At 44.5% G+C, this 72,089-nt stretch overlaps 2 protein-coding genes across 12 annotated transcripts; both read right to left on the bottom strand.

Moving 5' to 3' along the window:
- Positions 1-3,009: 3,009 nt before the first annotated feature.
- On the bottom strand, positions 3,010-5,295 carry npbwr2b (neuropeptides B/W receptor 2b). Of its 2 annotated transcripts, none has more exons than XM_053849863.1 (2): positions 5,147-5,295; positions 3,010-4,805 (listed from the first exon to the last, which is right to left on the bottom strand). In XM_053849863.1, exon 2 carries the CDS (start codon positions 4,455-4,457, stop codon positions 3,444-3,446), a length of 1,014 nt encoding a protein of 337 aa, XP_053705838.1. In that variant the 5' UTR covers positions 4,458-4,805; positions 5,147-5,295; the 3' UTR covers positions 3,010-3,443. The 2 variants fall into 2 exon arrangements, with proteins under 2 accessions (XP_053705838.1, XP_053705837.1); XM_053849862.1 differs by lacking the exon at positions 5,147-5,295 and adding an exon at positions 4,999-5,072.
- Positions 5,296-16,513: 11,218 nt separating this feature from the next.
- Positions 16,514-71,707, bottom strand: tmem81 (transmembrane protein 81). Of its 10 annotated transcripts, none has more exons than XM_053848266.1 (12): positions 71,207-71,348; positions 70,590-70,781; positions 70,386-70,522; positions 70,173-70,288; positions 69,892-70,067; positions 69,727-69,821; positions 40,565-40,682; positions 28,741-38,417; positions 24,909-25,009; positions 23,434-23,892; positions 22,535-22,934; positions 16,514-22,377 (listed from the first exon to the last, which is right to left on the bottom strand). In XM_053848266.1, exons 2-8 carry the CDS (start codon positions 70,779-70,781, stop codon positions 38,256-38,258), a joined length of 996 nt encoding a protein of 331 aa, XP_053704241.1. In that variant the 5' UTR covers positions 71,207-71,348; the 3' UTR covers positions 16,514-22,377; positions 22,535-22,934; positions 23,434-23,892; positions 24,909-25,009; positions 28,741-38,255. The 10 variants fall into 10 exon arrangements, with proteins under 10 accessions (XP_053704241.1, XP_053704243.1, XP_053704248.1 ...); XM_053848268.1 differs by having other exon boundaries at positions 16,514-22,934; positions 28,741-28,851; positions 29,920-38,417; XM_053848273.1 differs by having other exon boundaries at positions 16,514-22,934; positions 23,434-23,760; positions 28,741-28,851; positions 29,920-38,417.
- Between the last annotated feature and the right edge of the window lie 382 nt (positions 71,708-72,089).

Genomic DNA, 72,089 nt, shown 5'->3' with positions numbered 1-72,089 from the left:
ATGTTGGAGGCTCAGTAAAACACTCAGCAACAAAGGTGCAGCCGTAATATTCTTAACAACAATGAGATCTGCCATCGAAGGACAATCTCATTGTTATTACGAATATTATTTTATGAGGTTTGTCCTGGCTGACACATTGCAATAGGATGATGAACCCCTGCTCCACGCTCCACAAACTGTGAAGGGATTTCATCTGCCTCCGACAACAGTCTGTGAGAGGATGGGAGTTTGGTTTGACTCAGCCGGACATAAAAATAAAGAAAACAATATTTCTATGCGCTATTCCCGCAAACTGATGTTGACATGTAATGTGTTTAAGTTTAACCTTTCAGCTCTGCTTCTGCTCCGATTCAATTTGCTTCAGCTGGCCTGGATTTCTGGGTTGTTGTTTTTCCCCCTTTGATGCGTTTATAATCTGATCTTGCTCTCATGAAACAAAACACATGAAATAGTTAGGAACTGTTTTGACACAAACTGTGGACACACTGCAGTGCAACTCGTCTCTGAATAACTGAATCCTGAAGCGAGGGGAGCGACTTGCTTGGGTCATAACAACACGAACGTGGAGCTAAACTGTCGAGAAATTTGCCTCCAACTGGCCGCACTCAAGGCACAGATCTGTCACTGGGGGAAATGCAGAGGACAAAAGCCTTTATATATAAGAACAAAAACTCATTGAGTTTCACGGTGTTTGTTTCTGGTGTTTGGCCTTGGTGTACAGATAATACAGCATCATCTCCCATCACAGATCTTCCGCCGCTTTGTGAGACTTCTGAAGCGCATCAAACGCTTCATTTATTGACTGATAAGTGTTTTCTGTTGCTGTGGAAACCTGGCGAAACAGAACACATGCGGGTGTAGATGAAACCCTGACAAAACGAGCTGGAGTCGCCATTCTGCTTGAGGTTTCCCCAGTTTTTCTGTTCTTAAAGTTTCAACTTTGGCATCATTTTTTCACACTTCTTTCCTGCGAGTGATTTGAAATGCTCGGCTAAAACTGATCTATAATTCATGAAGGTGATCTACAGGGAGGAACGTGTGAAGGATGTGGTCTCCGTGGCTGATGAATCTGCAGTCGTGGAGCGTCGCAGCGACACCACCCACTGGGCTCCGCCAGAGGTGACATCTGTGGCGTCCCAGGAGAGAGGAATTAGAGGCAGAGCGTGGTGTGGCAGGGGCTGGGAAGAGGAGGGCAATAGGATCGGAAGAAAGGAACGCGTGATGAGGAAATGAGAAGTAGTGCCAGAGTGGGAGGTGAAAACAGTGACGTGGAAAGCTCAACATTTATGACTCCGAGGGCTGTCATTATTATTGTTATTGTCATTGCAGCAGGACTCTGACTCTACATGGAGTATTAGAGTAGACCAGGTTGGGAAGTAGTTTATCTTTCTGAGTGATTCTTTTTTTTTAGGAAACATTCAGAGTGGCACAAACAATGGGGCTTTTATGAGTTTTAGTTTTAGGTTTTTTATATTTTTAAGGGGAGAAGGGGGGAAATAATAATAATAATAATAAATCACTATTTAGCTATTTATTTTTACCCTATGTTGTGAAGTTGAATAAGTTGAATCATTTTGCCCAGTGACAACACACATCCACGCAGACAGATCATGCAGGAAAATAACTGTTTGCTTCCCAAGATCGAGTGTGTCGGCAGAAATCATTTATGACAAGATGCTCGAGGGATTTATTTCACTTTGATTGGCTTTCTATGCATCTTAAAGTTGAAACGGAAAATGCTTCTTTCATGCAAGACTTGCGACCCCTATTGGCGGTGATGGGCAATTACATCTCCCAAGGGCCCACATGACCGGACACACGGTGACGACAGCGGAGTAAAATAGGGAGGAAATAGGGGAATGGTCACTGCACCCTGGTGTTTCATGCTTCAAATATGATCTAAACATTCTTACTATAACTTGTGAAAGGTCTTCTTTTAACTTAAGTTGTATTTATTTTGAGGCTTTATTTACTTTTGCTTTATCCAATGAGACTTTTAGACACATGTACCTGTCTATACGCGCAAATCTTGATCGTCTTGTGACGCGTGAGACGTCAAGCTTTCAACAGAAGTCAAACTTATCTGCTTCATAGAACAACAGCGCACTCTGGTGAAGATTAGCAACCGTTGCAACAATTTAAAAAATGTCTTCTCCCTTTTTTATCCACTTGGAGGCGCCGTTTGTCTACTTTTAGAAGCGACTGTCCAAGTGGCGCGTCCAAGCAAATCAAACTCATGTATCCTGGCGAGTCAGTGGTTCGAACTGGTGACCTTCTCCTGCCGTGAGGCTGCAGCACCTGACGAAGACTCGGCCATCGATCTGACCCTGTCTTTCTTTAGGGCGGCCTCCGTGACCTTTCACTGTCCACTCGTGTGCAGCCAATTCACCTGCGACCCTGGGAGCGAGCCGCTGACAGATCAATCAGCTCTCAGTTCATCGTTCCTCCCGGAGCGTCGTTTCCACGTCAACAATCCAAATGTATTGTCTGTGCACCGCGAGGTAACCCAGCCATGTTGCGGTCCAGGAAGACATTGATCTGAGACAAAGAAACCTTCTGGCTTCATGACAGTTGAAAGGTGAGGCCTCCATCGATTGACCGACTTGTCCTTTGAATTGGGTTGACATGTGGAAAATTGCGATGCCGAGTCATCACCTGAGTCACTGCTCCTATCCTGCAAACGTCAGCAGAGGGTGACTGAGCAGAGCATGAGCCGCCGCGTCACCTGACCTCTGGAGGATGTCGTGGCTGCAAGGTGACCTGACATATGATATGATCCTATCAACATAATTTTCATTTTTAAAATGCGGCTTATTTACAGCTCATAATTTGCTTTCATACTGAATGTCGCAATGATCAGAAATAAGTAGTCACAGACTTTTTCTTTTCCATATTATAATGAGGCAAATGGAGCATTTGTGTGGAGCTAATCAGGAAGATATTTCATTTGTATAGACGCTAATATCCTCCCCAAATGATCGACACACTCATTTCGTATATATAGCACTTTATTGAGTTCATATTTACAGGTTTACAATTTTATTTGAATGACACGTGATACGCTGACCTTTTATAAATGTTTGTCTGTGATGTTTCAAATCATTGACATGTTTTGCAGTGGTCAAAAGCAAGTGACAAGAAGGCATGCCAACGTGCGATCGCCCTCCACCCCCAGATCGAGAACATCATGTCCTCTTGAGCGTCATGCGTGAGATGAGCTGCTGCTGTCAGATTTGTCAGTGCTGGAGTCATGCACACGTGTCGGATGCGCGTTATTAGCTTCCAACACAGGAAGCAGCCGCTCTGAGTCACTGTCTCCAATCTGGTTACGTCCTCCAGAGCCTTCCAGTTCACACAGAGTCCAAGTGTTCGACAAACGCTGGTGAAAACAAGGCATTTGGCTTCTATTGTAGCTCTCAGAAAAAGATTTTTATTTTTTGCACTCATGCCCTCCTGCATTCTAAGATGCGCTTGTAGGCCTTCTGGAAGCTGTCGTCCAGGAAGGCGTAGAGGAAGGGGTTGAGGCAGGAGTTGGCGTAGCTCAGGCTGGTGATGAAGTAGGAGATCCCGATGAGCAGCGGTGTTGTCCTCAGGTCGGTGGTGAGAGCCACGATGGTGCTGAGGTGGAACGGGGTCCAGCAGAACAGGCAGACGGCCAAGACGATGAAGACCATGATGGTGACCTTCTTCTTGGCCTTGTCCAGGGCTTTGGCGTTGCTGTTGAGTCGCATGTTTCTGAGCTTGTACAGCATCATGGTGTACAAGATGCAGATGGTGGAGACGGGGATGGCGAAGCCCAGGATGAGCGTGTAGATGCGACTGGCTTTGAACCAGAGACTCTCTGGGGCTGGGAAGCTGAGCACGCAGCTTTTCCTGCCGTCGTTGGGATCCACGAAGACGCCGGCGAACACGGTGAAGGGCATCACGATGAGGATGACCAGGACCCACACGCACAGGGAGATGATCTTGGCGGCTCTGTAGGTGCGGTAGGGCATCCGTTTGGAGCTGACCGTCGACAGGACCACCAAGTAACGGTCGATGCTCATCACCGTCAGGAAGTAGATGCTGGAGAAGATGTTGTAGTGGTCAATGCTCAGAATGACTTTGCACAGCACCTCGCCGAACGGCCAGTAGTGCAGCAGGTGCTCTGCGATGCTGATGGGCAGCACCAAGGTGAAGAGGTCGTCGGCGATGGCCAAGTTGAGGATGAACATGTTGGTGACGGTCTTCATCTTGGAGGCTTTGAGGATGACGTAGATGACGGCCGTGTTCCCCGTGAGTCCCACGGCGCAGATCACGGAGTAGATGATGGGCAGGATGACGTAGAGGTCAGCGTAGAACTGGTAGCCCGGCGGCGTGCACTTCAGGTCGGTGCGGTTGCCGAGCTCCAGGGCGGAGTAGTCCACTGAGTCGTTGCAGGGCGGCAGGACACCGCCGGTGAAGGACACGTTCTCCATGAGTCCAACACACAACACAAGTCGCCTACCCTTCCACAAGCAAATGGACTTCAGCCCTCACCTTCTCAACTCCTCATCAACATGTTATTCATATCTTATTTTGACAGCTGTTCATAAACTCCTCCAGTTACGAGGGAAAGTTGAAAGCCAGATAAATTCCTCGGACGAAAACGGCGCTCCGGTCTGTGGCAGCGTCCCGACGTTATGTCACCCTCCTCCGATTTGGTCCGTCTCAGAAACGATCGCAAGCGTCCGTCACGCTGGGCTGCGGGTCGCGTTCCTCTCCCGCGCGCGCCGGAGACGGTGCCAGGCTTTTACGCACGACGGGCGCTTCAGCGGGATTTCAAGCTGGAAGGAAACGGAGGCTCCGTCATATCAACAGCAACACTGAACACACACACACACACACACGCATATATATTCAAGCGGAACTCAGTGAATGCACGGAGCGGAGCGCCAAATAAAAGTTTAACCCCGCGAGTCTGGACTTCTGTCTCCAGCGCGCCTGAGAGGTTCGACCAGATGCAAAAGCCTTGTTTACCCCTGCGCTCCCTCTGCCATGCCTCTTCCCTCGCTGTCTCCATCTGGGAAAGTCTCGCCGTCTGACGCTCCTCGCAACTTCTCCCTCCCTCTCCGCCCTCCCTCCCTCACCCCTGACGTCACTGGAGTCATAAATCTGCGTCAATTACGTTGCCGCTGCTGAGCGCGTATTCATGAAGACACTTGTGGCGGGCGGATGAGTGATGTTCCACGCGCAAATGTGACGGCTCGGCGTGGTAACGTGTGAGGTGGAGCGACTGATCGACGCTGCGGCTCAGGGATCATTGTCATCACTGGTGACAGCAGGAAGAAAGGTCACCAGGAAAAGTCACATTTACATGAGCTTTGTGGCCTTGAAGATATGAAGATCCTCCACCCAGAATGAGTCTGTCACGCGTCAGGTCCCTTTGATGTCGCGGGAGAATAACGGGTGGGCAGATAACAAGCCCTCGTCGCCTTGAGCTGCTGCGTATGAATGCATTGATGAAGTCACAAAGCAGCAGCTGGAACTTCAGAGATGGATGTGGGAGGAGAGGAGAGTTGTGCCACTTTGCATCAGACAATAAAACCTATTGAGAAACTTCAGGACGGACTGGGAAAGATTGCCTGCTGTTCTGACCTTGTTGTTTGTGGGTTATTTTATTTTATTTTATTTCTAAACTGTGGCGATAAACTGCCTCAAAGCTGTGACGCTACACTGTGTTTTCAGCTTGTTTTGTGTTTTTTGTTGGGAGATTGGCCTCCTGAGGCCACCGTAGTTGGAGGCTCACAGGTGTAGCTTGTGTGCACCGATTGATTCAGAAACGTATTTGTGCGAGTGTGCACAGCTGAAAGCTGTGGTTTGTGACAAAATGAGACCAAAATAGTGAGGTTTCTAGATGCAGCACTGATGGTGCGGAGCCGAGCCTGTGACAGGTAAGTGCTGCGGTCAAAACAAGGTCATCTTGACGCTGCTTCTGCTGAAACCTGTCCACCTGTTGAAAGGATCCAGGCTGACGGGAGATGCAGTGGGACGGGCCCTGGCTTCAGTCGGAGCGATGGGACGCAGCGGGACGAGAGCAGGTGAGCTTTGGGTTGCTGCGGCTGCAGCTCGCGTCGCTCTACTGGACAAAATAAAATGGTGAAGCGCTTACAACAACACATTTCTATGAGGCGGCCATGTTGTGTCCGAGCAAAATAACATTCAGGAAATTGTAGTCCGAACGAACCATGATTCAGATGACTCCTGAAACATGGACAACACAGTTGGGGCCTTTAAAAAGAGCATCAAATGAGAACTGAGGAATAAGACTTTTTTTTGTTTTTTTTCGGGTGGTGGATTTGAAATCCAGCATGCAGCGTTCACTCTCCCCGCAGGAGCTTCCTCGCTCTCTCAATAATCATTCGGTGGTGGATTTGGTTTCGGCACGACTCTGGTTTACTGACAACAGCGATGGTTTCAACACCGTCACTGACGCTTCTTCTCCAACCTCTGGGCAGAAGGTTTCCATGTGTGAAGAACGAGATGGGAACTCTACTACTTCTTAATAGGGATTGTGTGGTGGAGAAAAGCATTTATTCAACATTTTATTAAGTAAATTTTGTGTGTTTATGAAATGTATTCGTTTGGAAACGCATGAATATTTTTAGAGACCACAAACATAATTCTGTTTATTCCACATAGTGTTCAATAGTTTACCATTTCATTCACGTTTGAACATCCAGAAATGATCAAATGACCCACAGAGGTCAATGAATCAATCCATTTCAACTCATTTTGTCTTTAGTTTTGTCGACTTACATGTTTCTACTTCACTGTTATGGACCTATTTTATTCAATACTTTGGAGCTCGAGGCTGAATCTTCCTCCTGCTGTTGCTGTCGTTGCCGCCGCGTGTCAAGGCTCTGGTGAGGATCCTCTTGATCAGTCTGAACTGTGAGGGCTGAGGGAGCCGCAGCTCATGGCTCTTCAGAAACGCTGACGTCGACACAGCGTCGGTGTCTGGTGCGCTCCTTGTTACGGCCTGGAGACACTTGTAAACAAGACGACGGTGAGAAGCCGTAGCCAGAGCGGCTACTAGAGGGCGCTAGAGTTCCCACTCCTTCCTTCAGTTTCAGCGGCGCACACTCAGCTACCCTGAAATGGTTTGACTGAGATGACTGTTTGGGATTATTTAAGTCATTGCCCACAATATTAACTAATTTTCCAACCCAGCTAGTCACCAGTAAAAAAGATCTGTTTTTTATGATGGAAAAAAGACTTTATTGACCCACTTATGCATATTTACACATTTTAATCCAAGTGGTTTTCACCCGAAACTCTAAACTAAAATGCTATTTTTTGCTGACGACAAAGCAGCCAGTGACATGACTGAGAAGAGCTTTGACTTCTTCAGTATATAGCGAGCGTTCCTGTCCATGTTTTAATAACAAGGCTTCCCTGTTCTCCAGCACTTTGCCTCCATCTTTTCCTCCTGGATCCGAGCTTATTTCCACCCCCCACTTGCATTAAATTGACCCCAGTCTCAGAAGAGGAATGTAATACCATGGTAATTGGAAAACAACCTTCAGCCCTCCATTTGCGAGGAGGAGAATTCCTCTGTCGGACGTTCCCAGAAGGTGAAAGTCGCCCGTCAGCCATGGCAACCTGAGCCTCACAGATCCTGTCAGACGGAGCAGCTTCTTCTGACGCGGCCGTCACTCACTTCCGAGCAGCTGTACGTTTCTGGACGTGCTGTCATGGAGGAGGCCGTTAAGAACCCGACACGGCTTCCAGTGCTCAGTGCATACCCCGAGCCTTGAGTTCAACCGCGCCACTCTCCTCTAATCCCTTCATTCCAAGCACCTTTCATCTGAAGTCATGAAAAGGCGAATCCATTTTTCAACACGCGTCCCGCCCGGTGTACAGTAAACACTTCTCCATCATCCAGATTTCGCCCCCTTCACCTTCAGGGGCCGCTGGCGACGCTATCTTTGATCCCTCGCTTCACCCCGATGTCGGAGATTTTCAAGCGTTATTTCCACGCCGCTTTCATCTTCACACTTCCGACTTTGAATCTGTCACACTCTCCCGCTGCAGAAGAACCTTCTTTTCTTCAAATCATCCTTCGGTATTTAAAATCCCAAGTGAAAATTGGGTCTCACTCAGACAGAAGCGTTGCTTGGTGGCGCCGCACGGGTCCAAGTCTGAGTCTGAACCACGTCATTTTGGGTCATCAAATGGCAGAAATTGAAAGTTTTAACAAACCAAAAGCTCTCAGCTTCGACCACAGTTGGCACAGTTTGATCCACCTGTGTCACAGTGAAGTACAACTCCAATGCAAAGAGCTGTCACTGAGAAATGAGATTCTTTTGTTTGTGATTCTCCATCTGCCTGTTGGATCACTTCGATACGCTGCTGCAGCAGCTGAACTGAGCTCCATTCTAAACCCGAAGCACGAGGTGGCAACACATAACAATAAAGCGGACTCTCCATGAGTTGTTGGAGGACAGGCACATTTTTGTTGCCTTCATAGTTTCATTTATCATTTCTGCTTGTTCAGTTTTGAAGCCATGTCGTGGTCTTTTCACTTCCAAGTCACCTAAATGACTTGTTGGACTTCGGACGATTGAGGTCAAAAGTCTTGTTTTTGTTTGTGAAAACTATCCACACAATTCAGAATCAGCTTTATTGCCAAGGTCAGCGAGGATCCCACATCATGCAATAATGGACAAAACCTCAAACAAGCGATGACAGAAGCAACAGGTTTTCCTCAAGGTTTCCCCACCATTTCTGCTGCATCAGTTTGACTCGGCCATGACTCTGAGCCAGTCTTCTCCTTGGCTGCTGCTCAACACTAAAAAGGTAGACTGAATTATGACCATGTCGAAAACAGTCTTCTGCAAAACAACATGAATATTTCTTTCTCTTTCATATCTACTTTCACTGTCATGATTCCTCTGAGGACAATAAACATTATCGCCTGAGTGGCAGGATAATCTCAACCTCCAGATCAGGTGGGAGTCACATGATGCTGGCCTTTGAAGGTGTCAGTCATGGAGATGAAAAGCTAACTATTAGCTTTTATAGGTCAAAACAAATCTCTTCAGCTGAGTCGGTGTCAGCTGTGATTCATACTTCATGTTCCTGTCGAGTGGTTCCTTTTTGTGTGTGCGCCCACAGATATTGCCACCACCATTCTGAATGTCCATATTCTGATCATTTATACGGACAAATAGATTAACAATAGATAGGACACGAACACAACGCTCCGTGCTTGTGAGACGCTCCGTGTCAAAACAACCTGTCGGAACATCGCGGTAAAAAAGATGTCCAACCTTTGAGAGCGCATGAGTGTGTGACACACTGGGGACAGGTAAACAAACCAAAGCAGAGTGATTTAAATCTCATATGCATATATTCTCTGCTGCTGCCTCTGATGCAGCATCTCCACTGTTGTTAGCCATTGTGTTGAAGGAGCACGAACAACACTTGAGCCAGCTGAGTCGCCGCAAAATGCTTATTTTTGCCGACAAAACCGAGGCAGTGAAGGCAACAGTGGCTGCTGACTCTGGCTGGGTAGTGAAAGCAGAGGCGGGAGCACGTCAGGAGAGGAGCAACTCGGCGGCGGGAATCTATTATGGTCGCCTGTGTCTGCCGAGTTTCACAATGAAGCATGAAGCGAATCCACGCAGACGTCTGGGGACAGTTGTTGGTACATTAGCACCTCATTTGCATAATTTGTGATCAACACAAGCCGGCTGTTTTTATCGGTTCACACCGGCTTCATTTGAATCCTGTCTGAGCCTTTTAGTTCCGTCATGATTCAGTCTGGAGCTGCATTTGTTTGAGCCTACACGGTGTGTTCAATGTCGGTTTCTCCATAATAACTGCCAGCCATGAAAAGAAAGGTGGAATAAACCCTGTAGTTTTAGGGCAGGACTTAGAAGGAACAAAAGTCGATGTTACCAAAACACAACAATAGTATTTCAAGTAAATATTTGAAGCCACTGTGTGTGTTGCTGAACCAAGCGGATGAGCAGCATCAGAGTTGTGGTCCTGCGAGGCCCTTCTCTCTTTCACAATTCTTCATTGTCCCTGGATTTTTGGGCACTTTTCCTCTGAGTGGAGCTGGTAGCCATGTTTGTTTATCGTCCTCCAAGAGTTAGACTCAAGCCTGAAAGAATGAGGTCCTTGTTTGCAGTTCTCGGTCGTCCTGAGGTTATGTAGCAGTGCTCTGAACTGAAGTTCTGGATCCAGAAATCCTTCTGTATCTGCCGCTCAATCGAAACAATCTTCCACCGGCTTTCTTCTTTGTTTACTACGTGTGTTGTGCGAGCGAGTTCTGGAGCCACCTGCTGTTGGCGACATGAAATCTTATCAGGCGTCAGATCAGGACACTGCACAATAAAAACTGGGACCAACTGAAGTGAGTATAGAGCGAAACATTCCCTTGTTCGATTGGATGAAAGATCGGATTTTTCATCAGCGGAAATGTAATGTTGATTTAGCTAGCTATTATTTCTGACATGAAAAATGGCAGCCAATGTCCTCACAGTCCAGCTGTGAACTCATCTGACTGCAGACTTAACTGAGCGAAATGATGCCCATGAAAATAAACAAATGAACAAAAGGAGAACTGCCGCCAGTGTCACTTCATTGGTGATGCTGTCCCTCCTCACGCTGTCTTCCTGCCCCTGTTTGACCCCTGGTCTTGACCCGCGATTTGCCCGGGACCTGTCTTCACCAGCCTGTTTGTATCCTCGACAGCCTGCTGCCTCATCTTGAACCTTGCCTCGTCCTTCTGACCGCCATCGATTCCCCTCGCTGTGTCTCCGCTTGACCTTTTCCTCCTGCCTCACCTGGACCTTCCACCTTCCTCAGACCTGCGTCCTGTCATGTGACCCTAGCAGCCAGGAAGTTGGCCTTCTGCGGTCCATGTCACCGCGTTCGTCACAAGCAAAACAGAGTTGTTTCGCCCCCGGTTTTCAGCCGCTAACTTCCTCCTCTCTCCCCTCCAAAATGAAGGCGACTCCACCGGTCTCCTCCCTGGCTTCACTCTCGCCGTCAGCTCGATTAGCTTCATCTCGCCGGTTGCCAGGTTCCCAGGCTAATGACGGTTCACTAACTGGGCTGAACACACAGGGACTTTACACAGATTAGGCGTCTCAGAAGGTTACATGTGAATTAACGTCGACGTTTCTTATTTGAAGCGCAGCCCTGTTCACAAACAGGCTGAGAGTAAACAAGCGTGTTTTTGTTTGCTTCCCGAGAGAGTTGCTTCACACCTCACATCACAGATCCAAATGGGAAACCCATTTCTCTGCTCTGTTTTGGGTTTTCTGCTGAATAATTAGTGCTTTTAAATCCTTGCCTTGGGTTTATAATTGAATCCTCATGTTGCTTTTGGGCTAAAATAAATGGACTAGCGATTAAAAAAGGACATATGAAGCGAGTTGGATCAGCACCATGGACAGCGGCAGGACGTGAGCCGCTTCCCTCTGCAGTTTGTTGCGTTGTTTTAACCAAAATGTGATTTAGATTTGAGGCATGAAAAACGCCCCTCCAAATCCGAGGACGAAAGAAAATGAGCGTTTAAAGGCAAAACAAAAGCGAACACTGATAAAAGCAGTGTATTCTGAAGCCAATGCTGCTGCCAGAGGGTGAAGAGTTTGGCACAACAGTCATTTCAGGAGGGGATCAAAGAAAGAAGTGGTGTTCTTGCTGTGGCGGGAAATGATCAGTCTCTTCAGGTGAAAACTCGCAGCCGTGAATCCAACCTTTGTCCGAGTTTAGGACCATGAAAGGCAGCTGAAAACAGCCTCAGGGAGTTCCAGGTACTTGGACGTATAATTCGCATTAAAACTACAATATTGCGTTGGACCGATGTATTTTTCTTGAACAAATGGTTAGTCCATGATAAAAAGTGTCATATTCTGGGCTCGATAACAAGCGTGCAATGGAATGAAGTGTGCTGTTTTTAATGACAAGTGGCGACCTGTGTCCTTCCTCTTTCTTGGCTTGAGTGAGGGTGATTCCTGTGGAAGGCTTCCTCCGATGTCCAGGCCGAGCTGGCGCCGTCCCACTGCTGCTTTTAATCCCGTCCCTCCCTCTGGAGTTGACGCTGCTCTTCCCTCTCACAATGGCAGTTCTTCTGCTCAGCCTGGAAACTGGCATCATGGGAGGCAGGAGTCCGGACTTATCATGATAGTTGTTCTGAAGCTGCCACGGCAACACGGCTGTGAGTGAGAGCTGCAGAATGTGAGGAAACTACCGTAACGGTGAGAGCCAAGCAGCTCATCATCGCCGGTTTACAGTGAGATTGTTAGTTGCAAAACTCATTTCCACCTTTCATTTCCGGCGTGTCATTGACTTGATAGCAGTTTAATGAAGTTCTGGTCCCTTCAATCCTGAGCCCAGCAGCTCATCCAGCAACCTTCCTGGGAGGTTTTCATTCCACTCCAATTCACTCCACAGACACGCTGCAGCTGGCATATGATGCTTCGCTTTTGTTGCTGTTTTTAAGAAATGAAAACAACATAAAATAAGGCACATCGCGGGCCACACGGCGGCCTCGAGGTGAGCACTCTTGCCAGGTTCCCCCTTCCGGTCAGGTTTTCTCCAGGTACTCCGGTTTCCTCCCACAATCCAAAGACATGCTCACTGGTTTAATTGGACTCTCTAAAATTGCCCCTATCTGCGCGTATGTGTGCGCCTGCCTGCATCCGCTTCTTCACCTCTTTCTCACACACCTGGACAGTTGAGCCTCAGTACTTCAAACCCCCCACCTTCTTTATCTCTGCATCCTGTAACTTCACCTGTCTTTCACACACATGGATTCTCTCTTACTGCAGCTAACCTTTCTAAGGCAAACCTCCACCTCTCTAGCTCATCTTCCACTTGCTCCCTGCTCTCACCACAGATCACAATGTCATCTGCAAACATCATGGTCCAAGGGGCTTCATGTCTAACCTCATCTGTCAACCTCTCCATCACCATGGCAAACAGGAAGGGGCTCAAAGCTGAGCCTTGGTGCAGTCCCACCTCCACCTTGAACTCCTGTGTTCCACCTGCAGCACACCTCACCACTGTCTCACACCTGGCACACATGTCCTGCACCACTCCACTCCTCTTCATACGATACCACAACTCTTCTCCTGGCACTCTGTCGTATGCTTTCTCCAGGTCACAAAGACACAATGGAGCTCCTTCTGAGCTTCTCTGTACGTCTCCATGAACATCCTCAAAGCAAACACTGCATCTGCGGTGCTCTTGTTGCTCACATATGCTTGCTAACTTTATTTGTATCAGAATTTCACCTCTTTTATTCCGTTTCCTGTCGATGGATTACACCATGTAAACCTGGTGTGCTCCTCATGACTCACACCTGCAGCTCCTCACTTCACTTTCCAATGCTAAGCCGCACTACACTCTTGTCCCCAACGACACGTCCGTCACAAGTCTTCATATCACACGGCTGACTTGCTGGAGGGCGCCGACATCAGAGCTGAGCTGGATGAGAGGGGCTGTCAGGGTAACAAATGGTCTCATCTCAGAAGCGAGACAGCAGTCCTCACGCAGCCAGCAGCTCACTCAAGGCTTTGGTTTTACCAGCCGCGTTCAGTCGTATGATGCATTGCATTTTAATTCAGCAGATAATTGGACTCCCATTTGAAGGCTCGTCACTGAAATAAAAGCACAGTAACCTCTTCTGCACTTGTTCTGGCTGAGTGCTTCCAGATTGGCTTCATTATGTGTCGATGCTGTTTTTCAACTTCCCAGCGCAGTTGTGTCAAATTACGCCGCGACGCAGCCGACTGTCGTGACCCTCCCAGCCGCCTCAAAGCGCGTTGAGAAACACGGCGCTAAATAATAAAGATGGGGTGTGATGTGGCAGACACGTCGGCGAGTCTTTTGGTGGAGTCAGTGTGAAAAGAACAGGGGGAGATGAAAGGAAAGCAAATGAGGCGCTGGGTGATGGTGCGAGGAGAAGGATGTTCCACGGACGCTGTGTACGAGGACACGCAGTGTGATGCAAAAGGACAAGAAACAGGCTGTTCCATCTCGGCTGATCAGAGTCGCACGGGAGCCTGACAGACCTGAGGTGGTCAGGTCAGGTGGACTCACTTCCTGTGGAAGAAAGTGCAGCTATCATTCAATTAAATGAGGACAGTCATTTACTTGGGAGGAAAAACGTCCCCATTAAACCATTAAGATGAGGCCTATAAACTTTAATCCTCTTTGACTCTTGCATTTACAGTGGTACCTGGGTTCTCTCCGTTCCAGACGGCCGTTAAAGAAGCGAATTGTTTGAAATCCAAATGAATGGAAAAAGCCATAATGCGTTCCAAGCCTTAAAATAGTCTTTTGTAGGAGTGAATGTGGAGTGTCTGCTGCAGGTGGCTGTTCCTCTATGTGTGTGGCCGCTGCATGTGGGAGGGGTTGCCGAGTGAGTGAGGTCTCTCCAGAAGGGAAGAGGTGCCCGGTGCGTGTCCAGCTCTGAATGTGCGCTTCTGTGCAGTTTGGCTGTGACAAAGTCATAAACCAAGTCACGCTCTGTCCCAGACTGGCCTCATCCCTGTCCCAGCTCCAGCCCACAACAGGACATCAAACCCTGGAGTGAGCGCTCCAGCACCTCCCCTGTGACACTCTACCACGCTCCAGTGTGGAGACAGGAAAGGTTTGACACCTCAATATGAAGAAGAAACAGTCAGTAAATGGAGCTAACGGGACACGTCTGCATACAGAGGCTGCGTTATACACAACAACAAAGCGCGTCGTGGGTCAGATGATCGGTCCGCGCACGTTATGTTTTTTCCGGCTTTTTTCGGGGGACGTTCGAGTTCTGGATTTTCGTTCGAAATCTGAAGCAAAAAAAAATCTAAATTTTTGTTTGAACTCGGATTTGTTCAAATTCCAAGACGTTCAAAAACCGAGGCACCACTGTATTTGACTCATTTGATCTTGATCACATGCGTATAGTCTGTTTCACCACTCAGCCTCCAGATCAATGTTTTCAATCATCTTTTATATTCTACAACCCCTCCAACCCTTGCTTTTCTTCTGGAAATCGATGAATATTTGGCAGAGTTGCCTTCCTTTTGTCTCTTTTTGTCCTTGCTCGGGGAAGTCACTCACACAGCTAACAAATAAAGGGCCATTTTTCCTGACGCGGCGATTCGCTTCCACTCCGTTTCATCTAGTTTATGTTCCTCTTGCCGCCCATCAAATTGTTGTTCGATCCATTCACTGCATTTCCTCTGCTTTCTGGCTGATTTTTCTCTCCGATTCTTTCCTTCTGCTGAGCCCTCCCTCGGCCTGCTCTTCCTTGGATGCTCATCCCTGTATACTTGTCCATCCAGGACGAGTGGAGTCGACTTCAGCACCGCAGCGGAGCTCCTTCCCTCTGCAGTGTTGAATGGAGCTCATTAGGCCGCTCTGTCTTTGGTCTCCTCCCACAGCAGAGCATGTAACCACACTCTCATCTCTCTTGTCTCCGCACAAGAAAGTCTCTTCTCGCCGACAGCAGCTGACGTACTTCTGACGAAACGACCTCGGGAACAAAAGACAAGGAATCATCAAGTTGTTCCTGCTCTGGGATGAAACAACCAGATGGAATTCATCTTCATCTGTTTCATGGGGCTCAAATCCAGAGTGTGCTGTGAGAAGCTGAGAGAGGATTCTCCACAGTGCTTTAATGCTGATGTGGCTGAAGTGCGGGTCAGTAGTTGGCTCCCTGGTGGATGGGAGAAACACTCTTCTCCTGACTGACTCAGGAGTCATGGGACAGCTGAAACATTTGACTGGGTCCTTCTGGTGTTTGGACAAAAATTGGGCTACTTCCTGTTCGGGCAACATTCTGCCACTTCCTGCTTGGGCCACATTCAACTACTTCCTTCTTGGGCTAGATTTCCCTACTTCCTATTTAGGCAATATTTGGCTGCTTCCTGTTCAGCCAACATTCCCGCTACTTCCCTGCTCTGGCGAAAATTGGGCAACTTCCTGTACAGGCAACACTCCCACTTGAAGTGCACTTGACTACTTCCTGTTTGGCCACATTCAGCTTCGACTTGTCTGGACAACTTGTGGCTACTTCCTGTTCCGGCAAAAACTTTGGCAACGTCCAACGCAGGCGACATTCCACGACTTCCTGTTCTGATCATATTTGGCTACTTCCTGTTTGGTCTGTGGGGGGGGCGCAACAGAAAATAACTGAGAAGCACTGAAGAACGTCCCATGATGGTTTGCTTGATGTTGTCAGTTAAATTGGGCCATTCAGAAGTTCAGGTTACAGTTTATAGTCGTGATCAGAACAGATCATTTGCACAGTTCTGGGCTCCTCGCATTCAGAATATCCATCCGTTGGGTCATATGTATAAATACAAGATAAGATTCCGGTGATTTGAAGTTGGTTTAATGATCAAAATGGAACAAACCGAGCGAGAAAATGGTGCTGAAGAGCTGCAAGTATTTGTCCTCAGTGGCTTCCGTTTCTACACTCCAAAGTCATGAAGTGGTTTCACTGGTGGCAAACCAAACTCCGCCTCACCTTCCCAGTCAGACGCGCGAGTCGGTACTTGAGCCGACACTCGACGTGTTGAGGCCGGAAGTTGCTTCGTACCTCCTGCGGTGAAAATGTCATCAGTGCGTTGCCGTGCTAATAGCATCCCGCGACCAATCCTCCTCCCCAGGGAGACGCGTCCCCTGAGCTCAGGAACTGGTGGGTGCAGGAACCAGGTGGCTCAACACTGCTGCCTCATGAGTCATGACTGAGAGTCTAGAGAGAAACCTGTCAGAGGAGCCAGGAGTGGCCAGACCTTTCAGGCGTCTGTGTTACTGGCCCGGCGCTGAATGGAAGATATGATCAGGTCCAGGGAGAAGATGACATTTCCTCCTGCTCACAAAGAAAGAGGCGCTCTCATGAGAGTGGGGGGCCTTTGTTGAAGGCAACAGATGGATATGGTCTATTTCGACTGACCCCATATTGTTTGCCAGATTATTTAGCAGCGTGTGTTTGCCTGGTGACGTTCAGTTAGAGTGAGTTAGACATCAAAGAGGAGACAGGAGAAGTGGATGGTCGTGATCCTGACTCTGAAGGCAGCCGCGAGTCTCCTCTTCATCAGGGAGGGCTTCATCATTTCATGAAAGAGTCGTGCTCCCGCCGCGGGTCAATAACGGACGCGGGCTTCCTTTCATGGCCATCTGCCAGACTTGGGGGTTGCAGCCATATGCAGCTTTTATACAATGCAAGAGGGCGAACATTACAAAGCCTCCTGCCGTGAGATAAATTGAAAAAATATGAATATGTTGGACTGTAATATTTCAACATTACGATGATGGAGAGACAGTGACATTTTCTCCACGGGAGCCCTGTTTTGAGGCTGGAGCCCCTGAAAATGTCAACACTTTCCAGGACGCCATCACTTCCTCACACTGTTTCTCCCACATTAACTGCATTAACCCTTTCTCTTTTATTTACAGAGTAATACTGGCCACATTGAAGTGATTCAATAAATGTCAACGTGTGTGACCTGCGCTGAATATCTTCAAATGTCGGCATGAGATAGACGGCAGAATGACGCAGACAATCACCCATGTTTCACTGTTTACGTTTCACTTGGCCATGCAACAGTGGAGTCGGTGAATAAAAAGCTCAGATGTGGGTCCAGGTGTCTGGTTGAGGCTCATGAACAGTGGTTGTGCTGGTCTGTTGTGTGCCGCGAGCAGTCGATCGTACAGAGCCTTTAGCAGGGACAGACATGCTCAATGGCTTCATGGAAATTGAAAAGAAGAGCAGCCTTCAATGCCAATCCCCTCAAAGGATCGTCGCCTGGTTTCTCTTAGAATTTGACAATGTAAAAAAAAAAAAGAATGGGGACCAAAGTCTGCCTCTGTTTCTGTTGCAGTCAGTGAATGAAAAACCCAGACTAGTTTCATGAGGTGTCAGGGTCACATGGAGCGCGCGTGTTTTCCGAGGCAAACCTGTCGTATGACGGCGACGACAACAGTTAAAACGTCTGCAGAGACATTTCTCCTGACGTGGATTGACTAGACTTCGCTCACCAAAACCAGAAGAGGTCTTGTAGCACGACTGGCGTCGTCATAGTTACAATCCAGGCTGAGTGTCGAAGACGGAAGCGGGAAGACTGGAGTGGGACGCATCAAATGCTCCACGCTGAGATCATCAAACACCCAGGTGATGAGAGCTTCTGACAGCCTCAGTGACACCCGACCAAACAGTCAAGCAAATAACAGACGGAGCAGCGCTCAGAAAATATTTCCCACCACAGCAAAATAGGATAACGCGCACACACAGATATAACACGACAGTAGTTTTGTGTACATGACAGTAGTTGTGCTTTGTCCTCACAGAGGAGAAACGACTTCCTCCAGAGGTGAACACACAGCAGTGGTCAGTCTGTGGAAACTCATTGGGCTAATGTTGAAGCCTATTGTGAGGTGCAGCATGAACGTTCCACTCTCGTCTGCTCTTCATGCGCCGTCCTTTCCACCCACTTGAAACATGTCATTGAAGCTGACAGCTGGTGAAATCGGCTGCAGGTCCTCTAGCCTCAACGAAATGGAACCCATATCACAGATTAATCGTGGGTTTTCTATGGCCGACTCATTTTTTTGAACCTATCGACGGCCCTATTCATAAGCTCATGCACCGACAGTTGTTCTACTTGCTTTTCGAAGTGGAAAAAAACTGTATTAAAGCTCCATGAATTGCTCAGTCAGGATCCCATCGGAATGTTTTAGCGTTTCAGTGAAAGTGCGGCTGTTTCTATTACGTTATTTGGCGATGACTGAGAGGAGATTGTGCCATGAGATGATGCCACCAAACAAACACACCCAGCTGACTGTCTGACTCTTCATCCCCTCTGACACGACTCCCATTTTTGGGACCATGTGTGACGTGGTGTCCAGTCCATTCATCATGTAGCATTATAACCTGTTTCCAAAGCAAAAATTGATCATTGGTCCTTTTTATTGATGCGCAGACAAATCCACCTCCTTCAAGTGTATAAGCTTTTTTTCCCCAGAATGTTCAGACGTTTATTCTCGTTTTCCAATGTTTCCGATCATGTTCATCTTTGCTATTTGTAAAGATATAAGTGAGTAGAAAAGCAGCAGAACAGTGAGGAGTCTTTAGTTCAGGCGTGTGGTTGGCTGTAGACTGGTTCCAGCCGTGTGCCACGACCTGCTGAGGAAGTGCCATGCACAGTTACACCATTATCTTAGTGGATCATGGGACAAAAGCTTGTCTTCTGTTGTCTTACAAACAGGCTGGGAAGAGACAACCTGGACATTGTCGTGCAGAATCACCCCTGCAGAGCTGCCATCGCGACACCCTCCTCACTCACTGAGGTGTGGTCAAGAAAAGAACCCCCAGAAAATCCACACGTGTCTGTGAGGCTGGTGACACCGGGTGTTGGCCAGTGGGAGCAAACGACTCCAAATTTATGGCGGCTCAAGAGGTTCCTGCTTCTTATCTGTTGGGCTCTCAGTCCTGCAGGTTGGTAACATTCATTTATGGTCGTTCTGTGGACTTTCCCAGCATTAAAAGACAATTTAACTGCAGGCATATTAGTCAGTGTCTGAATGTGACTCGGTGACCTCCTGTGATCATGGGAACACACGGCTGAGCTCACCCTTCTGTGGGACTTTCCCAGTCACTGCATCTCTGCAAAGCCCCGCCCACGTCACATGACCTTGAGAACTCTGCCTCAGGTGAATGTTTACGATCGTATCGTCCATAAATAGAGGAGCTGTGCTCGTGAATATACACAAAGCCTCGCCGTTTCTCATGGTTTATTTGCTAGTCGCAGGTGGCGGCTCACACAGGAAAATGAAAAGCAGCACATGAGTGAAGGCGGCTCCAGCGGAGCGAGCTGAAGATAAACACCTTTAAGGGGAAGGAATGGAAGCTTCTCTGTCCGGCTTTCACAGTTGTCGCGTGATTAATGTATTCATAATGAAGGGAGAAAAGTGGCTTCGCTTGTTGCTCTGAAGCATTTTTCGCCGACTTTAGAATGTTTACTGAATTTAAATCGTATAAAGTCAATGAGAGAAACTCGCCGAGCCTTGAAATTATGCCAAACACACAGTTGATGGAGCACCAAAATGCACGCCGTCAGGAGCTGTGGTGAAAGCAGGAGCCTCCGATGAGTCTTCGGCTAAACTGACAATGCACATATGTGTTAAAAATACCGACTTCAATGAAGGCGACGGCCTTCTTCAGCCATTGAAGCTGCCAGTAATGTGTCAAAAACTCGCACTAATATTGAAAGTGTACCTCTCACTCTTAGCACTTATCTTCTGAGTTCCCCCTCCATAAAGTCAAAACCAACTCAGACCTCCACAGTCAATTGGGTGAAAACCCGTGGCTCTGAAATGTGTTTTCTGTTTTCCTGGCCAAGATGATCAAAGCAAGTTTACTGCAGGAGGAGTGCAATAAACCTGTTGCCCTGACTGAGCAATATTGCTTCACACCTTAGGCCAAAACAGCTGTCCTCCTCCTCATCTATATTTCAGACAGGGATAAAGGCCAACACTCGCTCTGCAATGAAGGGAGCGACATGGCGTGCAGCACTTGGATGGTCTGAGTTTGTGAGGTGCAAAACACCCCAGCTTGGACTCAGCTCTTCGTGAGAGTTGACTCACAGTTGCTGGAGAAATGGAGGAGATGATATCTGTCGTCTTGACCTTTGAAAATGTCCTCATGAAGTAGACACTGCTGTTTATGAATAAACAGCTTGTGAACGCACCGTGCGCCACCACCATGCACGTGATGTGAGTGGAGGTCTGCAGCGGAGTTTTAAGCTTTGAACAAACGTTTTGAAAAACCGTGAGAATCCCGACGCCTGTAAGTGAGCTGAATTTCACGTGTCTACAGTTTACCGGTTGGCCAGGATGGCGAGTTGAAGACGAGTAACTTTGTCTCTATTTTCGCGCAGCAGCCTCCCCTCACCAATGCACTTTCAATGGAGGGCAGATCTGCGCTTGACACGCTCACGCAAATTTGAAAAATGCTACAGTAATTCTGAGCACATTTTACGAGAGAGGACAAGCGTGGCTATAAAGCTGGTGTTTTTCATGTGGCTGCACCCCACCGTTTAGCCACAATCGCAATTTAGAAATGCAAAAACAACCTTTTTTTCTCCTCTGCTCCACGTCGACGACGCGTGCGCCTGCGTTTTGAGCTTTTTCTAGCCCTGTTTTTCAGCTTCGGCCCTGTTCCCATTCATTTTCAATGGGAGAAATTTCCCACTAGAATAATGTGGGAATGCTGGCACCTGGGTCTGAGAAAAGTAATAGCAACCGGCAGCGTCTCTGGGAGGAGCAGCGCGGCGGAAGAAAAAAAAAATGGCAGAGACGAAGAACAATATCGGGAATGCACCTTGATCAATGTTGTATAAACGCTGAAGACGCTCACATATTCCCCTCAACCTAAGTTCCAGAAGGTGACTGGCTGAGAGAGAAACCTCGGCGTCGGAGCTATTAGAGCAGCACGAGCGTGAGCATCCTTGGTGAGGAGCCAGGTGGGCGCAGCAGGGATCAGCATGCAAAGCCCCCCCTCAGGCATGATGCTGGGGAACCGCTGGACACAGACCTGATCGGAGTCAACAAGCATGTCTGTGTTTGTCAGACTTTCATCCAAGCGTTTGATCCTCCCTCAAAGATACTTGGCAGCACTGAAGAAGTCATGATCCTCACAGTTGGGGCTCTTCTGTCCGAGCAGTGAGGGGCTGGTCCAGTCTTGTGGTGACCGTCGGGGCTATTTTCAGCACTTCTTCTGGTCATTACACTATAGATCTATGGTGTGGAAGGGCGCCCAAAAATGGAGTCAAAAGTCCCCAAAGGTTGGAGACCACAGAGAAATTGACATGTCCAGCGCATGTCTCCGGTCAGAAAAACCACAGCCATGTCAGGGCTTTTTCCATGCAACTGAGGATGGAAACTGTAAATGGCCGCAGCACCTGCATAATATAAGGCTGTAATGAGCCCCCTGGCTTGATTCAGTTTTGTGAGGGAAACTGGAGCTAATATTGATTCACCATCAGCAGAGAAACGTAATGGCCTGCTCACCGCTGAGTGATCGAATGGAGCTGTTTAATGGTTCTTTCCTTCAAACCTCCACCTCGGCTCTGACTGTGACTGAGTCACACTGGATGCAGCATTTGTTTCTGGGGAGCTGGCGCCAAGCTACGTTGGTGTTGTTGTTGTTGTTTCTCTGGGGTGAATTGTGTGTGGCTCCGCAGCGATTCAACCACTGGCGACTTGCATGAGACGAACATTGTCTCCCAGAAGTGAAGTCTGTTTTGGTCGCTGCCATCTCTTCTCCTCCGACTGGGTCTTGTGTGTGTTCTGCCAGGAAGTTCTTGGAGGCTACTGCCACCTGCTGTCCAATTGAGCTGACTGCAATAATCACATTTCAAAAAGGTGTGAAATTTTAGCGATGGAATAAACCCAGCTATAACATTGAGTGGGAGCATCACAAATGTCGTATAGTTGGCTGCGATGATGTGCGTTACCATTCAACGCACTGCTGTCCGTGTTGTGTTGAGTTTCTCACCTTCTTGAATGGCTGCCACAGGAGGCGCTGTAGTCCCGTCCTTCCTGTCTGCTTACCCTCGCAGTGGTGGGTACTCAGCAAGAGGCGTACTCAAGTTTGCCCAAACAAATTTGGTTGTCACGGTGCTTCCCATTCAAACAGGACTCGAGACGTTGCTTTGTGTCCGTCCTCCGAGGTCCCAACATTGTTAAGGTTCCACCGACACTCACTGACCTCGTGACCTTCCGCATCAAATGACATCAGCGACCGACTCATGACTCATTACAGCCAGACGACTCGGGACTTGCTTTAAGTTTTCCAACGTTCATGGCAGCGATTTGTTCCGACCTCCAGCTGCGTTGAAAATGAGTCCCAACTGGCTGGATATCGGAGGGGACGCCTGCCTCTTGGAGCGCTGCATCTGTGGATTGTGTGAAATCCCGTCAAATCCCTGGGGCTTCAGCGAGATTGTCAGATGTGGTTATGGAGGATGTGATTGCCATCTATTAAGAAGTCTGTCTTCCAAAGGAAAGGAAGAGAAATGGAATTAAGACGATGTCAGAAATTGGATTTAAAGGTTTGCGTCTTCACTGGTGGATTCGCTCTGTCAGAAAATACCCAGGTAACAGAGAGCGATCCACCTGATGTGAGGGGAAGAGCAAGTCTTTGACTTGCGTCAACAAGGAATTCAATTCTTTCAGAGGTGCAATTCACTCTTGTCTTTCATGAGAAAAGCGCCTTCGACCTGATCGGGTCAATTGGCCATTTCTTTTTTTTTCGTAGGAGCTTCTCAGTCCAAAGGCAGTGAGTGGAGAAGAGCAGAGTGGCGTCAGTGATGCTCAGGGAGATTATTAAGATGATGCTGAAAGCAAACTCTCAGGGGTGAAAGGACACATTCATGAGGCTTTTCACAAACAAACCTCATTCAAAAACATTCCTTTGAAAGGCTAGTTTACAGGCACCACAGCTGCCGTCTATCTCCTCTGGAGCTCGTCGTGAGGCAGAGCAGAAAGCCCTCTTTTTCCATGGCGTCTCTGCCGTGTCCTGCTGGCTGTGGTGAATCGGGCGCTGGATTGATCAACGGAACCTGCTGAAGCCTCGCACTGTGCTACACACTGACTGACAGTTTAAAGCAGATTCTCTGTTTGAGCTTGCCCACCAACATCGTGTCTGACCTTTACCGCACGCTGCTCCTGTAGAGTCGGCTCAGGCTCAACCGGAGAACTTCCCAAACGCCTCGCTGCCACCTGGTGACGGGGACTGAAGTCAAAACAAGCCTCCATGGCGCTCATCGTTGGATCAGGAAGTGCCTGTTCTGCCCCAGTCTGATGCGTCAGCAGAGCGTTGCGAGTCCATTTCAGGAGGGTGAGACTAACAAGCTGCAAGGATGAGTCCCAAAAGAGCTGTGAGAGGGGCAGGAGACGCTATTGTGCCAAGCACAGAGAGCGTGACACACTTTATCAACAGACTCGCACTTGCAGTTGTCCGCTCGCTGCATTTACAGACGGTCATGAAGGTCTGGTTGCGAGATCACCGTGCCTCCAGTTCTTTACAAGAAATGTCATGTACTGACTTGAATCATGATGTGAAACTGAATTTGGAGTTTGTAAAGAGTGAGGATGTGCGAATGGTTGCGCGTACATTTTGGAAACGGTGGAGTACGTTGTACGTTTTTATGTGCAAAGACTCACACTGACGGATGAAACCCACTTGACAGTGAGTGGCCAAATGTCCAGACAGAACTTCTGTCCTCAGACACAACACAGGTGACCACACAAAAATCTGGCATATTCAGCGCTGATACCTTTGATCTTCACATGAATTTACCAGTCTTCTTCTTAGGTTTAGATGACATCACCATTGAAAATAACAATTTCTAAGTCAATTTAAGTTATGATCATCACTGATGGCTTTTTCCCAAAAATAAAAATGAGAAATCTTGATCATTTAAATACAGATTAAATTCTGACTTTGAAGTTTGAATGTTACATTCCATTCACAATGCTGCGATTAAAATGCGATTGATAATCCTGAGGTTGAAGTCGGACTCAACAGTGGGACATTTTCACGTGAGAATTCAAATATTCAGTGATTATTGTGAGAAGATTAAAGTCAAAATTCTGAGATCCTTTTTTGTCCCAGGCTCCAATCTTCTCATGTTCCTCTGCAAATGAACCAAGCTGCTCAGGTTCATGACAAAAGAGCATAAAAAGATGAGCTGCTTCAGGAAGGGTAACATGCGGTTAATGACCATAAGAGTAAAACCCGAGACTGAAGAGGCCATAAATAAACCACACCCCAGTACCTGGGCCGATCACGAAGGTCTCGGAGGAGATGACGACGTTTGAACACGGTGCACGAGGGAATCGATGTTCAAGAAGGCTAGGCTTCTTACCTTCATGATTTATTTCTCCTTCTGCATGTTGCGTCACCCATCTGGCTCTTTTGAAGCCGTGACTCTCTGAAGGTCTATTTTCATGTCGGCATCAGTTTAATCTGATAAAAAAAGAAAAGTTGCTTTACCATCCTGTCACACGCTGCTGTTGGTGCACAGAAGTTCAAAGCCGCACCATGTTTATGTCACCATGTTGCCTCTCGTATGATTCTTTTCTTGTCTTCTCATTGATAAAACATTGTGGTGTTGTCAGAGCTTTGTGTTGGGGTCGCTGCTGTTGTGTTGCCTGTGGGGGTCCCTTGGTGACGGGGACAGACTTTGGCCTCCTGGCTAAACTAAAGACCTGACCATAATGTTCGTCTGGTTTGGTGGACACATTTGAACATTTCATGACATTGAACCGTAGAAAACATTTTGTGCTGAACGTTAACATTGTCACGGTTCTCATCATTCAGCACAGTGCGAGACCTGACAGGTCATCCCTGCTCAACTGCTCATATTTCAACAAACTGCGTAAAAGTTGGCAAAGTTTCTGGACAAAATAGAGGGAAAGCTTCTCCCAGTGGGGAGAAAGAGTGCAGGGTTTTACTTTGTGATCGATCACTATTCGCTGGATTCAAGTTGAGTCGAAGGAAAAAACAGGATTCTGAAGCTAATTCTTGGGTTTTTGGATGAAGATTCGATGGAACTATATCGTGTTTCTTACCTTCTCTTACTCTTTAAATTATGGAAAGTGAGATGATTTAAAAAATACTTTATGCAGAAATAATTGTGGAAATAGAAATACATTTCACTGGAAATATTTTCATTTTTTTCTTCCTCTGGTTTCTAAATTTATTCTCGCATTGCGTATCCTCAAAGCGTTGTGATAGACATGAGCGGCGTCATATTGAACATATGTTTTTCATGATAATAATTCTGGGGTTGGGGCTCAAATGCGAGCGCCTGGTGGTCGGGCCTCTGCCCATGGGGCCCGGCCGGGCCTTGCCCGAAAAGACGACATGGGCCGTCCCTCCTGCGGACCCACCACCCGCAGAGGGAGTCATGGGGTCAGGTGCAAAGAGGACCGACGACCTGGTTCGTGTGAACACTCTCTGGCTTTCAGAACATGGAATGTCACTTCACTGCGGGAGGTTGAGAGGTACCGGCTAGATATAGTCGGGCTCTCCTACATGCGCAGCCTGGGATCTGGAACCCAACTCCTTGAGAGAGGCTGGACCCTCTACTTTTCTGGAGTTGTCCGTGGGGAGAGGCGGCGGGCTGGCGTGGGCTTGCTCATAGCCCCGCAGCGCTGCAGCTTCGTGTTGGGGTTTACCCTGGTGAACAAGAGGGTCGCGAGTTGGGGACAGGTGTCTCACGGTGGGCGCACCCTTAGAGATAGGGTGAGGAGTTCGGTCATCCGGGAGGAGCTCGGGGTGGAGCCGCTGCTCCTCCACATCCAGAGGAACCAGCTGAGGTGGCTCGGGCATCTGATCCGGATGCCCCCTGGACGCCTCCCTGGGGAGGTGTTCCGGGCATGTCCTACCGGGAGGAGACCCCGGGGAAGACCCAGGACTCGCTGGAGAGATGATGTCTCCGGTCTGGCCTGGGAACGCCTCGGGATCCCCCGGGAAGAGCTGGAGGAGGTTTGTGCGGACTGGGAAGTTTGGGCTTCCTTGCTCCGAATGCTGCCTCTGCGATCTGACTCCGGATAAGTGGCAGAAGAAGGAAAGGCATTATAATATCTATAGTGATCTCTCAATAAAATACATATATAATGAGGCCATAGTGCGCTATGCAGTGTAGGGAAGTGGTCCAAATATCAAGTGTAATTACAATGTATTAGAGGAGATTGAAATAAACATTCCTTCTGTCTGTGACTCTGCTTGTTCTATATGTTCTATATTGAAAATGGATGGTGAACCATGGCTATGGAAAGTTGAAATAACGTGCAGGCCTCGCTGCTATTGCTTGCTTTTATGAAGACATTTTGTCCTCAGGATGCAAGAGCTGGTTTTGCAGGCACTTGCCTACGAGGAGACAGTGTCGGCATGATGCCTCCTTTGCTCTCCTTTCTCTTCCACACAAAGTCCGCCTCCTGTAATGCCCACATTGAAGTGACGGCCAGGTCAAGAGCTTGACGGCTTAATGCACCTGTGTAAAAACAAACCCAGCGGTTTCTTGCACTGGAGTGGAGAGAAATGACAGCGATGCTGACTGTTTTCACTGTGTTTTCACAGTGCAATCGAGCGCCGGCTCACACGACACGACACGATGATGAAAGCAGACTGGAGAGATTTTACTAGGATAGTAGAGTACGCCACATATCTCATGCTCCCTAAAAAGTGACAGATGCAAAGTGCTCCCACTTCTTTTCTCATGTCAGACGACTGACATTAGGATGGCTTTGTCTCCTCCAGCGCCCCAACATGACAGCATTATTAACACTTCCGTGTGCCATCTGCTCTGATCAAAGCCAGAGAGAACATCACTCCAGCAACCCACAGCCGAACAGATCTTCACATCAATTTCAAGGGAGGAGAAGGCCGTGCAGATTTGGATATGAACCTGTGGGACTTGAACTTGAAAGAAGAGACTCTCCAACTAGAGAGAACTTTCAATATATGTTTCACAAACAACTATGTGACATCACTGTAAATAAATACACTACGAGGTATTAACAAATTCTCAGGCTTGCACACACTGTAATGTCAGGGGAATATTATGTATGAATACGCTGTATTCCTCCCTGTATTCTGTGGAAATCACAGGGCCGACTACTTGCCAGTGTAATTTTAAGTGATATGAATGGAATTTATGATGGTGTATAATCCTGTGAGACCTGTCTGTGTGGCGTCTGTACTATCTTGCTGCACACTCGGGTTTCCTCCCCGACTCCTTCTGCAAATCTAAAGCTATGTAATGTGGACATTCACCTTCTCATCGCCGACACCTGATAAACTGTGGGATAGCAAGGCGGGGCTGTATCCTAATCTTTTGGGACGTGACAGCAGAATCAACTCAAGTGTCGCTTCTCAGCAGGGTGCTATCAGAAATATAAATCTAGATCAGTTTCATGTCTGAGACGCATGCTGAGGCGCCAAAACCCCAAAATAGCTCCCAATGAACTGCAGTTTCACACACTCTTCACCCTTAACTTTCCTCCCTGAAGACCCAGAAAGACATTCACGCTCCCCTCGCCAGCTTTTCCTGCGTCTCACCTCTGACAAGACATTGAAATCATTTGGACTTGGACAGAAACCTGAAGAGACCAGGGGCGGCCACAGGTACCTGGCCTGTGAGCGACCTGGGTCTCAGCAATTCTCTACCTGCCTTGCTTTTACAAAGCAGTGTGCTTCAGGCACGACAGAAACATGTGCACGCTTGATCAGTGCCGGATATGTTTCGTCTTTTCCTTCATAAAGATCATCAGTCGGAGTGCAAACGTTTTCATCGGCGCCGGTAATGTACGCAGTATGCTCAATGGAGGCTCGTAATGAGCCCAGTAACTGAGGTGACAAATCTTTTCAATCGATATTAACATGGGAAATCCGACCGCCTCCAGGTCACTTGTCCTCTAACTTTCTTATATCCCCCTGCTCTTCAGTGTTGGGACTATAAAAGGCTTGTCCCTTGTTTTCAGGGGTTCACCTGAGGCGAGCGACATCGCCCTGTGGTTGCTGTATCATAAAGAGAAACAGCCCCGGGATCAGTGAAACATAATTCCAACCATAGAGAGGCACAATAAAAGAGAAAAACACGGCCATTTCTGCTGCGCTCGCTGCTTCCTGCTGTGTCACGATGCGTTCGTGGTCTCCAGCAGCTTAGAAAATTTGTGAATTTATTGCCTTACCTTTCAGCAGCAGCTTTATTATGGCGGCTGTTTCCAGCGACTCGTACTTCCTCTTCACATGCCGTGGCGATGTTGAATCATCTTCATCTATCTTTTCTCTTCATTCTTCGACTCTCGAGATAAAAAGACCTCATCAGTTCCATGCATTACATTTAAAACCTCACTGTCACTTCCTGCCGATATGCGCTAACCATTAGCCTAGCGACCAGTCACGTGAAAACGACTCCTAAATGTTACGTTTGCACACATTATTATCACACATTTTTGTCGAATGGCGGGTTGGCGGTGAGCGGCTTTAGCGCGTTGTGTGTGCAGCATTGAGCCTCCTGTGTTGTGAACTGAGCTATAGACGACATCTCTCCTGTTGCTTCCTTAACAAAACCTTAAAGATTGCGACGTTATATTTCCAAACGGGAGGGATGGAAAGTGGGGATGGCACTTTTTAATCTAAAATCCTGAGCACTAACTTGACCAAAGGTTACTTTCTGAGCTGACGTTCCTCACTGTTCAGTCATGATTCTTTTGGGAAACCATTCTTAGGGCGTTACATTCAAAGAGTAGTTTTCCTCTGATAAATAAATAATAATAATTGAAGCGCATCATGTCGTGTGGTTCTGCCCCTGTCTTCTTGAGTTAATCCCACAGTAGCGTGTTTCATCCGTTTCACACCTCCCTGTCCAGACCATCCTACTGTGCCTTAGACAATACATCACGACCTCATAAATCTCTCCAGAGCAAGTCATCTCACTTGGCATGCTTTTATGTGTTTGCCCACACCAAACAGCGTCTGTCTGCCGGCTCTCTTATCTGGTCCCGGCCTCCCTGCAGACCTTTGCCTTCCATTCACTTTCCTCCATCAACCTTTCCCAGCCTCTGCCATGCTACCGCTAGATCCAACAGTGGAGGTGTACATTTTTATCTCACCTGGCCATGTGGCTCTCTCTAAATAAAGTGCTTTGTTGCCCAACTTTCGACTCTTTTCCACTGGCTTCCCTATTTCCTTCCGTCATTTAAACTTGCAGATGCACTTTGAGAGAGCAACCGCCGTCAAAACCTGTAGTAATATGTGCTCTAAATCACAATGGGAGTTTGAACCCAGAGCAAGAAGCAGTGTAAGCTCTTTAGCTCCAGTAAGCCAACTCAAGGAAGCGGATTTCGTAAACAAATGTTGACACTTACTGCAGAGCCAGTGATGGGAGCAGAGGAGTGTCATGTGGGAGAATTGATGCGGGTTGAAGACGGATGAGCTTCTGTGTTCTGTTCTCGTTTAACCAGCAGCTTTCTGGTTTTACACGGCAGCTTCTTCCAGGAGCTTGTGGAGGGTCACACTGACGTGTAGAGTCCAGCGCAGGCTGAGTTTGAGGAGTGAATGAGCCAAGGGGGCTGAGCAGAGAGAGAATCGGAGGGGCCCGTGCAGTGCCCCAGTGAAAACCTGGCCATTATTTTCCACCCTCTCAAGCACTCGTCTGACTGGATTAGTTGGATCCGCTGGTTGGTTTTGCTATTACCACAAGTGGGAGGAAGTGTTTTTCAACCTTTTTCTAGCCACGGCACCTCGGTTCACTGACAAAATCCCGGGTCACAACCAAGGAACCTGGGCCAAAGCTCACTTGTGCTTAAAGTCCTGTAGAAAATGCCTATTCACTGGTGAAACACTGTAGCTACTGACACTGGCTTGTTATGTTGCCAGGCTGTTTACAGGAATTCATTGCAGTAAATGTATTTGTTTCTAATATGGCAAAATATGTCATGATTTATTGATGTATTTTGTGTATAAATAATTGTTTGGATGGGATCACTTCTCTTTTGCATGATGTGATTGGAGTTTCCAGACAAATCCTTAGCGTCTTTGCCTGAACTTGCTTCATCACAACAATAATTCCTTCTCTCTTCACATTTTGGAGCGCATTTATTTTAGTTTTTCAAAGCCAACTTTTAAAGCACAGAGCAAAAGCCCTTAGCTCTGTTAGCTCTGCAGTGCAGACAGTCTTTGGCCTGGTGGCGGCTCCCACAAGGATCCCTCCCTCCCTCCCTCCCTCCATGGTTCTGTGGTGAAAGTGTGTGGTCCAGTTAGAGGCGCATCAGCTTTAAGAACAGCTGGAAGTTGACCATGTGAGTGTGTGGGAAGAGGAGCACCGCGCACGACAGCAGCGCTGCTTTGACTGAGGGACGGATCAGCGCATCAACACACTGGAGCTCTACAGTAGAGTGGAGAGAAAGAATCCATGGGATCATCTCCTCTCCTTGGTTGCTCCTCAACACCTTCTAACTGTCATGATTTCATGGCATCATATGGCCCGCCTCTGTCTCCGGACACATGAGGTGACACTGGATCATTTTCCCGCCCGACACCTGACACTCTCTCACGGCGTACTAGTGTGTCGCTGCCCCCCGGTTGTAAAATGCTGCCGTAATGTATGCAACTTCCTGATGTTGCTGTCGAAGCAACACGAAAACGTCAACAAATGAAGGAACGGGTTTCGAATAAAATTTGTACGATAATTAGATCCTGTGGACAATCGATAACCCCCCAAATGCACCGTAATGTGGTCATTCAGATGCTCCTTCACTGCAGAGTAAGTGAGAGCGACTGACCAACAGTCCTGAATGAGCAGGAGAGCCTCACACTGCAGCCGTGAGTATCAGTTCACAGGAGGTAAAGCTCCTTTATGTCATTGGTCATGTGGCTTTTGCATGTATTTTAAAAGTTATAAAGCTATTGTCATCACTGAGATCCTTCAATCCGAAAGCTGCAAGTCACTGGAAGCCCAACCAGCCGAGTACCAACTTCTCAAGGTTTGATTTGATCGTGGGAGACGTGAAATTCTGCCAGTTTTGATTGTTTATATATATATACTGTATGTCCGTATCTCCCCGGGTAACTGCATCCCATTTCATCCATGGCATCTGGCATGCAAGCGCATCGGAAGAATATAGTCTTTGTAGTCGCTGTATGGATGAAAAGGATTTTGATGTAGAGTACTTTTGGTTGTTTTTATTTAGGCTTTTTAATCCTGCTGCCAATCTCTTCCTATTGGCTCGTTGGAACTGCTCATTGCGAAACTAGCCTAAGTTCATTGAGCGATCCTCAGCATGAAAGCTATTATTTCGGCCCATGGCAGCGCTAGAATTGGGAAACCACAAGTGAAAGTGACTGTTGTGAGAACAACAAAGCGAGTGATTGCATTATTCTGAGCTCTCGGAGTGGATTGGAGGTCCAGGCTAGAAGTGAGTCATTTGTACCTGACATTCTCAGCCCTCAATTCTTGGAACCAGTGAGAATGTCAGCTTACACTTTTCTGACTCTCATTAGTGTCGGAACTGACGTACGGCCTGTCCACGTGGAGATTTGGAGATGTGGCTGAAATAAGACCATCAGCACGGCCACTGAGCTTCATGGATGTGTTCAAGAGAAGAGGTGTGACTCGGGGGGCTGCGAGGCTAAGGTTGAGGAGACTGTCTCGCTGAGGCGGCCTGTCATGGCACCACCGATAAATTGATCATCGGGGGTTAGTTCTGCTTCTGGAGAAGTGACCAGTCCTTAGCGTATGACATTTCTGAAGTCACTGATGCGGCTGTCAAGATGCTGTCTTTCCTGCAGTCACCTTCCATCATGATTGTTCCGTAATGTCCTTTTAAAGGGACGTGTAGACGGAGAGTGCTATTCACTTGGGTTGATGCTGGAGCTGCACTCCGTACTATTTTTCTTCATCTAATTCAGTGTTATTAGTAGATAATAAACATGTAGATGCCATTCACAATAGCACACATGGAGGGAGGAGGATGAGTGACTCTCACTGAAAACCCTTGTGAGATGCAGGGATTTGGATCGGCTCACTCCAAACACCCAAGTGACGCCACTGCACAAGACCTTTGATATCGAATACATTAATACGGCAGCACACTTTGCATCCATTCCAACTTTCTCAGTCAGTGTTACAAAATGCAGCCCATATTTTGTAACCTTTCGAACTTGTTTGCAGTCTAGTCAAAGTTTTCTGATATAATTATCATTGTCATTTCTGTAGCGCATTTTTAGGCGTCATTTGTCTTTTGAAATGGCTCAACGGGGGGGATATTGTTTCACTAACTGCTCCCTGATGCGATAAGTTTCTTGTCTTTGTTCGTTGTCAGTCAGCCAGCTTTGAAGTGAATTACGGGCTTCTTTTGGAAACACACACCTCAATTTTGTTGTTTTTGATGTGCTGCTTCATCAAATGGAAATAACCGCTAATGGACGGAGTGAAATTAATGATCATAATGTTGGCGCAGCGGTTGGTTTTTCTGATCGTTGTCGCTCTGTTTTTTCCAAAACTGGCTGCGGGTGTTTGTCTTCACTCAAGAACCATGCAAAAGCGAACGTTCCGCTGGGTCAGTTGTGGCGGAGGAAATGATACAGGACGTGGTCAATCCCACTGACTGACGATGCACGATGAAGCAGCATCTCCTTTATTGGTGGGGATGAAACAAAGCTGACAGCCACTCGGATGGCTGGAAAAGACTCGTGTCGATGAATGCAAAGTACTGCAGCATTCACTCGAGGCGGAGTCATGTACTGAAGCACATCCACAGCACATGGTTATGGGAGACAAACGGCTTTGATTTGATTTGCCTGCGCGTATGGGGCGGATGGGATTGAAAGGACAGCAAAAGGCCCATTGTGTGCAGTACGTGATCAGGTTGTTGAGGAGGCAGGTTGTGCTGACAAGAACGGACTCAGAGTGCCAAGCAAAGCGCTAATACACCCCATACTGTCAAGCATTCACTCGCAAAGGGAAGTCGAGAAACACCTGTCACAGAACTTCAGGAGTCGAACTCCGTCGTTCACCCGAAGAGGAAAGATCCGGCGAGAGGCGCTAGCATCTGCAACACCGAGAGAATAGTAAAGATGACGGTGCAGCTTTTTTCCCTGTCAAACTTACCTAAACTTACTCGCTTGAGCTGTTGGTGATTTTGTTGTTTAAAGAGGCCAGATATTTGGTTTTCAGTGATCTGTTTCCACCGTCCGTCTTTCCTCTAGTAGTTTGGTTCTCAGCGCCTGATGCTCCGTTTTTAGCATCTGACTTGATCTTTCGGTTCTAGTGCACCTCAGTTTTCAGCTTGTTAATCGCGTTCATACTTCCTAGTGACTGAGGTGGTGCTGTGCTCCAACACTGCCCCACGTTCCTGTGGTCAGCATCTGTGTTGCCAACTTTGTCAGCTCCGGCTTGCGTCGACTCCTTCCGCTCCCTCTTGCCACTATTGTCCTCATCCATTTCCACTACCACCTTGGTGTTTCCTTTAGATCTATGCAACTCACTCTCCCTTTTATATGTAGTTTATTGCCACTGAAAACGGGTATTTTGCTCCAGTGCATCCGCTCAGTTCGATGATCTAAGTCATTTATAAAATGGAGTGTGGATGAGGGTTTCACGCGATCAAATAAGTTTTGTCTATATATGTATAAATATGAACCAGAATTGAACACAGCCAGCGTCAACCTCGGAAGATCTAGGACGCGAATGACAAGTGAATGATTTCCAAGGTTGTTTTGTTGTGTGCTTGAGTTGTGCTTATTCCACACGCCTGTCAAATATGAATTCACACTTGTAAACACAAACATTTCTCGAACTCGATGTTGACTTTGGACAGCACAAACATTGGATAGACTACTTCCCAGGTCCCATAAGCACTGAAGCCGAGATATTTTTTTAGTCCCAGCCGAGCTCCTGCCAATCATATCTATTTTTGAAGTGTTGGTCTTCAGACACAAGCTACTGACATCAATAAAGTTCCTTTGAAACAAGCCCTGCTTCTGCTGTTCACTTTCGGCGCACCAAACCTAATATTATATCGGCTACTGAGATGCCGATTTAATGACATCGGCGTCGCAAAAACACACAAGCATCAAGAATAGAATGGAATAGAACGGTTCAGAGAATATTCAGAGGTGGCTCACTGTCCGACTGTGTATACACTCCGAGATGAGCCGGCCCAGGGTTTGTTGTGAGGAGAGATTCATTCATTCATACAGATGTGGAGCACTGCACTGAGGGATGTGTGAAACTAGTCAGGGCATCAGTTCTCTCGAGGCCGGGACATCTGCCTCCGCATTGGCAGGAAGTGCACTGATCCTCCCAGTGGCACATCAAAGCCGCTGCTGCAGCCTAGTTGGCCACACCACGGGGCTTTAACACTACAGGTTCTGTCTCAGGACGAAGTTTGTTTGGCTCAACAATGTGAGATGTGAACACAACTGACCTAGGATTTGGCCCGGGACTTGAGCCTCCTTGGAGCTCAGGATTCTGTCTTGCAGCTGTGAAATTTTGGTCGAACCCACTTCATAACAATAACAAAATAACAAGCAAGTCAAAGCAAGAAAACAACCCAACAAAAGATGAAGCTGAGGTTTACGACGGTCCGACAAACAAAGTGCTGAGGTGGTGTCGGTGCCGTAGAATTAGTCGCTCTCAGATGTGCATGCTGACCCCAAGTGCTGAGAGTGAGGACTGAAAAAAATGGGACATCGGTGTGAGGTCAACGGCAAGTTCTCCAGCTGATTTTGGTGTTGACCTCTCCAGGGTGTCCCTTGCGTCAAGCCCCTTGACACTCCAACTAGGATCAAATATCAGAGCAGCAAACCATAAAAGTGCCCGTCCCTCCTCCGCTTCTCTGTGACCCTTTCAACATTCAAAAAGTCAAATGTAGAGTGCGCGTATTTCCAGTTAATCCTCATTTCATTTCCTCACTGCCTGGAACTCGGTTCCATTCTACCAGAGCCTAATGAGCCTGCGTTCCTGACTGACCTCTTCATTTGGTTAGCAGCAACAATCCCGGGGTCAATCTCCGGACCACCATCTATCACTTAGTTTTACCCTTCCTCTTTGCTCTGTGTTTCTCCTTTGATATCAACAGTGGCATTTCACAGATATGCTTTGAACATCAATACATTGAATAGTTGGAAACTCAACAGCTGAGATGAGAGGAAAGAGTGATGTGATGAAATGGCACCACACCATGAGATCAATAGAAGTCTGTGTGACTCAGAAGAATGAGGAGAGTATAACATGGAACAGTTCATGGCACTGAATTGCCTTCTGAGAAGTGGCTCCCTGTGCGCTCGGGCTTCTCATGCAGACCAGTGTTGAGTTGACAGAAGAGGCCGCTGACTGTGGCTGACCTTCACGTTTGACTGACTTGTCTCCGGCCCACCACTCCGTTCTAAAAGGATCTACTTCATGGTCACATCTCTCAGGAAGCTGTATTTGCCGTGTGGAGGAGCAGGTGGGGCGCAGAGGAGCCTGCCGTCTATATGTGTTGGCCATTGTTGTATCATGGAATTATGCTGCTCTATTCAGCCTCCTCCACCTGAGGCTCACCTGCTGGTGTGTGTGTCACCTGCTGTCTGTGGCTCCTCCAGCCAAACACTCACCTTTGGAGAGGGGTTTAAGGGCGCAGTAAAAATGATCTGTTGTGATTTTCCAACAAAGAAAAATCAATTTTTCCCTCCAGGAGAAAGTGTTGCTGGCTATTCCAGAACGCCGACTGTTTTTTACTTGAGTCAAATGTTTTCGTCTGAGGGCTGCAGCTTTTAAAATGGCTCCCAACGTAGGTGAATAATGTATGGGGTTCCTTCTCCCTGCCACCCGGCAGTGGATCACAGCAGAGCTTCAGACAACAGAGTGAATGCAGACTAATTATAAAAGTGGAGATACAGATAATCGGGTTTTTCATCCGGGTAATCATCGTGTGCTTCCTGCCATCTCAGTCTCATCTCTAATTTCCTAATGGGGCTCTCAGTTCTGCCAACCAACTGCTCCTCAACAACAGCAGTTGCACAACCCCCCCCGCCCAGCTGGACTGTGACGATTGTCATGCCTCATTTTGAGCCGTCTTCATATTGAATCAGAATCCGAATCAGCTTTATTGCCATGGTCAGTGGGGATCCCACCATCTAGGAAAGTGCTCTGGAAAACGTGCAGTCAAAAACATTATAATAGTAATCATAAAATAAAAAATTCCTCCCCCAATATGGCCGGAGGACTGCGGCATTTAGACAAGCCCAGCTGCAAATATGGAGCTTGATGTAGTTACTGCTTTACACAAACAGGTGGCAGACACTTTAGTCTGAGCAACGTTTGTGGGCATCTCTCTCAGCGTTCTGGAGGAAATCCAGTTTGAAAAGATGATGATGATGATGATGACGGAAATCCCCAGTGGATCAGAAATACATCTATAAAAGTCATCTTATTCTCTCTGGTCGCCGCCTGATGAGGTTATAATACACATATTAGACCACAGACTTTGGGTCACTCATGATTTCATCTCCAGCCATTTTCAAACTAATGCCGTTGAAAGAGTCATGTCAGATTTGCATATTTCATTGACTGAGAAGCTGAAGCCTAAAGGGTGAATAGGACTGGAACAAGGAGCGCATATCACAGGACGAGGGAGAAATACAATGGCAGGATATATGGTTGTGAATGTGGCCCTTTGTCACAGATGACGTTGGCTTGGACGTACAAGAGCATCCAGGCAAGTGTGGAGTCTGCTTTCATTCAACTGTAATTGGTTCAGCGTGAGACATTGGTATGAGACGCTTCATTAAACAGGACAGGTCGATGAAGCCCAGCTTCCTGTGAGGCCCAACATTCAACGTTTACTATGACAAATTAAGAACACAGAACGCATTGAGTCGAGGCTTCGACATTGTGTCCCGCTTGGTAAGCTGCCGTGAGCTACTCGTGTCTCTGCTGAAGGTGCTGAAGGTGCAGAATGCTGCTAATCTACAGGTGCAACATTTGTTCATGGCAACATATGTTCCCAAATCTGCAGTGTAGCCTCATAAAGGTATGGAGAAGCCTCTTTTAGCTAATGTGGCCTTCATCTGTGAAGCTCAGGGCTGCACAGAGCGGAGATATATGTATTTTTTTGTTTATATTTGTGACTGAAGACTTCAAACTCTTGACTCTGTATAATATTTAACTTTCTCATTGACCGTTTTAATATGCTTAGTTTCATTTATTTTTTTCCCCGCCGCCATTTTCTGTGATCTATTGCCGTGTTTTTTTTGAGCGAGAATAATCCCAAGGCTCACCATGAATTGAACCATTGTCCAAAGTGCAATTGTGCTTATCGAAATTGTAGAAAATCCCTTTTCCCATGGCGACAACAGAATCTGCTTTATTTGTGTTTTATGAAACTCCAATGGAGTGAAACTGGATGGTTTATCACGGCACGCTGCTTGAGCAATACTGATCTAGTGTTGATGTTATGTTCTTCTTTGGTTCTTGATCATCACCCGGTTCAGAAGAGTGATGAATCACTTTTATATTTAACATTTATTTTGCCCAGTTTTCATTCGGTCATGTTCATTCCGGCCACACACGTCAGGCTTGCTGTCTTCTCATTCGAACTTTAATTACTTCAGCTTCTTTATCGATGACATGTCAGTGAGCGATGGCTCAATCTGCGCCTTTCCCCGTCGATGCTATCAACCGCCGGTTCTGCAGAGAATTCCACCACACTTATCCAGCTCATGCAGACTGCCACTTGGATAGAAATCTAGTTTCAGGTTCCCAGAAGTCTCGAGGCGTAATCTGCCTCACCATCGCCACACGGCTCATGCCGGATTTGGATCGCCACCTCAAACCTCCGCGGTATGGCGGCTGCCTTGCCAATGACTTCACAGACTGATTCTGCAGTCAGAGTGGCAGTCAAAGTGGATAGATGCAGAAACGGTGCAGCCACTCAGTTCGTCAAATCCAGAGGAACATTAATTGATCCCAGCGTGACGAATGTTGCACTGACTCCTTTGGTTCATGAAAGACTAACTCAAGCCAATGTTGTTTTATTTTCAGCTGTTTTTTCACTCTTAAGATGATAAAATTGTCCGCTTTTATAGTTTATCTGCAAGGATTTTCTTCAAAGAAGACAGCAGTTATTGAACCTTTTATGGCTGCAAAAAAAGAAGTCGTACGGCTTCATTAAAAATTGAAAGGCTCATGGAAATAGAGACATAAACGAGGCTATGCCAGATCCATTTTAAATCTCATCTATTGAAACATTTAGAATGCATAATTTATGTACAGATTTTCTGTATGTTGAGGGTGTGAGAGAGTGAGAGGTCACCATTACTGATGGTGCGTACATCAAGCCAAATCATGAAATTCATTTTTTCCTTCCCTGAACCATTGTTGACCAGCTTCATGGAGCATGAGCTTTCATAATAAGAATAATACTATTAAAAAAGAAATCAATTTTAAAATAAAGGCCATTTATTGTAAAGAGAGTGAAATAGCCACAAAATACTGTCAGTTACAGTTTTTCTTTGTTTGTGCAGTGATTGTTGTTGTTGCTTTGCCTATGCATTTAATGTTTGTTTGCTGCTCTGACTAAAAAGATTTCCCCATTGTGGGAAGGATAAAGGTCTAATCTTATCTAAGTCTAACTTCCAATTCCTCACGCTACAAAGTGACAAGGACTGTCCTTATTTATGTGACCTCAGTTATGTTCAGTTTTGTTACGTTACGTTTAGGTCCTGTTCATCTTCATTTGTACCTACTGTTGTCTTGTAACACTTAGGGTGTTAAGTCAAGACGCAAGATTCAGTTTTAAGATTTGCCGGCACCTACTTTAGGATCGACAAATACCCAGACGACCCAGAATGCTGTCTGTGGAAGCGGCAAAGAAAAGCATTTTCTTTGTTAATGGAGAAATATCAAAATATATGACAAAAACCACTGTGTTATCGTAGGCCTCATTATTATCGTATCGTACCTCACAATCTTTTGTCAGCCTTCTTCTTTCTCTTATGAAATGATACAGTGGCGCTTTTGCGCGATGCTGCCCCCCACAGTCTGAGCCCTTAACACTCGGTTATGAGCTGAGCCTCATCTTGAGGATTCCTTTTTGTCAGTTCAAAATTACAGTTTTGACAGCCCATAACATTTCTAGTGGGGCTCTACAATGATCATGACTCACAGAGCAGGAGCCTCAGAAAAATAAACAAATCAACACAAGCAATGAATTTGAGAATCTCAAAGTGTCCATTTGTGAATATGTCGGAATCCACTTTTTCTCCCGGAGATGCTGTTCGGCGCCACTCGACTAGTTAGCTGGAATCTCTCGAGTGAGTCAGCACCAAGCCAGAGACCTGTATTCCTCCCACTTATGAGGAGATTCATTCCTGTTGCTTGGCTATACCTGCTCTCGTGAGCGTCAAGAGCAAGTGCCGAGGGTCTTTCTGTTTACACATCATAAACGTCGGCTGGGATGAGATATGTGCTCTCACTTCACTGCTACCAGCCCTCTGCTCTCACAAGGTGTTATGGAGCTCAACTCAAAGTCAATGGGAAGGAATCAAGCGTTCTATTTCTGGCTGTGAATGATTGATTGTTATTTTCACTGCACTATTGTATGATGGGAGAGATTACCGGCGACAGACTGATCAGCTGTGTGGGGCCAAACCCGCCTCGCCTCTGCGCACTGTTAAGGATGGCCGTTGACTTTGCTGCCTGATGGTTTCCCTCAAAAGACTTTCTCGATAGATCACATGACACCAAGTTAAGTTGGGCGCTTCAATCGAGGCAATCCTCCGACATGACTCTGAGCTGACTGGCAAACCTCAACTATGATGGTAATTGCCAGCCTCCCTCTGCCGTCAGAAAATGAACCAATTTGTTTGAAGAGGATTGTTTTCTTATGATCTCATCATCTCCAGAACTGTAACTTTAAACTGCTGTTTTTCCAATGATAATAGCAATGACTATCAGCAGAGATACGATATCCAACAATTTGATTCACAGCTTTTTCACTATGAAATAAATAAATAAATGAAACGCACCTTTACTGCCGGAACGATTCCCAGCAGCCAGGCGTTAAACCGGAGGTGATGAGAATTTATAGCCCTCGATAAGCTGGCAGGCTGAAATGAGCTTTGTGCTGGGGAATGGGTTGACCATCTGGAGGATGAAAAGTTTTTGCTGGTTAATGCAAAAGGATTTCGGAATATAACCCCTCCAATTTGTTGGAGTCAAAGAAAGCAGCAAGAAAATAAGAGACATGATGAGGGTTTAGTTGAAACAGTTCAGTTCGAGTTCTCGAAAAGATAAAAACACAAAAAGCATTTTGCTCCAATGTAACTGTCAAATAAAAAAAAAACAAGCAAAATATGTTAAATCTGGTTTTTATATTTGTTTATAATTGTGTGCTTACCATTTCAATTGTAAAACCCCAAACCAAACCCAAATATCTGCATCATGGAAGGCAAACTATATATATTCCACACCTCCAAAGATGAATCTGCCGTACTTCTATGCTCTCAGACGTTTCAAGCGGAGGTTCGAGGTGGATGGAGGGTCCATTTGTCATTACACCCTGAGACCTGATATCCAGCCACTGATCTTGAAACACGGACCTGGAAGGATGACGCTCTGTATCTTAGAAAGAAACCCACAAACTTTCCATAGGACGGACCACAGGGCTCCTCCAAGCCACGGTGCTGCGAGGCTCAACCCACGACCCACGCTGCTGCCATTATTAACGTCAAGAACAGCAGGTGTTCAGTGCCATGCGGAGAACAGTAGTTTAAATGATTCATACGATGCTTTGCTTCACAATACAAGTCAACATTAAGGCTTCATTGTTGCTATTTCAATAATGATTGAGCCATCTATTGAACCAGGTGAGATTCCAACCTCTGTTACAAGTGGGACATGGCCAGGACAGGTGTCAAATTTTCCAAGCCCTGAAGAATTTTTTGTTTTGGGATTTAATTCAATTCTGTTCAGTTTTTAATCACCCGCTGTTAAACCAGTCATTTCATTACCTGCGATGGAATTGCAGAGCTCCACCGCGGGGGTGGGATGAAGTGAACGGCAAAAGAATATTTAGTGAGAATTAGTTTAGCATTAACAGCTTCATTATTTTCTGCAAAATGAATTTAAAAACACAGCAATGCTCTGGGAATCGAGGACCTCGGTATAAAGCAACAGGTCTTGCTTGCGACCAGGCTAACAGCAACATCTTTTGGCATGTGTCACTATGATTTGTTTGAAACTTGACCAGCTGCTTTGTGCTATGTCACCACGTGTCTCAGTCTCTATACGACAGCCTGACCTTTTAGTCACAATCGTTGATGATCCTCTATCCAGACTGCTGTATAACTAAACATGGCTGGGTCTGGGTTTGTTTTTGTCCGCTCTTTCCTGCACTTGTGACTTGTTACGCCTCCACGTTATTCTGTTTTCATTGTTCATTTCTCAGACGCAGGAAATCAAAATGAGCCAACACAAAGACGAGGGACGAAAGCTAGCTCATCATCAAACCTCTCGAGGACGCTGTTCGCGCTTCTGTCAAAATCGGGATGTTATGTGAGCTAAGTGGTCCCAATCTGGATAAAAATAAAGCGTGGAGTGCTGCGCTATTGTGCTGCCTATCAGAGCCGTATTCACGGCGCATCCAGCTGCAGCTGTCACTGAGCGTCCGTCTCTATGAGAATCGCATCCCCCCATCTATTCGATAATTCCAACTTTATCAACGCTCAATGAAACAAGTGAAGCCACTTTGGAGATTTAGGAACAAATAAATAAACTCATAAATTGAAAAACATCTCAGGTTGGGTTGGATGATGCTCAAAACAAGCAGGTATTTTTGACACAGCCTTATGGACAAGTAGCAGAAAAGACAAGCAATAATCTTACATTATACATTTATGATCTCAAAGACTTGTATGGTAGCACTGTTGCACAGCCTATTACAGTTTAGCTCTCACAACGCTAAGTAAGGACTGTTATATGGACATAATGAGCATGGATGTTGGTGGCGTGAATTTCAAAGAGACTCACTCGTGTGTGTTGCCGACAGGATGAAAGGTTAATGCATTAGGATGAAGAGGTGAGTGCAGTTGAGATGACTAAAGCAGGACCCTTCAGGGAGATTGGGAAAACATATATATATAGCATTGATTGTATTGTCTGTGGTGCGGCCCGATTCAACACACATCAAGAGTGTCACCCGCCAATGAGCACAAAGTTTGTCCTGTGAGATCATTCGTGACAAGCCTCACCACAAACAAAAACACAACATGGCCGTGCTTTGAACATAAAATCCCAAAAGAAAAATCATGATGGCAAAATGCCCCATGAAGGAATGGACTGAGTGACGGTGGAGCTGCTTTATTGTCATCAATTCCACGAATGTCCCATCGCCCCCTTGTTTCTCTGGCTCGAACTGTTTGTGCAAGTCGGGAGCAATCTGCTCACACTGAGTCGATTCTCTGCTCTACTCGGTATTACCTCCTAGGATAATCCGATAGACGGTAAGATCAAATCGTAACAAAAACAGTGCAGTTATCGTGATGTGGACCCCCACTGTCAGCGATCCACTCCCCGGACTCTTCCCTTTCACACCCATGGATCATACCTTCCACTGACCTTCCTCTTCCTCATACCTCCATCTCTCCACCCCCTACTTACTCTCCCTACAATAGAATAGAATAGAATAGAAAATGACAACCACAGTTACCCGTACACCACAGCTCTACCGCTGCCAATAATGAAGAGGCACCATCCACAAGTGCTTTGCATTTTCCACCTGCCTGCTGCTCTGTCTCAGACGCTGCTGCGCAACACTAGCAAACCTTTGTCTGCAAAACAGCGTGATATTTGTGTCAGTACTTCTGACGACACTTTGAAAACTTCTGCTTGAAAGCAGACGCTCTTCTGGCGCCTCTCTGAAGCCATTCTGCCTTATTGACAAGGTAGCTGGAACGAAACATTTCAATGATGGTTTTGCAATGGTTCATAGAGAGCGAAAAGACCGGCGTACAATTTTGAATGAAAACATATCACCTATATAAGGATAAGGATCCCACACGCACGAGAAAAGCAGCACAAATACAAAACAATTTTGCTTCCTAAAATATAAATGTTTCCCTTGAAAATAGAAGCTGTGTTGAAATGTAAAGCCAAGGAAGAGAAGGAAAGAGAGAAGAGGTCTGTCGTGTTCATGAATGAATGAGAGTTAGCCTGCTAGCTTTGCTCTACAGCGGCGTCATTGTCCAAACAGATTGGTTTGATATAAAGATTAGGATCCATTAAAGAGCAATTTGCAGCAGGTTACACTCCTACAAAATGGAAATCAATGAGGTGGTTTACTTGATGTCAGAGCCTTGGAGAGGAGAGAGAAAAGTTTGGAGCACTCCCCCTACCCGGACTTGTCAAAACAAGACCTTTCAAAAAAGTCAAATCTGCCCAGCACCCCGACTCCTGATGGTCAGCAAAACAGCGGGGGCAGTGAACAGAGCGCTCCAAACTTTCAACACTTTCCTGCCGAGAAGAAACGACATCAACAACGCGAGCTGTTTTACATGTTTACCTGGAGCTGTTTCAATGATACACTGGCTATGTGGTCAGTGGAAAATTCAGTTCTTTCAATGTCCAGAAATTGAAAATCTTTGCACAGTAATACAAAACTGCAACACACATGCACAGTTGTGTTAACATCAACTCACCAATTACATTCAATTACAGTCACTATGCAAATATTGAACTGCAAATATAAAGTTAGGACTTGAAATGCCTGGAGGCAAAAACCGCTCAGCACGTCTACAACTCTTTGCGAGTCCCTCCTTGTCGATAGCACGACTGAAAAAATGTTTTCAGTCCCCGGAGCATAAATAAAACATTTTCCAAAGAGGCACATTTTCTCATCATATGCTGCTGCGTCTACAGGAGAATATGGCAGAAACTCAATGTGACAGACGCCGATGTTGTCAGTGTCCTGGTCTGTCTGCAGAGTTTTGAGTTCAAGCCATTTTGTTTTGGCCCGTGTGCAGGGTTATCTTGAGAAGAAGCATGGCGGTGTTTGAGGATGTCTGGAGCGTCGGAGGACGATGTGAGGGTGGCGCACCATATGCATGAGGACAGTGATGAATGTTTAAGAGACACAGACAAGACTGAGGTTTATGTTGGAAGTGATCAGGACGGACAAGGTTGGAAATCAGAGCTTACTTTAAGCACTCATCTATAATGTATTATGAGAACGCAAGTAAGACATAACACATTTACAAGGCTTTAAACAACATGTTGTGAATGTTCAGAATCATGTATAGTAACTTATGACAAGGTTTATAAAGTATAAGTGTGAACCTGAGGGCTCAAGAGCTTCTAACCCTTTTAATACCAAAGAAACGTGAGCGCTCCTATCAAAGCATTATCGGTAACAGTGGAGCAGCCCGACTTGCTGTGGCAACCCCTGATGGGAAACGAAAGAAGATTAATAGCTCAAATAGGACGAAGGACTGTTCGAGTACTGTCCGATTTGAAACTCATATAAACGCATTTTATGGACCGTGGGATAAAACAAGAGCTCATAAAGCCATTGGATCATATTGACACTGGAACACTTGGCGCAATTTATGACAGGTAAATGAATCTGGTGTGTGCTGGAAAGCCTTCTTGATATTGCCACCATCGACCAAACACTTAATATCCCATACAGATATTGATCTACAGCTATGTCTAGTTAGCCAACACTAGTTCGATCCCTCCTCTCTTACTGATAATGGCCATGTGGCCTCGGATAGATCTGACTTCATAAATTGTTATGGTTTTTTTAAAGAAAGAAAAAATAGGGCAGATGTTAATATTTCATGGGGTCAGTGAATAAGATTCCAGAGATAAATCTTAACAATTTTGGACTGGTATGAAGAAAAAACAGAAGTGAAGAAGTGTTTTGGGGGAGATTGCGTAATTTAAAAAAATGTAAAAAATATGAAAATAAATAAAACCCAATATGCAGCTTGAATGAGCCATGAATTCTGATGAAATCCTGCAGTTGTGAGATATTAAATGGCTCCACCGACCAACGCTGCCTTCCACAGTCGCCATGTTTGTTGTGGAGTTGTCAATAACTTTTGACTGTAGGCAGCTCCCAGGTCGATATATTGGTGAACAACGCATTGAAGCTTGTGATCGGCAACGGTAACATTTGAGAAGGAAGGCTACTTTTCGTACATAAAGGGAGCATTATAATGGGCCTTCATGCAGTCCATCCACTACTTTTGGTCAATTAAATAATAAACAAAAATAGACAAAGAAAAAATGGCCCAAAAATAAAAACAACTTCAGTGTAAAAACGTGAGCATAACCCTCTTAAAGTGCTGGCTCTCATGGCGTGTAAGAAGTAGAGTTGTGAAAAGAAGTGCTGAAAGAAAGTAAACATCTCCCCATTACTGCAAGGTACAGTATATGCAAGTCGCTGGCTGTCACTGGTGACACTAGCGTAGAGTGCAGAACAGCCACAAGCAGGAAAGCCTGTTGAAGGTACAAACTGCAAATGTGGAGAAGACAAAAACAAAACAAAACAGAGCCATTATGTGTCATAACGTTATCAATACCGCCGGCAAACATCAAGCATTACGCTGTCTGGTTTTCATCACCAGAGGCACGGAACTAAGATATTTACGCCTTTATCGGATCGATAATATCGGTCGGCCGATATCATTAGACATCCCTCGCTCATATATCAGGGAGATGGAGGCAGGCGGTTCTCTGTTTGTACCTCGCTCCTCTCTCTGAGAGAAAAAAGCCAGGTGCAGCTGGTCACCTGCTGTGAGCCAGACGTTTTTAATCAGGCATCACTGGATCGGATGCCTGCCCTCCACTGCCAGGAAAATAGCAGGAAAAGCTATGCAACAAAAAATGATCAATGCATATAACAAATAGTAAAGAGTTTGTTTTGACTCATTGAAAATCATTGGGGTAAGAGAAAGATCACAGGGATGGACATCACCAGAAATCACCAGTCTGAAGTGAAAAATACGAGGGTGCAGACGGGAGCTCGAGTGTGATATCTATTTTTCTGGGTGAAAATTGGAGGAGAGAGAGTTTCTTTCTGTGTTTGAGTGACCTAGCATGTCACTGTGCTCTTCCCTCGCTTCCCACCATCTGCTCCTGAGAGATGTGGATAGATGCAGTGTTTCCACATCTCTGCTTCCACACACGTGAATGATCAATAGGTGGAAGTGTGACGTGCATGTTCAGGAGGGAACTTGATCAGACCTGCTTTACATTTAGATCACATGTAAAGTGCAAGCAGATTCATATCCTTATTGGACATGTTTCTCTCATATCGATAACATTGAGATTGATAAGGCAAGGACTCAATAGAGAGCAATAGTGGTCTCACTCATGTAAAACCTGCCATGGCTTTGAATAAACCCATTACGGATAATGACTTGGCTGCACAAAATGGTTTCATTATTGAGGATCCTTCTGGCTGTTAGACACATTTCATCATTTCCCAGGTTACCAATATCTGAGGCCCGTCACCATGGCGTCTTTGCTCCTCGTGAGGCGGAACCTCTTCAACCGCTATGGTTGAATTAACAGCTCTTTGGTCCAGGACAGTGGCACATTCCCACGGCACATTACATCGGTGCTAAGCAACGCCTAGCATCGCATATGTTTTCCGGTTCTACGGAAGCAACTTCTGGGTCTCTAACTTTGAAACTGTGTTCCCATCAGAGGCGGATTAAAAGACTCTCTGGAGAGAAATCCAACAATAGAAGACCGACAAGACTGAGACTGCGAGAGTCATCAGAAAATAAATATTGACATATTCATCCCTTTAAAAACCCGCTGCTGCGTGGCCAAGGTCTGCCAGCACTTTCAAAATCAAACATCTGAATCCCTTATTCTACACTATTGGCAGAAGAGCAATGGCCTGTTGAAGACAGTGTCAAGAATAAAGAATCGCAAATCAGAGGAATATGGATCTAAAGGGGGTTTCTGGCGATTGGATGCATTTCTGCACCATGTGATCATATTATTGGCCAGCAACATGATAAAGCTTAATGCGGGTACTATGTGGTGTGAGCAGGAGCGCCACCTGATGGCCAGCCAGCGCAACAAACCCACATCATCACCAACTGCCTTTAGCTCCACTGAGAAATGACATCCAGCGGGTGGTGGAGAGAGATTGGTGGATCCATTTCTTCATTTCAGTTTGTCCGTGACCAGAAATGCCCCTGTATCAGGGGATATTACCCGGACACAGTAACAACACAGAGAAGTTCTGCTGAGCGACAGGGCGATTCACAAGTGAAGAGGCAGCAGATCGATGAAGGAGCAGTTACAGCTTCTTAAATCGGAGGGAGGCAACACAGACTTATTCACAATGATGTCAGCCAGGCGGCCGCCTTGCTGGGAAGTAAAGCTGGACTTTTACTCCCAATAGAGGTGGCTAAATGCAATAGTATTTGGAAAGGCTTGGCATTATATCTCTCAGTGGGTGTCCTTCCTTAATAGCCATCCAGGCTTCATCATTCACTTCTGCCCTTCTCCATAACTGCTGTCAAGTTACAGCAAAAAAGGGTCTGATCTAATGGACTTGAGACATCCAGGTTTGAAGCAATCTTTTGTTGATAAGGCCTTCGGGGCGGTCGTGACCACAATTATGAAGGGGTGAGCATGAAGTGTCGGGTCCAATGCAAGGATTGTTACTATGGCAACTCGGAGTTGAACTGGAGTGGCTTGGCTGGGAAATGGGCAGACAGACAGAAGTCAAATCTCCAGTCATCGAACTGTAGAACGGCACCAGTCCATCGGCTTCAGCAGCACTACTGGTTCCTTTTCATATTAAAGCTGGTTTACTTGTGAGCTGCACATGCGTTGGCAGCTCATAAAGGAAGCGGAGGTTTTATTGTCGCTGGGTTTCCAACAGCCCTCCAGCTCGACAAAAACAGACTTGTGAGTGAGAGGTGACGCTACATTCTGGACCCACCTTCAGACCCCTCACCTGTCGACAGCCGTCTCTCCATTTCAATCAAACCTTACTCAAAAAGGCATGGCATATCATGTGAGGTGCCGGAAGTCTTAATGAAATACAGAACTTCCAAGGGGCTGCTGCAGGCAGTTATGTAACATTGCTTACCACCGGGAAGGATTTCACGCCTGTAACTGAGCTCTCAGGAATACACCCTTTATATAAGTGCGAGAGGAAAGCTACATTGAATTAGGGTCAAAATGATATATTTTATTGCAGTGTATGGGGGTGAGTCCAGTCGGGTGTGTCCATGATGAACCATACATGATGCCAGTGAGGCTTTCCTTCTGAGGCAATAAAGGCGCCACTGCACCACCACTTGGATGGATCGGTGATCCGCTCATGGTTAGCTTTCAAGGATGCACTAGAGAGATTAAACAGTTTTGTTGTCCTGGTAACGCTTCACTAGTCTGTTCGGGACACTGGAAGAGGCCCCTGGAGAAGAGCAGGGTGGTCATCACAAGCTGCTCCACTGCAGCAGCTCTATGGAATCCTCAACTTGTGTTTTGCTGATGAACTCCATTAATTTATACTGTCTTTCTACATTTGTAAGAGCTGCTCTGCATGCAAAATACCTTCCCCAGCTGTGTTTTTGTTTGTTCACAAAAGAACCAGAACACCTCTTCCGCCAACATCTAATTGAATTTTCCGCACTATTGTTCTTCCACGGCTCCACTTGATCTTTAATGAGGATAATGTTCATTAGAAATAGGAGGCTAAACGTGTGGGAAATGAGTATTCTATTGTTGCGTGAGCTTGATGTGGGACTCACATGTTTGTGGACACCGAACATGGTTGCTGGACCAGCATGTACAGGACAGGCTTGCTTTTGTATCCAACGACTTCTTCTCCTGAAAATGTTTTCATTGTTTTAAAACAGGTATATAATCATGTAAATCCTACCAATAACAACAAAAAAACATATAAAAACATATATCTCTATCGATATATATATATATATATATATATATATATATATATATATATATATATATTAGATAATATAATAGATTATAGATAGATAATAGATTAGATATAATAGATTCTGTTGAATAAAATGTACTCAAATGAAGTTGTCAAATTTTATATAGCAAAATCTAAACATTCAATAAATAAAAATTATATTTTAAATAAAGTACAATTACCTTTTGATATCTCCAGATATCCAGTGTAATGTAATGATGAATGATTTTTTTTTTTTGAATGGTGAACTGGCTTCATAGATTCCCAGTATTTTACTGTCAAAATGACCAGAGAAAGAGAAATATTTTCTCAAAACTTGACAGCATGTTCTCTTAAGTTCAGCGCCCAGGCTCTAACCCCGCTGACATCCACAGTGAGAAGGTGGTTCCCAGTTGCTTGTCTTGAGAGACAGGAAGAAGGAAGGAGACAGGAAGAGAAAGTTGTTGGACAGATGAGTAAAGTTTGAGTTGTTTGGCTCACGCTGAAGAATGTTTGAGGAGAGAAACTAGTGCAAAGCATTGTGGGCAGGCGTCGGACTCTTTGGGTGACGGTAGAGTCGAAAACTTGCACGAGATAAAAGCAGTATTGAGAATGAAAGATGACAAGCCAAAGGCTGCAAAGTTTCAGGAAGCATGGAGTGGAACACCCCAAGATTGATGCAACACATCCATGGCAATTCTGCAGTTGTTACCGTTTGTTTGCATATGACTTGTTCCCGTTCCTTTTTTTTGGTTGCCATGACTAAACTGAACAGCACTGACTGCTCCCTCTCTTAATTCTTCATGGGATTTTCACATTCACCTTCAACTCTTCATCAGTTGTTGACTGTACTTCTCAGAGTAAACATGCTGAAACGGTTCATGAGGTCGTCCTCATAATGCTGCAGGGATGAGGGTGAAGGGAAAAACGCCAGGATTTGAAAGTCGTGTCAATTCATGCTCGTAAATGTCATCAGTAGCAGCACACCACAGCATGCAACTCAACTATTTCTAAACTGGAGAGAAGGTGCGACTTGACTCCAGCTTGTCCTCTCTGCCTCCTGCGGTGATCGTCTGCTCGCTTGGGGAGAACAAGCTGCACATTTCCCAGCAATCAACGCCATCCGCAGCCGTTCTTAACTCAGTCTCACCCTTGCCTCCTCTGTGCGCCTCATCTAGACGCTCAGAGCTGCGTATACTCGCTCAGTCGTGGACTTACACTTCGTCCAGATGGAATTTAACAGTGCACAGCTAGTGTCTCTTTTGCTCCCGTTACTTTCCTCTCCGCAATGTTGACCACTGGCTGCAGCACAGCAGGACTTGAAGTGAAGAAACAAACGCAGACAAAATCCAACTGGTCGTCCAAGGCATTAAATGCCATTCCTCGATTCCTCTGTCTTTTTTTCATGACTGACATTTTCAGAGATTAATGCCGTCTTACTTTATGTCATTGGAAAGATCTCCAACATTTACCCAGTGATTCAGGGATCTAATCAGACATCTGCCTTGAGACAGAATTCAATGTGCCTCAAGGGGAAACACACACAGCTTTTAGAAGATATGGAAGCCCATAATACTCACTATGGATATTGGTACAACTGTTACAATTCACAATGCATATTGATGTGATTTGATTATATTTGGGCTACTTATTATTCCACTTGTTTCTTTTTTAAATCACAATAGTATTTTGTGGTGCAGTTTTCTATTTATTTAATTTTTGGGTGTGGGGGTAAAAATATCATTTGTATTTGAGGAATATTTTGACATTCATTTCACAATAATGCCAAAGAAAAATTTGTCAAAAATTGCCAGAACAAACAAAATTATGCACGGTTTCTGTCACCATAGCAACGCCAGACCCAAGAATGATGAAAAATGTCCCCATACTAACTGACAGATGCGGAAATGTCTGCCTGCCCCTTGAGCACTCGGCCTGTCATGCAAACTTTATCATAAAGGCATCATTCAAAAACCCAAATATTACACTGAACAGCAAGACGACATTTTCTACAGTTTCACCACGGTGGTTGCTGGAGTTTGCAGTGTTTAAAGTGAAGGGAAAAGGTATGAGGAAGGAGGTCATCATGTATACATTGCATTTTGCTGTGGTTTCGATAGATGTATGCAACAAACGTGTAATTACCGCGGCGGGTCGCAGCAATGACCTAAACCCTGATTCAAGGCGACAGAGAGAAGCATATTTTCAAGTGACTAGTGCTGATGCACTTTATTTATGTTTGAAACCAAGGTTTAAATTACATTAAACTCACTTGAGATCTGAATAGCAGGAGTGAAGAGCTTTCCAAGAAGTTTTTAAGCCTCTTATTACGGAGCCCTTGAGTTGTTTTGCTGGGTCTATGATGGTGAAGCAGCTTGAGGCTGGCATCATCTCCAGCCGGAGAAAATGAAACTAAATAAATAAATAAGAATCTGGCAGCTGCTTTTTTTTTGGTTTCTTTTCTTATTACCTCACCACAACAAACCTCTTGCCACTTCTTTTTCTCTCCGTGTCTTTGTTTAATGACGCTTACTGCCTCGACGCTGGCATCTGTTTAAGCAAGATCCCACTGAAGGCAAGCTTTGCTTTGAGAAACAAAGACAACAATGAAAGGCAGCAGCCAGTCTGAGAAGCTGAGAGGTACTGGCAGTCACCACCACAGGAGGATCAAGGCGCATCCCATCCACCAACACAAAACAGCTCAGGTTTTATTCACAATTATTGGACAAATGATTTAATAAATCACTGTTGAAATATTCTTCCCTTGATTAAACTGACTTTCAATCTTTCTATCTAATGTGTTTTTTACAAATCAATAACCCAAAGTGGCGTATGTCGGCGTACACAGGAACCTCATTAACCTTGAGTCGGCCCCACAAAAGAGGCCAAGGACACAACTGTTTTTGTCAAGTACTGATGGAGTCTAAATGGACGCGTCTCTTTGGATCTAGTGCTTCATTGAGGTCGTAGTTGCTACCCTGCCCCAAGAGTAGTTCTGCTCGTCGCTAGATTGCCAGGGAACCTGTATGTTTATCACTCACTGAAACCATGCATCCATAAGTCACAGTGAAAAACACATTTCCTGCTTGACTCCAGCCAACAACTCAGAAGTATTGACCTCGTCCTTTCAGATGCTAAAACCCATGACGTTACCAGCCAGTGAAAACCGTTGTATCGTGACGTATCCTTCCATACACCACAAAAACTCATTGTAGAAACAAAATTGATCAGTTTAGGGAAACATGAAACAATACTCAAATACAAGGAGCTGTAAACTATTTCAGGTTTTAGTTTCACTTTCTTTTATTTTTCATAGACATTATAACATGATCTTACTCAAGAACCGTCCTGTCTGCCCGCTAAAGTTACAATGTTGCAGATTTGGCTCTGGCAACAATTACGAGAGCAAATTTGCCTTTCTTCCTTATCACAGGAGCATCAACTATTACATTTTGTAAATAAGGTTTCTGTTCATTTAACGTAGCCAAGACTAATTTCCGCTGCTGTGAAGAGTGAAGGAGAGATGGCGGGTGACGCAGGCTGTGAACCGACGCTTTCATCAGACTTGAATGCAAGAAGGCGTTCACTTTGTGATGCCGTCTTTACAATAGCACAGATGCCTGAGATTACCTTGAGAATATTACAACATTCATTTTCGAAGAATGTCTCCTGTTTAAGGCTCATTGCTTTGTATTGTATTCCAGTGTGTATGCATGACTGTATGTATTTTTCATGCATATTTCATAACAAATGGAAAGTATTCTGATGTATCCATTCACCACTGCCCTATCTGCTGCACAAGCTGAATATCTGGAAGTGAATATGAAAACACATTTGCCTCAAGGTTGTCATGTCTCGACTCACCAAGAGTTGTCGTGTGCAACTGTTTAAACGGCGCATGTAAATTTACATTTGACATTATGAAAAATCAATCACTTCCAAGGATAAGTGGCTTTCTCAAGTCACAAGGTACTTATTGATCCATCAATCAAAGCATATTTACCCCCCAAAATACAATGAATTCTGTCAGGACAATCACTCAAACAAGATTAGTTTCTGCACCGGAGAGAGATTAACAAGACATTGATTCAGGGCTGACAACTGGCCATGAAGGAGAACATATATAGCGTCTTTCTTCGTATTTCGTAGCGCATTTCTTTCATCAATGCGGTTGCTCACCATGATTTTGTAAATATCTCACTTTGAGTGCCAGATGGATCGTCTCTCGAAGGGGAAGAATTGAAGTGTAAAAAGCCAAACATCCCCACAAGTTTCGACGTTGGACAGGTCATAGGGCCCGTTTATGCTAAACGTTACGTACCAAGCCTTCTGTCCGTGCTGTGCATTCATTTCGGCTGTAACCTGCACATTTCCACAAAGCTTACAGAGCAGTACGACCGGAAACCATGGGGTCAGTGCTGCTGATGCTACCCGACACCACGATGGCAGAAATTCTCCGTCCTCCAGTCACAATATATTTAGCGGCCGTCTCCTTTAATGCTGCCTCCATTTCCTCTTTTGTGCCCGAGGTACATTATCAATGCATCTTCCACATGTTTGTTTTGGAGTTTGTCATTGTCATAAACTTTTGGCTGCAGGCTGCTCCCGATGGTGGATATATTGGTGAAAAGCAATACTAGTAAAGTAAAGAACACATGGAAGCGTGTGATCAGTGACGGCTTCGTCCTTTGAAATAGACAAGAACATTTTCATACACCAAAATCTACAAGTGAGTAGTAGTAAACAGCAGACACGGTACCTATCACTCTCATTCTTAAGTGTGTCACTGTCAAAAAGAATGTACTGTTTTCCTCTCATGTTTCAAGTGCAGCATGCATGAACACAGAGGCTGACACTAAAACAAGACCATCAGACAACATTTCAGAACTACTTTCCATTTTTCAGATTGGAAATCTCATCCAAGTACAACAACATTCCACACTGTGGTGATCGGTGTAAAGAAAGACGTCACTGGCTGCACTGAAAGCAGAGACCAGAATCTCAGACAAAGAGAAACAAAACAGAGTCAGTCTTGCAAGGAACGCGACCTTGTCAATGTGATCCTGAGACTGCTGCTTCTCACATCAGAGAGAATGTGTTCTGGAGAGAGAGAGAGAGAGCGCACACAGGCAGGACAAAATGCCAACACGGTGATCCTCAATCACAAACAAGTAAGCGGTAATGACAGCATCTCATATCACAATCGACTATCAGGACCTGTCGGTGAGCATGCAGCGAGAAGATGGAGGAATTTGAGGGAGAGACAACTCTATGATAGAGTTCCAGAGTCCTGATTATAACTTAACCCTTTAAGCACCGCAGTTTTGAAATTGTGACAGACCAAAACAGTGGATCAGATAAACATCTGTACAGGGTTTAATACCGAATGGCCACGGCCTGGTGACGCTGTAATATGAAAAGTAGTTGTAAAGTAGAGTGACTTCACTCCCAAACTATACCTTGGGTCTCACTGCAGATTTTTCTTATTTACCATTTATCTTTATCACTAACCATTTTCATGCGAATGCTGTTTGAAATAATGACTTCACCCGAAGGGTGAGTGTTTTGTCAGGAAGCTTGAATAAGAGGACTGAGGTATGAATGATAATCTAATATTATTATTGTAAGTTGTTTTTTCCGCCACATATATTTATAGATAAACAGTTCACTGGTTAAACTTGCTCAACATGTTAAATATTTTTTCCTTTTACCCTGTGGAGATGTGAGGCTTTATTTATAGTTTTTCTATATATATATATATATATATATATTTGCTTGTTCCACAGTCTTAGTCAGGCGTCTGAGGTCTTTCAATAAAATTAATGGAACTGCAGAGCTCTATAAATGAAGATTAAAATCATAGAATCTAGAATAGCATTGGATATTGCAACAGCAGGGAGTGAAAGAGAATGGAGGTGGAAGGGCAACATTTTCTCAGCCCCATTTGCATCTCAGGCAAGGGACATCCCCTTCCAGCTGAGATCCAACAACTAATTCAATATCAAGCTCAGAATACCGGAGCTTTCTGCCTCAAAAGGGTCGCTGGGACCCTTGGCTATGATCAAGAAAGGTCATACGGGTGAATGATGATAAAAATCAGTGGCTTCAAAGCCAAAGAAACCTATAAAAATTACTATCAAAGGAAGCACTCAGGCAACTGACTTTACCTGCTTGATGTGTGTGTGTAAGGGGGGGGGGCATTACTGGGAAAGTGGACGGACAGCATTATGATTATTTTTCATTATCACACAGAAAGAGATGTTAGTGGAGGGATAACCAGGAAACCCAGCGTCCCCCCCCTCATCCTTATTCTGGGAGAAACATGTTCCCGCTCTGTCTGTAGTCCAATATGCAGAAACGGCGAAGAGCAATGACAGCACTTAAAATGAGGGCCACAGGGATCAGGGAAAATCAGCGACCTCGATGAGCCCCAGAAGGATCTGATACGATTCATGAAAACGCAACCGAAGCAACCAGTAAACATCCCTTTACAAGCTTAATGACACTTATTTCAGGAAGGGCGTAATTTCCAAACCATATAAGTGCCGGGTTGATGGATGCACCCTGGCTTTCTAGGAGAGGCTGCGGGCGATGCAAAACCATTTTCAAGAGGAAATATTGCAGGAAAACTGGGGCAAGGCATTCAGTAAAGCACAATGAAGAACCAGGAGCAGCCGCCTGCCGTTGATAGTGGATCAATGGTTGATATATATTTGTTCCCCGTTGTTCCAATATGAGTGGTAATATACTGTGCAAGTGGGATTGTGCAACAAGAATATTTAAATACATACATTTAAAAAATAAATAGAAATGAAAGTTTTATGTTTTCACATTCAAGACATTTTACAGATCTATTTCTTTAAATCCAACTGTTAATTTTAAGTGCATTTGTGGGCCATTTGAAGATCTATTTAAGTGTTTTATTTATAATAATAGCTCTCTCTGGTCAGAGTATAAGAGCGTGGTTGTCTGAAGAACTCGTCTGTTGAAAAAAAAAATCAGCAGCATATTTTTCACCTTGTCTTGGACCCTTTATTTTATTCATATGAGGAACTGATCTGACATAAATAACACTGCAGAGACAGAGGAAATTCATGCCTTTTTGTTTTTCCACTTGATCTCCTATCAGACAGGCAGGGAGGTAGCACTTGGTTGTTATTCAAATGTTTTTCTTCTGTCATTTCTGAAGGAGTTAGCAAGTGCCTGTGAGTCTCCAACGTGTACCACGCAAAATAACTGCAGCTTGGGAGTGCTTTAATAATGCACCTTGCAAAGTGATTTTTAGTTTGAGGTGATGTTTGTAACAAAGCAAAACTGGGAGCTCAATATAGGCATGGTTTGACTAAAGAATCTAATATATTTTGCCATAACCTAATTCCAAGGCTCTTTCATAAAGCGCTACATAAAAAGGAGAAGGGTCCTTTTCATGTAATATTAAAGAAGAATATAAAAAATTAAAAAAAAAATTGAAATCAATTGAAGACTGACTCAGAGATGACTGCGGCACAAAATCCTGCAGTATCCAGGCACTTTTCTGGGTCGCTATTCTTATTATCGGCGCGTACACATGACAGTCACATCGATCCACATTATAGAAACTAAGTGGCTTGTGTGAGTCAACATTTCCACTCAAACGTGAGGCTATTTTAATTTAGGAAATGTGATGGCATGGACCAGTGTGTGCACAGAGGACACACAACAGACAGGCTCATGGGTGTGTGCACCCTCTCCCCTCTCTCTTATGCATGCACAAGCACGCATTGCTTCTGTGTGGTCACACACACACACACACACACACACACACACACACACACACACACACACACACTTATACAAGCATCGACTTACACTGAAACGCCCTGCCACACAAAGACTATAACACTGAGCTGACACAGGCATAATCCAGCCTGCCGTTCGTCCAACAGTTTGTGGTATTTGGCCGGCTGCTGAGGCTAACATCAAGGTGATTCTCAATCTTGTGGTCAGTTGCTGTTCATCACCGTTCCCTCTCGTTTGTCAAGCACACACCCGGACTCCCAGACACTTGCTTAGACGGCTGTGCGTCCATTATCTGAGATCAGGAGTTACAAGGCTTGCTCAGAGAAATCAATTCCAGCAATAGTTTCTCCCAGACTACCTTAAATGTCACTGATTTGGCCCCTTCAGAAAGAAAGAAATGGTGTTTTTGGCCAGTTGTGTAGCACGTTGCATGTCCAGCAAGCACAATCTCAACCTAAATTGGAGCACTGTTGACTCGGGCGCAGCGCCAACACAATGTTTAGCCATGCACAATCATGCTATGGATGAGCGCCATGACATGTCTCACTATTGACCACTTTTAAAGGCAATTTGAAGATCCCCTTGAGGAACCATTGATTTATTGGACATCCGGTCTATAGTTTTAGTTAAGAAGCTGCTAATATTCAGGGAAGAAAATCTCATAAAGGAGGATTATTGGGGCACCCCTGCCTTCGGTGACATTCAGGACTCGTGATCTGTGGCTAGGCCGATGGTCAGGCGTCATAACATCTGGACATCAGACAGAGGAAAAACCTGTGAACCCTCTTCCTTCTTAGGACATTGAAAAACACTGTGTGGTGATTTTTTTTTCCTAAATATTGTTTACAATCACTGATATAGTGATATTTTTGGCTTGCTTTCAGGGCACCAATAGGAAATTTATTATGTGACTGGAGCAAAGTTTCAGGTTTTAAAGCTGGTTTAGCTTTGATCTTGAGCGTTGAGCTACTGGATTCCAGCCTCAACAAGACACTGGCTGGCTTCCTGCTCTCATCACGGCTTCTCAAAGGAATGCGATGCATGGCTTACTTAATAAGAGGGGAAGCAATTTCAGTGTTATTATTTACTGATGACTTGTTCAAGGCTCCAACGGCGTCATCTGAAATGAAGTGTATTTAGTTTTTGCTGTCATAAAGATAGAGGTGTCTTTGAAAAAAGTAGGTTACAGCTCCCTGCAGCAGATAAAAAGATGCTGTTTTAAAAGTGTAAAAAAAGCCTTTTTTAATGTTCAGTGAGAGGGAGCATAAATCAGGAGGCCCAACGTCCCAAAAACTGTGAGCTGCTCCAAGGACTCTGTTTTGGTCATTCCTGAATGTCGCTCCAGCGGACATGATGACGATGCACCAGCACTTCGGCAATGATCGTAATGCAAGTTGGTCCACATGTTGTGGAAAATAAGGTGGACTGTGGCTGAAACCTAAAATTGCTTCCTGTCAGAGCACTGGGCAGCTGATTGCACGGTGTTTTTCTCCCTTCCATGCAGTGAGTGGGCGGCGTCACGTGTTGCTGTGATTCACTGCTGCGAGGAAAGCAAACGACAGGTTTGCCCTGGTCATGAGAGGCCATTCTCTCACTTTTGGACTCTTGTCCAGAAGACTGTGATCTTGCAGATTCACGATGAAAGTTGACCGAACATGTGAAAGTCATTACAATTGTTACTGTGGCAGGTTAGTGTGTTTGTTGGATGTTGATGGAGGGCATGTTAATTCCCTTCTCTTGGCTCAAAGACAACAACCAATATGGGCAGAGTGAACCTGAGCTGAACTGGGCAGATGGAGAGCCTGAGCCACGGCGGCTACCAGCACCATCAAGCTTAAGCAGTCTTTTACAAGCAGAACTTGTTTTTTGTTTTTTTGGTCTATGTACCCACTGAAAATGAACACAATAAGGAGTTTAGCTCTCGGTTGTTAATGTTAGATTGGGGATCACACACAGAGCAACACGCTGAGGGCACAGGAAGCATGTTGCTCTTAGAATGCTGATGTGAAATCAATCACCAGGCTATATTGCAGTAACTGGCCTGGCCCCCACAGTGACATATCTTAGCTCGATATTGATTTGGGGTTATTAATGAAGCATTTGTGGTGAACCCATGTTAATGATTTACCATTAAATCCACATTATTCTGGCTACCATTTAAAGACCTTAATGTAATTCATGAGCTTAAATCAAAGGGAGTGTCTGACTGTTAATTCTGCTTTTCCCCTCAAACAAGGAGTTTATCACCTGTATTAACTATTGATGCAGCATTACCCAGCCTCGAATAGGTTCCTCCTAATAATCAACATCAATTGCTCTGATCTCCACCAAAAGAGGATGCTAGAATCACAAGCTTCATAACCAAAATAACAGCTTCAATAATTGTGTATTAATATTTTTAAAGAAATGAATACATAACCATAAGGAGACACATTTTTTAGACAATGATGAGTTTCAAATGTGAAAATAAAAGTATTAAGTATTCAAACTATAACAGTGTTTTGGATGCAAATCTGTTCTCATGTTCTGTCATATTGTGGTTTTACTTTATTGCACTTCCTGTTGGCTCTGTGCTAACTTCACCAGGCTTTCGCTGCACATGTTGCTACAGCTCTACTCCATCAATTCACTTGTCTTCTGAAGAGCAGTGGCTTCAAGAACTACCAATCTTCATGTGCCAGTTCATTCCCATCCTCAGTCAGGCCTCCTTCTTGTTCTCTTGCTACGTCCCTTTGATCGTTTTTATCTTTGACTCGAGGCATCCCTGGCGCTTGGGTTTGACCAATAGTTACTTCCATTCCTGGTTTTGTGTTTGTCTTCGTCCCGGTTCAGTGATCACTTTGGTTTTGGACATCATTGAGACCTTGAGTTTCTTGTTATTAGTTCAGTACTAAGTATTAAACATGTCAAATTTCCTCTCAATTTCGAGTGAGTTATTGATGTCTTGCACTTGGGTTCCGCTTCTCTCCTACTTCATGAAAACACAAGTCTCTTATTTAGAGAAAACGTTATAATTCAGAGGCAAATGAGGCAATATTACTTCTGAAATGTGGCCCCGACTATATATTCCATTATGCATTTGCCTCTTAAAAATGTAAATGAAAAAAATCTGATGTCATACCAGATATTCATCAGGTTAGGTTGTCATTTATGTGTCTTATTTTTCTGTTATTTATTTAAAAAGTGGTAAGACATGACGCAGTCAGCACCATGAGGTGCTCAGTGGGGCTTTAACATTCTCCAGCAGCGTCACAGCACCTTCATCACCTGCTGACTGCACTTGTTCCACCAGGTTGGTTCTGCTGACCAAAACTAATTTTCTTGTTTGTTGTGTTTTTGTTCTGCTGAAAAGACAACAAAAAAACTGCAGCTGTCATCCTCTGACCTTCTTTCAAAGCCTATGTTAGCGACCATTGCGACGAAAGGATGCAGTTTAATTCCATCCTGTCAGTTTTAACTTTTAAATTTCTCACTAATAGGTTTATTGACTTCATTTAGCTTCGCTGTGCCAGATTAAATCAAATGCAAATGAAAGACAGATACTGGTAAAAAGGCATGATGTGTTTTATGTGGTATCTTATGTGGACATCTAGGATTATCACATCCATGCGCATGAAACTTATTATTTGAGAAATTATGAGCATTATTGCAACATCATTTAGTAACCTGAGGGCCTCATTTGTGGATGATGTGTTCATAAGTAGAAGCTTTCTCCCTCTGAGTGCCCCAAAGATAGAGCCCCGAAGCCCACCACCTGCTCTGACAGGCAATTATTTCAAAACCTTTCCCTGGCTTCCATTTGGTCTCCATTGCCCCCAACTGCAGCAAGGAAAAGAAAGATTTCCCTTCACAATTTTCTCAGCACATCTCACCGATGTTGATGAATGAGTTGCACTTATTTTTGCATGCAATACACCATGTGGGAGTAGTTTTAATCTCACAGGGCAACTCCAGAAGCTCCCACAGTGCTTCCTCCTGCTCTGTAGTGCTTTATTGATGGTGTTGTTGAACAACATCACTGCGGAGAAATCAATGCAATGGTCTCCAACACAACAGGGGAAGATGAAACTACGAAACAGGGAACTTTGCGACTTATAAATCAAATTTTCAATATGGATTTACTGCTCTATGAAACACATTTTTAATGACAAAGAACATGGAATCCAAGAAAAACGTATCATTGAACAACAAAGTCTGTCTGACTGTAGTCTTCTGACATTGTTTACTTTTTTGTCTCACCAATAACAGCTTCACAGCCTTTCTTTATCGCTAAATCAATTTGACCTCCCTGAAGAGTCTTCGTAAACCATTTCATTATTGCTCAACCTTGTTATAAATAAACAGCCTGACTGTGTTTTGTATGCTGCAGGAGAAATACCTTCTCAAAACCGGTGAACGCACCACTTGTTGTAATGAATGTGCTTCGTACAAACCTTCAACTCATCTCTGATATTCACGATTAACCTTCAAATCTGCATTAAAAGCACATCTGAAAAGAGTGTATGTGTCATTCCACCCGTGTTACTCATTTGTATATACCCAGTTTGTGACTTTTAAAATGCAACTACTGTTGTGATCTACAGCCGAAGAGTATGAAGACAAACGTTTCTTCTCACCCCGCATGTCCCAAAGCAGCGCACAATATAAATGCTAATCAATCCTTGCAACCTTTGTCGGCGACAGGGCCAACGCACGGATGTTTAATTGTTTTTCTTCCACTCCTCTGGATCTATACTGTCCAACATTTGTATAGCACACACAGAGCTCCAGTTGGTAGCATACAGGGCTGGACTCGGACAAATAGTTGGGACAAAACAGTTCCTGTCTTTGGCTTTGACAGCCCACCACAAACGTTCATTGAGATCAGTTAAAATGAAATTCAATTTTATCAATTTAAAAAAAATTATATTAATAATATTAAAATATCACATTGAAAATAAGCTGAGATGTACATTCATCTTGTGAAGTCTCACACAGCCAGGTTTGATTGAGAGAGGGCAGCTCTGTCAGTCAAAATGTGAGCACTTCAGGGAGAAACAGTTCCGTGAACTGTTACATTCCCTAATTTTCGTGCGCAGTTTTCATGCAGTAAGGTCCACACCGGCTTACAACAGGGACACTGGACCCAACACATGTTCTGTACCCAGATTAAATGATGAATCATGCACAGTCAAGCTGAGCCATTGTCTCTGACTTTGTCGAGAGGGGGGGCACAAGAGACATTGAGATTTCAGATCTTTTGACTTCAGGAGATAAACTGATTTGAAAGATTGCCATTGGCAGCCGTAGTAGCAAGTTTCTAAAGCAGAGTTAATTCATGATTAAAAAAGCCGCCTATTGAAATCTCATTAAACTTACCTCATCCACTTCTGTTAAGTGGATGAGGACGTGGCATTGATGACAGATCGAGGTTTTAATTAATGAATCAGATCCTTCTGTTTACTGGGGACTGCTTTGTATTCTAAGAGACAGCTTCCGAGTTTAATAAACATTGGGTAAGGACAGCTCTTTTTTTTCCCTTTCACCAGAGACACATGTCACTGTGCCGTGTTCTTAATTAAGTTCTCTTCAAAGCTGCTCAGTGGAAGCCACAGAAGTCTCTGCGGAACACTGAACTCAGCTGTCATGCAGACTTTGAGACAGTTACCAACGGAATATAAACACAGCACATTATCATCACACCTCAGACTGCTGTGTCTGCTAGCATAAGAAATGAATACAGTTTCACCTCAACAAATGTTAGAAACTGAATGAGCAAAGTGTGAAGTCCAAATGCATTACTCTGCAGCTCGGAAAAGTACCGTAATTTCCAGACTTTAAGTCGCTACTTTTTTCTCACTGTCTGAACCCTTCGGCTTATACAACGACGCAGCTAACATATGGATTTTTACAGGCTGAGGAGCATCATCCTGCAAAAATATTGAGCCACATCAAACCGATGACATCACAGATATTTTACCATAAAACGATCAAAATACACTGTTTTCTCCCTGCATGTCCGCAGCTCCACCAGCAGAGCTGATCTCCTGGTGGACCAGAGACGAGAAGCAGCTGCTGAGAATGTCTGCGGTGTTGGAACTTTGGACACGTGGGTGAGCATATATTGAGCACTTTAATGTCAATACAACAGGTGAGCAGTTCATGATTCAGTTTTAAGCCGGGTGCACCACTGCACCCATCCATGACTTATAGACTGGTGTGGCTTATGTATACACAAATCTATTTTCCTTCTTAAATTTAATGGGAGCGACAAATACTCTGGTCCAGAAATTACGGTCGTAAGAAATAATCCAAGTAAACGTTAACTTGGAGTCAAAATGTAAATTAAAAAAGATCACTTTATTCACAAACAAGATCATCATCAGCTGACCTGCATTTTACGAGCATTGCTTTTAGTAATGTCAAATGGTGCCACGATAAACAAGGCCTTTCCATGAGGACATGAATACATTTGAGCGGCTTTCACTACACTGTGAATCTTTGAAGTACTAAAGCAGGAACTGCCTTTTTTATGCATGAAAAAAATCAATGCAAGACCTTTTCTCAGCATCAGTTCACCAGACATGTAATTCATCAACATAAGAGGTACGCTGTTTCATTTAATTGACTGGGGCAAAATGAAATCATGGGAGGTTAAAAATTACGGTGTTGCTATAATTAGAGAGCAGTGTCTGTTCTGTCTCATAAAATGAAGTGTCAAGTTGAAATTATAAGAGCGTGTCATTAGCTGAGAGACAAAGAGGTTAGAGTGAAAGGGTGGTGGGAGCAGAAAGACACTTCCTGTGTTCAGTTCAGGTGAATGTACAAGTGGAAAAACAATTTCTGCTGCATCAATGACTTCCAGTCTGATGGCTTTCATTTTCTTCAGACCTGCAATACAGACCCCTTTCAGTAATTTTGCACTGAATTCAGTGACAAAATTGGGCAAGACTTTGCATTATTCAATGTTCAAGCCATGTCACTAATGACTGCCTCCAGTAGCCGTGGAATAGGGAAGTACAATAACTTCAACAGAAGAAAAAGAAATCTTGAAAGGCAGTGGTCAAACCACCACCAAAGACTCCGACCGCTCTCTCCCCATCAGGATTTCCTCCCTGACTTGCTATTTTCACACCAATAAGCTAAAATGACATGCATGATGCACATGCCATCACGCTCATCCACACAATCGACTGGTCAGCTTTCCCTGCAGCCCAAAAATATAAATGTCACACCTCAGATGAAATTAAGTTCATGTGCCATCGCCACAGCAGGACACACACTGAGAATGAAGCCCCCGCCGCAGCTGCCTCCAATTACCAGCAGGAGGACCACTGCACGCTTGCTAAAAAGGCCATCCTTCTGTGCAGGACGTGCAAGGACCTGTGTTCCTATATATGGAACCAGTCGTCGATCAGATCTCTTGAAATGACCTGAAAGTTTTGCTCAAAACTTTGCTGTTACATTTTATTCAATACAGACTGAGAGAGTGTTTACCTTCGTGCAGGGAATAATTATGATATCAAATAACAGTGAACTCTTATTGCAAGCGGACGCCAGTGTCGAGCCCTCCAGACACCCAGAATTAAATTGGCCTTTTCTTCTCTGTGAAATTTGGAGGGCAAGGAAATGCAATGGCAACTCTGAGCGTACTTATTACTATCAAGAATAATAAGCACTGAAGAGACGTGTTCTGGAAAAGGTTAGCGCTACTAGAGGATAAAGCCAGCGGACAGAACCTCTGACTTATTAAGCAATGGATTGCATTAGTGTTTTTCCTCTATGGTGAGAATGAGAAGGTTTCCTCCCTGAATAGTTTTCATGATTAAATAAACACAATAATGTAATACCAAATAGTGAATAGATTTTCATTAACAAAGGGCATTGGGGAGGCAAAACAAAAGAAGAAGAATAAGCCAGTATGTTCCTAATGAGATAAGAGCCACACTTGTTGACCATGTTCCCAGTCTGTTTGAATGGCCAAGGCAAGTCAAAGGCATGTGTCGACTAAACAGGTACGTGATGCTAGTACATTCTTCTCAACTAAATCTTGTCCTTGCTGACAATATTTTCCTTCACAACTTCACTGGAGGGTGTGGCGAAAACAATGCCATGAGACTGAATGAGATGAGGAGTCCCAGTGAGCATCACCGCAAAATGATAGTCAAGAGTAGAAATTTGACTGGTTTGAACGCAGTGAGTGTTTTACATTCAGCTCTAAGCCAGGTAATGTCTCATAATGTGGACAGCTATTTGAGAAATAAACCGAAGAGCAGGGTTACACAGCAATGTGTCATGATGACTTGCTCCTTTTGATTAAGGCAACATTAGCAGGCGCAACAAAGACGTGGGCTGGAAGACAGAGCTCTCCATGAAAGCATAAACGTCTTTTAAATGTACCATAAACACTCACCATCCAGGTCTATCTGCTTTGAATCACGTCAAACAGTACAGTCAGTCTCTGCAGCCACAGTCTCGGACCCTCACTGCGCCAATCATACAGCCATGTTTCTTCTTTTACTTACTTTTTACTTCTTTTACTTTTCTGCTGCTCCTCATCACTACGTGACCTTTTTTCATCTGAAACGGCATGGTTTCGAGTTTTCTTCTTTGGAAGCGAAGAAGTAAAAGAACTCCCTTCAGTAAATTATGAAAATGTATACATGTTGTGTGTGTGTGTATATATATATATATATATATATATATATATATATATATATATATATATATATATATATATATATATATATATATATATATATATATATATTGTTTGGAAACAGTGGCACTGAGAAAAAGACAGGAGGCAGAGCTGGAGGTAGCAGAGATGAAGATGCTGAGGTTCTCTCTGGGAGTGACCAGGATGGAGGAGAGAGAGCCAGTGCATTGGTAGATGAAGATGTTGAGATGTTGGAACTGCCAGGCAGAAGGTGGAGAGGAAGGCCACAGAGGAGATTGATGGAGGTGGTGAAGGAGGACATGAGGTTTGTAGGTTTGAGAGAAGAGGAAGCAGAGGACAGGGTGAGAAGGAGGGAGATGATCCGCTGTGGCCACCTCTGAAGGGAGAGGCCGAAAGAAAAAGAAGAATCGATGGTAATAACACAAATTAATGCTGTATAAAAAAGGGAACTTTTTTCAGTGCACGACATCATCACCAGAACATCCACGATAAAGACTGAATGAGGATGTACTGATAGATAGAAAGCCTCAGGATGGAAGCAGAAATCAGAGTTGGTCCTCACCGGAGCACTTGGTCTTTCAGCTAACTCTATGTGTACTTAATCAAGTCCCACCATCTTAAAAACTGGATGTTTTAATATCAACTTTGACTTATTTTAAACAGAAATATCACATCAAATCATACATACTTCCTATAGCCAGTCTGTCAATCTACAGCAGCACCAAGTTACATTAATTTGAAGAACAAAATAACACCAAAAGGTATAATGTCTGAGAGACAAACATCATGTTGAACACTTGCATCTGCGCAAATCTTCCTCCCAGCTGTTGTTCCAGGATGCAGCAACAGCAGATAAGACCTGATCAGATCTATTTTCCTTCCCCTCACCAAAGGTTTGCAAGATAACATGCTGAACTCTTCCTGGTTTTGCTTTAACAACAAATGAGCTCACAACAGTTGCCAAAGAGATTGAGCTTCTGATCCAAGCTGCAGTAATTAATACCGATAAGTATCGATATCAGAGAGGTTCTTCTTTTGCCTACCCAAATGTTTTTTACTCTGAAAGTAGGATTAAAGTGTAATGTTATATAATTTATTTTTTCAGTGGTTATTAGTTTTAGTTTTTGCAAGTTTTACCAGAAAAGTTTGCCAAGGTTCACATTCACAGTCTGATGAATTGTTCGACGGAGCACTGAACTTGAAATGGATAAAATATGCCAAAGATCTTCTCCATATGTGAAGGAGTTTTAACTCTACAGGGGAGCTTGACGGTCCTCGCATATAACTGACTTCCTACTTCCAGCTAACTTATAAATGCAATATAAATGTCTTGAAAACTGAAGGCATGAGGAGGCTCTAAGTGATGCAGTACCAGAAGGTACCCAGCAATCCCAGAGAGTGATATGATGAATAAGGCGTCTGGCGTGTTTGTTGCAGAAGGTGAAAGCAAAGACGTCTAAGCCAGCAACATGAATGTGTTGGAATCAAACGTACGACCTCCTTGCTGTGAGGCTGCAGCACTGACCACTGTAGCACCAGGTATCCAGTCATACAAAGCAAGCGCTTAGAAGCTGAGACTGTCTTGTCTCTATTTATAGCCCTCAACTTTTAGAGTGCTCGTTAAATTCTTTCCAGTTATATTTCGACAGCAACCAACAGCAACACTTAGAAAACTTGAACCAAACAAGGGAGATTTTCCTAGGCTGCAGGATGTTCATGCCTGATTCCACCAGTAGTGTTTTCTGACAGTGATTAAGTCACAGGTGGAATTTAACACCTTCTTACACCTTTCTTTTGTTTACTCTGCTTGACAACTCTGATGACAACACAAACATATTGCACCTGGGCACAGGGCGCTGACAAGATAACAGCCACCGAAGGCACAGTAAAATTACTATGTATCAGACGTGTCGCTCCTGGAGAAACAAATCACACGATTCGTCTCGGAGGATAGAGGGCTAAACATGGATTATTTTGGTCATATTCTGTCACTATATGACTGGAATGGTGAAATATTATTGTCCATTTGGATGTGTTTATTCCCGAAGAAAGTCATTTCTCGACAAATATCTCATAAATAATGGGAAAGACACAATAATACCAGCAGTGTATTTGAGAATTATAATCCTCATAATTAAGTATTAAGTAGTTAGCAACTCAAATTTAAAGAGTATTTCTTCGACTTTCTGCCCCTCAAAATAAATAAACAAAAGATAAGGAGATTCCTTGTAATAGAGCGCTTTTAAAAAACAATATATTCACCTGTTTCACCCTGATCTTCCATTATTTACACTGAAAATCTTTAGCTAAAGTGGGAAAAATATGTCAAATAAATATATATACAGATTTAATATGTCATGGCGTGATGACTCTGTTCCATATTTTTTGATATTTAAGTCACAAAAAAATCAAGGTTCATTTATTTATTTTTCTACGGCCCCTCGTGAGTCCAAGAAAACCATTCTGTGACGCACTCTGGCTTCAGAGCTCTCATAGGGTTCCACCAATAAACTCTGATCATAATTACGATGTCGACACAGGCTGCCTCTAATTATAATCATTATGTGTTCCGTAAAGTACAACTGCGCAACACAGACACATTCGACTTTCAATTAAACCCAGTGCTGATGTCTTCCCAATGATGCCATGAGAAATATATTGCCACACAGCAATCATCCAAGGCAGTCGCTTGAAGCAGACGTGTTGGAGGTGCTTCCTCTGAGACATTTTGTGAATGGACTTGTTCAACATCCTAAGGCTTCTCCTTTCATTGGTCGCCATGACCCGTGATTTTGGAATGTTCGGTCACGATTCTTCTGGTGAAGCAGGTCATTTACAATGAAAATTCTAATGGGTCAGCAGTGGCCAATGTTTCAGTCATCACTGTAAATGGGTTCATAATCGTGTTGTGGCCTTGAATGAATTGCTTCACTCTGATTTCCTCCAACAGACCAAAAACTTTGGAATCAATCTGAGACACTAATTGTCCTCAGGTGTGAGGACAATTAGATGACAAACGGCATAATAACAATGTGATTATCAAATGAGCGTTGCAATAAAAGGATCAGATGGAGCTTGAGCTCACATTTCCCCACTTTACTGGATTAGCTCCACTGAAGCAGCTGAGTCCCACTGTTTCCCAAATGTGACTATTCACTTCAGTGATAAATTAACACGCACTGCCATCTGCTGGTCAACTAGTAAAATTGCACCCTTTTTCTCGCCTTGATGGAGCCCTGGTTGCGAAGCAGATATTTTCATCGACATAGTGAAATTTCGAAACTTAGCATAAGTTATCCACAAACGTATCACTCAAGTCAAACTCAAAACATGGAGGGAACTTTCTGTTTCTATTTAACAATATTATGTAAATAACAGAAAAAATAAAATAACAGAAAAAATAAAATAAATATTGTGTTGACTATGTGTTGTACATTCACATTCATATTTCTGTTGCACAATTGCAGAACTTATTAAACAAATGAACATACAATTTTAATTAATACCATAACAATAAGGACACTGACTGAATACAATACATTTTAAATAAACTATCACATGCTAATACTAATACTGCTACTGTTACTACTGTTACTACTACTACTACTAATAATAATAATAGAACCAGAGGAGCAGGAACAAACACATAAATGGATTCACTGAAAAGTCATCCCAGAAAGCCTGAACAACCACATTAGTTATTAGTTAGTGTTATTTGTATCAGAATAAAGATTGCAGGAAATAAGATAAGCAGCGTGTGTTTGAATGCAGTCTTCAATATATTAGTGATCCTTCACCTTTGTTGGATGATGTCCCAACATCGCTGGATGCTGTAGAAGACCAGACTGATCAGCATGGTCAGCGCTGCTGCAATGCCACAGGCGCTCATCACCTGTGAGGTGAATGTTGATATTATATTAAATCACATTTTGAACCTCTCAAATTGGGGGATAAAGCTAAACCTGGTGCAGTGTTGTCATTGTGTGGCCAGGGCTGTCTGGTAATGAGCCACTTTCCCATTGAGCGACGGCACTCTTGTAGTCAAGATTGATGAAACCTTTGGGGACAACTCGGACTCCCCAGTACATCCTCTTCACCCTCCGGCTTTCACTGTTGAGCACCAGACAGCGATACGTACCTGTTGAATGAGAAAAGCCTTTCATGAATCACCTATGATCATATTTACTCAGACATGAACTGTTGTTCAGGTCAGCGTCTTAGTATTTAAAAAGAGTGTGCTCACCAGCGTCCGCTTCTCTGACAGGGTCGAGAATCAGTCGGTCCTTTTGAGAAGCATTCCAGTGAGCAAAGAGTGAATCGTCGATGGAGATCAGCCCACGGGCATGACGCCATTCAACCCTTATGAACAGCATCAATTGAGACATATAAGCCAGCATTTACCACCAGTCATTCTCAGAAACTAGTCCTCATCCTCTCAACATTGATGTGTTCGTACCTCAAGGACAGGTCCTCCATTAACTCCCGGACCTCTCCAATGCAGTCGATGTGCACTCTCTCGCCAACAGTGACTGTTACTGTGCTTATTCCACACTTGGCCGACTGCAGACACACCATCTTCTTCAAGCGGCACCCCTTGAGAACGACATGATAGCAGCAATATAAACAGTTTTGTTCACAGTGATCCATTTACTCGACTTACTTGTTCTGAAGTTATCGTTCCATTCTTGAGAAAACACAGAGTTTTGGTCTGAATCCCCACTCCACAAGTAACGCTGCAGGGGGTACTGTTTACGACAGCTTCTATCGACAGCTCCTCGAGCTTACAGGCATCCAGATGACGGTAGAGCAGAAAAACGACCGAGAGCTCCAAGAGTTGCCTTTTACAGAACATCTGCAGGGAATTCAAGTGTTACTTTCCACTGCATTCAGAAACGTGTGTTGACATGTCTTCCAACTGGCTGTGACACACATTTAGCATCTTTATGTAAAGTAATATCGAATTCATTTTTCAAATTATATTTAATGTGAAGAAATAGCACACTTGATCTATTTGTTTTCCATCTTTGCATTTTTAAAAAAACTGAAGTTCATTTTATTAAATATACTTGAGTGTAAGTAACCGCTACCAGGAGTACTACAGACCGTAAACTTGTAGTTTATTAAAACGTATACTAATTTAATACTTCTTCCGACTAAATTGGAACATTTCAAATATAGTCATTTAAACACGAGTGTACTAATTATATATACTTCTTATCCATATACAAGTTATCTTAAAGTTCACCACTTGAACATGTCATCGTAACACTTATTTACCTTTTCCCGGACACAATTCAAAGATGTACACTTTCATCTCAGAGGTGGAAACTTGTAGCTTTCGATGCTAAAGTAGTTAAAGTTGCATCACAGTTCTCTACCGCCATTCACCCACTCCCATGATCCTTTGCGGAGTTTGCGTCTGGGAATTATATAAATCACTTAAAAATAGTGTTCTTCAGGTTAATTTCATGAAGTATACTTGAGTATAAGTACTTTATTATGCGATATATTATTTCAAATATATAATGTCAAATTCAGTCAGTTTCAGTATCGAATTTGTATCGATATGCGTAGCACATTTGAATAAACATCTATTTCCTATATAAACTTACGTGTCTCTTTTTTCAGACATTACTGGATTGATACGCAACAACTGTCTGAACCATCATATTTTACTTTTATATGGAATCCACACTTACGTTCGCGACGGACTGTAACGCAATTTCGTCAGGCGGTCAGCAGGTGTCAGGCGAAGACGTGACAAGAACATGGTGTGACGGAACAAGGCATTTTGATGGTGCTTTATTACTGTATTGTTCATTCTGGCATCATGTGGATCTCTTCTTACGTTACTCATGCTAAATCCTTATAAGAATACATAAATAATAGTATTAATAATAATGACAAATCATAATAAAACTTTTTTTTTGGTTGGTTTCTACCCTCATGTAAGACTGAATTAAATGGGTTGATCTGATATAACTATAAGAATATATAAATAATAGTATTAACAATAATAACAATGCATAATAAACAAAAAAGGTTTTGGGGTTTTTTTTTTTTTTTGGTTGATTTTTACCCTCATGTAAGACTGAATTAAATGGGTTGATCTGATATAACTATAAGAATATATAAATAATAGTATTAACAATAATAACAA

Source organism: Synchiropus splendidus, chromosome 18 (assembly GCF_027744825.2).
Source record: "Synchiropus splendidus isolate RoL2022-P1 chromosome 18, RoL_Sspl_1.0, whole genome shotgun sequence".
Taxonomy (NCBI): domain Eukaryota; kingdom Metazoa; phylum Chordata; class Actinopteri; order Syngnathiformes; family Callionymidae; genus Synchiropus; species Synchiropus splendidus.
This window is presented reverse-complemented; position numbering and strand designations above follow the sequence as displayed.

Coding starts and splice junctions, on each gene's coding strand:
- npbwr2b (XM_053849863.1), bottom strand. CDS start 4,457: ATGGAGAACGTGTCCTTCACCGGCGGTGTCCTGCCGCCCTGCAACGAC.
- tmem81 (XM_053848265.1), bottom strand. CDS start 70,781: ATGTTCTGTAAAAGGCAACTCTTGGAGCTCTCGGTCGTTTTTCTGCTC. Junction 70,068..70,172: donor TGTCAGAGAAGCGGACGCTG/GTGAGCACACTC, acceptor CTCATTCAACAG/GTACGTATCGCTGTCTGGTG. Junction 40,683..69,726: donor TGGGACATCATCCAACAAAG/GTGAAGGATCAC, acceptor TTCATCCTCCAG/ATGGTCAACCCATTCCCCAG.